Raw genomic sequence first — 72,089 nt, forward strand, 5'->3', positions numbered from 1 at the left:
TATAACGTTATAACGTATTACGTTATATGGTATTACGTTATAACGTATTACGTTATATGGTATAACGTTATAACGTATTACGTTATATGGTATAACGTTATAACGTATTACGTTATATGGTATAACGTTATAACGTATTACGTTATATGGTATATCGTTATAACGTATTACGTTATATGGTATAACGTTATAACGTATTACGTTATATGGTATAACGTTATAACGTATTACGTTATATGGTATATCGTTATAACGTATTACGTTATATGGTATAACGTTATACCGTATTACGTTATATGGTATAACGAAATGACGTTTTACGTTATATGGTATTACGTTATAACGTATTACGGTATATGATATTACGTTAGAACGTATTACGTTATATGGTATAACGTCATAACGTATTACGTTATATGGTATTACGTTATCACGTATTACGTTATATGGTATAACGTTATAACGTATTACGTTATATGGTATTACGTTATAACGTATTACGTTATATGGTATAACGTTTTAACGTATTACGTTATATGATATTACGTTAGAACGTATTACGTTATATGGTATAACGTCATAACGTATTACGTTATATGGTATTACGTTATCACGTATTACGTTATATGGTATAACGTTATAACGTATTACGTTATATGGTATAACGTTTTAACGTATTACGTTATATGGTATAACGTTATAACGTATTACGTTATATGGTATTACGTTATAACGTATTACGTTATATGGTATAACGTTATAACGTATTACGTTATATGGTATAACGTTATAACGTATTACGTTATATTGTATAACGTTATAACGTATTACGTTATATGGTATAACGTCATAACGTATTACGTTATATGGTATTACGTTATCACGTATTACGTTATATGGTATAACGCTATAACGTATTACGTTATATGGTATAACGTTTTAACGTATTACGTTATATGGTATAACGTTATCACGTATTACGTTATATGGTATAACGTTATAACGTATTACGTTATATGGTATAACGTTTTAACGTATTACGTTATATGGTATAACGCTATCACGTATTGCGTTATATGGTATAACGTTATAACGTATTACGTTATATGGTATTACGTTATAACGTATTACGTTATATGGTATAACGAAATGACGTTTTACGTTATATGGTATTACGTTATAACGTATTACGTTATATGGTATTACGTTATAACGTATTACGTTATATGGTATAACGTCATAACGTATTACGTTATATGGTATTACGTTATCACGTATTACGTTATATGGTATAACGTTATAACGTATTACGTTATATGGTATAACGTTATAGCGAATTACGTTATATGGCATTACGTTATAACGTACTACGTTATATGGTATGACGTTATAACATATTACGTTACATGGTATAACGTTGTAACGTATTACGTTATATGGCATAACGAAATGACGTTTTACGATATATGGTATAACGTTATAACGTATTGCGTTATATAGCATTAAGTTATATCGTATTACGTTATATGGTATAACGTTATACCGTATTACGTTGTATGGTATAACGAAATGCCGTTTTACGTTATATGTTATTACGTTATAACGTATTACGTTATATGGAATAACGTTATACCGTATTACGTTATATGGTATAACGAAATGACGTTTTACGTTATATGGTATTACGTTATAACGTATTACGTTATATGGTATAACGTTATAACGAATTACGTTATATGGTATAGTGAAATGACGTTTTACGTTATATGGTATAACGTTATAACGTATTACGTTATATGGTATAACGTTATAACGTATTACGTTATATGGTATAACGTTTTAACGTATTACGTTATATGGTATAACGAAATGACGTTTTACGTTATATGGTATTACGTTATAACGTATTACGTTATATGGTATAACGAAATGACGTTTTACGTTATATGGTATTACGTTATATGGTATTACGTTATCACGTATTACGTTATATGGTATAACGTTATAACGTATTACGTTATATGGTATAACGTTTTTACGTATTACGTTATATGGTATAACGTTATCACCTATTACGTTATATGGTATAACGTTATAACGTATTACGTTATATGATATTACGTTATAACGTATTACGTTATATGGTATAACGTCATAACGTATTACGTTATATGGTATTACCTTATCACGTATTACGTTATATGGTATAACGTTATAACGTATTACGTTATATGGCATAACGTTTTAACGTATTACGTTATATGGTATAACGTTATCACGTATTACGTTATATGGTATAACGTTATAACGTATTACGTTATATGGTAATACGTCATAACGTATTACGTTATATGGTATAACGTTATAACGTATTACGTTATATGGTATAACGTTATAACGTATTACGTTATATGGTATTACGTTATAACGTATTACGTTATATGGTATAACGTTATAACGTATTACGTTATATGGTATAACGTTATAACGTATTACGTTATATGGTATAACGTTATAACGTATTACGTTATATGGTATATCGTTATAACGTATTACGTTATATGGTATAACGTTATAACGTATTACGTTATATGGTATAACGTTATAACGTATTACGTTATATGGTATATCGTTATAACGTATTACGTTATATGGTATAACGTTATACCGTATTACGTTATATGGTATAACGAAATGACGTTTTACGTTATATGGTATTACGTTATAACGTATTACGGTATATGATATTACGTTAGAACGTATTACGTTATATGGTATAACGTCATAACGTATTACGTTATATGGTATTACGTTATCACGTATTACGTTATATGGTATAACGTTATAACGTATTACGTTATATGGTATTACGTTATAACGTATTACGTTATATGATATTACGTTATAACGTATTACGTTATATGGTATAACGTCATAACGTATTACGTTATATGGTATTACCTTATCACGTATTACGTTATATGGTATAACGTTATAACGTATTACGTTATATGGCATAACGTTTTAACGTATTACGTTATATGGTATAACGTTATCACGTATTACGTTATATGGTATAACGTTATAACGTATTACGTTATATGGTAATACGTCATAACGTATTACGTTATATGGTATAACGTTATAACGTATTACGTTATATGGTATAACGTTATAACGTATTACGTTATATGGTATTACGTTATAACGTATTACGTTATATGGTATAACGTTATAACGTATTACGTTATATGGTATAACGTTATAACGTATTACGTTATATGGTATAACGTTATAACGTATTACGTTATATGGTATATCGTTATAACGTATTACGTTATATGGTATAACGTTATAACGTATTACGTTATATGGTATAACGTTATAACGTATTACGTTATATGGTATATCGTTATAACGTATTACGTTATATGGTATAACGTTATACCGTATTACGTTATATGGTATAACGAAATGACGTTTTACGTTATATGGTATTACGTTATAACGTATTACGGTATATGATATTACGTTAGAACGTATTACGTTATATGGTATAACGTCATAACGTATTACGTTATATGGTATTACGTTATCACGTATTACGTTATATGGTATAACGTTATAACGTATTACGTTATATGGTATTACGTTATAACGTATTACGTTATATGGTATAACGTTTTAACGTATTACGTTATATGATATTACGTTAGAACGTATTACGTTATATGGTATAACGTCATAACGTATTACGTTATATGGTATTACGTTATCACGTATTACGTTATATGGTATAACGTTATAACGTATTACGTTATATGGTATAACGTTTTAACGTATTACGTTATATGGTATAACGTTATCACGTATTACGTTATATGGTATAACGTTACAACGTATTACGTTATATGGTATTACGTTATAACTAATTACGTTATATGGCATTACGTTATAACGTATTACGTTATATGGTATTACGTTATAACGTATTACGTTATATGGTATTACGTTATAACGTATTACGTTATATAGTATAACGTTATAACGTGTTACGTTATATGGAATAACGTTATAACTAATTACGTTATATGGCATTACGTTATAACGTATTACGTTATATGGTATAACGTTATAACGTATTACGTTATATGGTATAACGTTATAACGTATTACGTTATATGGTATAACGTTATAACATACTGCGTTATATGGTATATCGTTATAACGTATTACGTTATATGGTATAACGTTATACCGTATTACGTTATATGGTATAACGTTATAACGTATTACGTTATATGGTATAACGTTATAACGTATTACGTTTTATGGTATAACGTTATAACGTATTACGTTATATGGTATATCGTTATAACGTATTACGTTATATGGTATAACGTTATACCGTATTACGTTATATGGTATAACGACATGACGTTTTACGTTATATGGTATTACGTTATAACGTATTACGTTATATGATATTACGTTAGAACGTATTACGTTATATGGTATAACGTCATAACGTATTACGTTATATGGTATTACGTTATCACGTATTACGTTATATGGTATAGCGTTATAACGTATTACGTTATATGGTATAACGTTTTAACGTATTACGTTATATGGTATAACGTTATCACGTATTACGTTATATGGTATAACGTTATAACGTATTACGTTATATGGTATTACGTTATAACGTATTACGTTATATGGTATAACGTTATAACGTATTACGTTATATGGTATAACGTTATAACGTATTACGTTATATTGTATAACGTTATAACGTATTACGTTATATGGTATAACGTCATAACGTATTACGTTATATGGTATTACGTTATCACGTATTACGTTATATGGTATAACGTTATAACGTATTACGTTATATGGTATAACGTTTTAACGTATTACGTTATATGGTATAACGTTATCACGTATTACGTTATATGGTATAACGTTATAACGTATTACGTTATATGGTATAACGTTTTAACGTATTACGTTATATGGTATAACGTTATCACGTATTGCGTTATATGGTATAACGTTATAACGTATTACGTTATATGGTATTACGTTATAACGTATTACGTTATATGGTATAACGAAATGACGTTTTACGTTATATGGTATTACGTTATAACGTATTACGTTATATGGTATTACGTTATAACGTATTACGTTATATGGTATAACGTCATAACGTATTACGTTATATGGTATTACGTTATCACGTATTACGTTATATGGTATAACGTTATAACGTATTACGTTATATGGTATAACGTTATAACGAATTACGTTATATGGCATTACGTTATAACGTACTACGTTATATGGTATGACGTTATAACATATTACGTTATATGGTATTACGTTGTAACGTATTACGTTATATGGCATAACGAAATGACGTTTTACGATATATGGTATAACGTTATAACGTATTGCGTTATATAGCATTAAGTTATATCGTATTACGTTATATGGTATAACGTTATACCGTATTACGTTGTATGGTATAACGAAATGCCGTTTTACGTTATATGTTATTACGTTATAACGTATTACGTTATATGGAATAACGTTATACCGTATTACGTTATATGGTATAACGAAATGACGTTTTACGTCATATGGTATTACGTTATAACGTATTACGTTATATGGTATAACGTTATAACGAATTACGTTATATGGTATAGTGAAATGACGTTTTACGTTATATGGTATAACGTTATAACGTATTACGTTATATGGTATAACGTTATAACGTATTACGTTATATGGTATAACGTTTTAACGTATTACGTTATATGGTATAACGAAATGACGTTTTACGTTATATGGTATTACGTTATAACGTATTACGTTATATGGTATAACGAAATGACGTTTTACGTTATATGGTATTACGTTATATGGTATTACGTTATCACGTATTACGTTATATGGTATAACGTTATAACGTATTACGTTATATGGTATAACGTTTTAACGTATTACGTTATATGGTATAACGTTATCACCTATTACGTTATATGGTATAACGTTATAACGTATTACGTTATATGATATTACGTTATAACGTATTACGTTATATGGTATAACGTCATAACGTATTACGTTATATGGTATTACCTTATCACGTATTACGTTATATGGTATAACGTTATAACGTATTACGTTATATGGCATAACGTTTTAACGTATTACGTTATATGGTATAACGTTATCACGTATTACGTTATATGGTATAACGTTATAACGTATTACGTTATATGGTAATACGTCATAACGTATTACGTTATATGGTATAACGTTATAACGTATTACGTTATATGGTATAACGTTATAACGTATTACGTTATATGGTGTTACGTTATAACGTATTACGTTATATAGTATAACGTTATAACGTGTTACGTTATATGGAATAACGTTATAACTAATTACGTTATATGGCATTACGTTATAACGTATTACGTTATATGGTATAACGTTATAACGTATTACGTTATATGGTATAACGTTATAACGTATTACGTTATATGGTATAACGTTATAACGTATTACGTTATATGGTATATCGTTATAACGTATTACGTTATATGGTATAACGTTATACCGTATTACGTTATATGGTATAACGAAATGACGTTTTACGTTATATGGTATTACGTTATAACGTATTACGTTATATGATATTACGTTAGAACGTATTACGTTATATGGTATAACGTCATAACGTATTACGTTATATGGTATTACGTTATCACGTATTACGTTATATGGTATAACGTTATAACGTATTACGTTATATGGTATTACGTTATAACGTATTACGTTATATGGTATTACGTTATAACGTATTACGTTATATAGTATAACGTTATAACGTGTAACGTTATATGGAATAACGTTATAACTAATTACGTTATATGGCATTACGTTATAACGTATTACGTTATATGGTATAACGTTATAACGTATTACGTTATATGGTATAACGTCATAACGTATTACGTTATATGGTATTACGTTATCACGTATTACGTTATATGGTATAACGTTATAACGTATTACGTTATATGGTATAACGTTTTAACGTATTACGTTATATGGTATAACGTTATCACGTATTACGTTATATGGTATAACGTTATAACGTATTACGTTATATGGTATAACGTTTTAACGTATTACGTTATATGGTATAACGTTATCACGTATTGCGTTATATGGTATAACGTTATAACGTATTACGTTATATGGTATTACGTTATAACGTATTACGTTATATGGTATAACGAAATGACGTTTTACGTTATATGGTATTACGTTATAACGTATTACGTTATATGGTATTACGTTATAACGTATTACGTTATATGGTATAACGTCATAACGTATTACGTTATATGGTATTACGTTATCACGTATTACGTTATATGGTATAACGTTATAACGTATTACGTTATATGGTATAACGTTATAGCGAATTACGTTATATGGCATTACGTTATAACGTACTACGTTATATGGTATGACGTTATAACATATTACGTTATATGGTATAACGTTATAACGTATTACGTTATATGGTATAACGTTATAACGTATTACGTTATATGGTATAACGTTTTAACGTATTACGTTATATGGTATAACGAAATGACGTTTTACGTTATATGGTATTACGTTATAACGTATTACGTTATATGGTATAACGAAATGACGTTTTACGTTATATGGTATTACGTTATATGGTATTACGTTATCACGTATTACGTTATATGGTATAACGTTATAACGTATTACGTTATATGGTATAACGTTTTAACGTATTACGTTATATGGTATAACGTTATCACCTATTACGTTATATGGTATAACGTTATAACGTATTACGTTATATGATATTACGTTATAACGTATTACGTTATATGGTATAACGTCATAACGTATTACGTTATATGGTATTACCTTATCACGTATTACGTTATATGGTATAACGTTATAACGTATTACGTTATATGGTATATCGTTATAACGTATTACGTTATATGGTATAACGTTATACCGTATTACGTTATATGGTATAACGAAATGACGTTTTACGTTATATGGTATTACGTTATAACGTATTACGGTATATGATATTACGTTAGAACGTATTACGTTATATGGTATTACGTTATAACGTATTACGTTATATGGTATAACGTTATAACGTATTACGTTATATGGTATATCGTTATAACGTATTACGTTATATGGTATAACGTTATACCGTATTACGTTATATGGTATAACGAAATGACGTTTTACGTTATATGGTATTACGTTATAACGTATTACGGTATATGATATTACGTTAGAACGTATTACGTTATATGGTATAACGTCATAACGTATTACGTTATATGGTATTACGTTATCACGTATTACGTTATATGGTATAACGTTATAACGTATTACGTTATATGGTATTACGTTATAACGTATTACGTTATATGGCATTACGTTATAACGTATTACGTTATATGGTATAACGTTATAACGTATTACGTTATATGGTATAACGTTATAACGTATTACGTTATATGGTATAACGTTATAACGTATTACGTTATATGGTATATCGTTATAACGTATTACGTTATATGGTATAACGTTATACCGTATTACGTTATATGGTATAACGAAATGACGTTTTACGTTATATGGTATTACGTTATAACGTATTACGTTATATGATATTACGTTAGAACGTATTACGTTATATGGTATAACGTCATAACGTATTACGTTATATGGTATTACGTTATCACGTATTACGTTATATGGTATAACGTTATAACGTATTACGTTATATGGTATTACGTTATAACGTATTACGTTATATGGAATAACGTTATAACTAATTACGTTATATGGCATTACGTTATAACGTATTACGTTATATGGTATAACGTTATAACGTATTACGTTATATGGTATAACGTTATAACGTATTACGTTATATGGTATAACGTTATAACGTACTGCGTTATATGGTATATCGTTATAACGTATTACGTTATATGGTATAACGTTATACCGTATTACGTTATATGGTATAACGTTATAACGTATTACGTTATATGGTATAACGTTATAACGTATTACGTTATATGGTATAACGTTATAACGTATTACGTTATATGGTATATCGTTATAACGTATTACGTTATATGGTATAACGTTATACCGTATTACGTTATATGGTATAACGACATGACGTTTTACGTTATATGGTATTACGTTATAACGTATTACGTTATATGATATTACGTTAGAACGTATTACGTTATATGGTATAACGTCATAACGTATTACGTTATATGGTATTACGTTATCACGTATTACGTTATATGGTATAACGTTATAACGTATTACGTTATATGGTATAACGTTTTAACGTATTACGTTATATGATATTACGTTAGAACGTATTACGTTATATGGTATAACGTCATAACGTATTACGTTATATGGTATTACGTTATCACGTATTACGTTATATGGTATAACGTTATAACGTATTACGTTATATGGTATAACGTTTTAACGTATTACGTTATATGGTATAACGTTATCACGTATTACGTTATATGGTATAACGTTACAACGTATTACGTTATATGGTATTACGTTATAACTAATTACGTTATATGGCATTACGTTATAACGTATTACGTTATATGGTATTACGTTATAACGTATTACGTTATATGGTATTACGTTATAACGTATTACGTTATATAGTATAACGTTATAACGTGTTACGTTATATGGAATAACGTTATAACTAATTACGTTATATGGCATTACGTTATAACGTATTACGTTATGTGGTATAACGTTATAACGTATTACGTTATATGGTATAACGTTATAACGTATTACGTTATATGGTATAACGTTATAACATACTGCGTTATATGGTATATCGTTATAACGTATTACGTTATATGGTATAACGTTATACCGTATTACGTTATATGGTATAACGTTATAACGTATTACGTTATATGGTATAACGTTATAACGTATTACGTTTTATGGTATAACGTTATAACGTATTACGTTATATGGTATATCGTTATAACGTATTACGTTATATGGTATAACGTTATACCGTATTACGTTATATGGTATAACGACATGACGTTTTACGTTATATGGTATTACGTTATAACGTATTACGTTATATGATATTACGTTAGAACGTATTACGTTATATGGTATAACGTCATAACGTATTACGTTATATGGTATTACGTTATCACGTATTACGTTATATGGTATAGCGTTATAACGTATTACGTTATATGGTATAACGTTTTAACGTATTACGTTATATGGTATAACGTTATCACGTATTACGTTATATGGTATAACGTTATAACGTATTACGTTATATGGTATTACGTTATAAAGTATTACGTTATATGGTATAACGTTATAACGTATTACGTTATATGGTATAACGTTATAACGTATTACGTTATATTGTATAACGTTATAACGTATTACGTTATATGGTATAACGTCATAACGTATTACGTTATATGGTATTACGTTATCACGTATTACGTTATATGGTATGACGTTATAACGTATTACGTTATATGGTATAACGTTTTAACGTATTACGTTATATGGTATAACGTTATCACGTATTACGTTATATGGTATAACGTTATAACGTATTACGTTATATGGTATAACGTTTTAACGTATTACGTTATATGGTATAACGTTATCACGTATTGCGTTATATGGTATAACGTTATAACGTATTACGTTATATGGTATTACGTTATAACGTATTACGTTATATGGTATAACGAAATGACGTTTTACGTTATATGGTATTACGTTATAACGTATTACGTTATATGGTATTACGTTATAACGTATTACGTTATATGGTATAACGTCATAACGTATTACGTTATATGGTATTACGTTATCACGTATTACGTTATATGGTATAACGTTATAACGTATTACGTTATATGGTATAACGTTATAACGAATTACGTTATATGGCATTACGTTATAACGTACTACGTTATATGGTATGACGTTATAACATATTACGTTATATGGTATAACGTTGTAACGTATTACGTTATATGGCATAACGAAATGACGTTTTACGATATATGGTATAAGGTTATAACGTATTGCGTTATATAGCATTAAGTTATATCGTATTACGTTATATGGTATAACGTTATACCGTATTACGTTGTATGGTATAACGAAATGCCGTTTTACGTTATATGTTATTACGTTATAACGTATTACGTTATATGGAATAACGTTATACCGTATTACGTTATATGGTATAACGAAATGACGTTTTACGTTATATGGTATTACGTTATAACGTATTACGTTATATGGTATAACGTTATAACGAATTACGTTATATGGTATAGTGAAATGACGTTTTACGTTATATGGTATAACGTTATAACGTATTACGTTATATGGTATAACGTTATAACGTATTACGTTATATGGTATAACGTTTTAACGTATTACGTTATATGGTATAACGAAATGACGTTTTACGTTATATGGTATTACGTTATAACGTATTACGTTATATGGTATAACGAAATGACGTTTTACGTTATATGGTATTACGTTATATGGTATTACGTTATCACGTATTACGTTATATGGTATAACGTTATAACGTATTACGTTATATGGTATAACGTTTTAACGTATTACGTTATATGGTATAACGTTATCACCTATTACGTTATATGGTATAACGTTATAACGTATTACGTTATATGATATTACGTTATAACGTATTACGTTATATGGTATAACGTCATAACGTATTACGTTATATGGTATTACCTTATCACGTATTACGTTATATGGTATAACGTTATAACGTATTACGTTATATGGCATAACGTTTTAACGTATTACGTTATATGGTATAACGTTATCACGTATTACGTTATATGGTATAACGTTATAACGTATTACGTTATATGGTAATACGTCATAATGTATTACGTTATATGGTATAACGTTATAACGTATTACGTTATATGGTATAACGTTATAACGTATTACGTTATATGGTATTACGTTATAACGTATTACGTTATATAGTATAACGTTATAACGTGTTACGTTATATGGAATAACGTTATAACTAATTACGTTATATGGCATTACGTTATAACGTATTACGTTATATGGTATAACGTTATAACGTATTACGTTATATGGTATAACGTTATAACGTATTACGTTATATGGTATAACGTTATACCGTATTACGTTATATGGTATAACGACATGACGTTTTACGTTATATGGTATTACGTTATAACGTATTACGTTATATGATATTACGTTAGAACGTATTACGTTATATGGTATAACGTCATAACGTATTACGTTATATGGTATTACGTTATCACGTATTACGTTATATGGTATAGCGTTATAACGTATTACGTTATATGGTATAACGTTTTAACGTATTACGTTATATGGTATAACGTTATCACGTATTACGTTATATGGTATAACGTTATAACGTATTACGTTATATGGTATTACGTTATAACGTATTACGTTATATGGTATAACGTTATAACGTATTACGTTATATGGTATAACGTTATAACGTATTACGTTATATTGTATAACGTTATAACGTATTACGTTATATGGTATAACGTCATAACGTATTACGTTATATGGTATTACGTTATCACGTATTACGTTATATGGTATAACGTTATAACGTATTACGTTATATGGTATAACGTTTTAACGTATTACGTTATATGGTATAACGTTATCACGTATTACGTTATATGGTATAACGTTATAACGTATTACGTTATATGGTATAACGTTTTAACGTATTACGTTATATGGTATAACGTTATCACGTATTGCGTTATATGGTATAACGTTATAACGTATTACGTTATATGGTATTACGTTATAACGTATTACGTTATATGGTATAACGAAATGACGTTTTACGTTATATGGTATTACGTTATAACGTATTACGTTATATGGTATTACGTTATAACGTATTACGTTATATGGTATAACGTCATAACGTATTACGTTATATGGTATTACGTTATCACGTATTACGTTATATGGTATAACGTTATAACGTATTACGTTATATGGTATAACGTTATAACGAATTACGTTATATGGCATTACGTTATAACGTACTACGTTATATGGTATGACGTTATAACATATTACGTTATATGGTATTACGTTGTAACGTATTACGTTATATGGCATAACGAAATGACGTTTTACGATATATGGTATAACGTTATAACGTATTGCGTTATATAGCATTAAGTTATATCGTATTACGTTATATGGTATAACGTTATACCGTATTACGTTGTATGGTATAACGAAATGCCGTTTTACGTTATATGTTATTACGTTATAACGTATTACGTTATATGGAATAACGTTATACCGTATTACGTTATATGGTATAACGAAATGACGTTTTACGTCATATGGTATTACGTTATAACGTATTACGTTATATGGTATAACGTTATAACGAATTACGTTATATGGTATAGTGAAATGACGTTTTACGTTATATGGTATAACGTTATAACGTATTACGTTATATGGTATAACGTTATAACGTATTACGTTATATGGTATAACGTTTTAACGTATTACGTTATATGGTATAACGAAATGACGTTTTACGTTATATGGTATTACGTTATAACGTATTACGTTATATGGTATAACGAAATGACGTTTTACGTTATATGGTATTACGTTATATGGTATTACGTTATCACGTATTACGTTATATGGTATAACGTTATAACGTATTACGTTATATGGTATAACGTTTTAACGTATTACGTTATATGGTATAACGTTATCACCTATTACGTTATATGGTATAACGTTATAACGTATTACGTTATATGATATTACGTTATAACGTATTACGTTATATGGTATAACGTCATAACGTATTACGTTATATGGTATTACCTTATCACGTATTACGTTATATGGTATAACGTTATAACGTATTACGTTATATGGCATAACGTTTTAACGTATTACGTTATATGGTATAACGTTATCACGTATTACGTTATATGGTATAACGTTATAACGTATTACGTTATATGGTAATACGTCATAACGTATTACGTTATATGGTATAACGTTATAACGTATTACGTTATATGGTATAACGTTATAACGTATTACGTTATATGGTGTTACGTTATAACGTATTACGTTATATAGTATAACGTTATAACGTGTTACGTTATATGGAATAACGTTATAACTAATTACGTTATATGGCATTACGTTATAACGTATTACGTTATATGGTATAACGTTATAACGTATTACGTTATATGGTATAACGTTATAACGTATTACGTTATATGGTATAACGTTATAACGTATTACGTTATATGGTATATCGTTATAACGTATTACGTTATATGGTATAACGTTATACCGTATTACGTTATATGGTATAACGAAATGACGTTTTACGTTATATGGTATTACGTTATAACGTATTACGTTATATGATATTACGTTAGAACGTATTACGTTATATGGTATAACGTCATAACGTATTACGTTATATGGTATTACGTTATCACGTATTACGTTATATGGTATAGCGTTATAACGTATTACGTTATATGGTATTACGTTATAACGTATTACGTTATATGGTATTACGTTATAACGTATTACGTTATATAGTATAACGTTATAACGTGTAACGTTATATGGAATAACGTTATAACTAATTACGTTATATGGCATTACGTTATAACGTATTACGTTATATGGTATAACGTTATAACGTATTACGTTATATGGTATAACGTCATAACGTATTACGTTATATGGTATTACGTTATCACGTATTACGTTATATGGTATAACGTTATAACGTATTACGTTATATGGTATAACGTTTTAACGTATTACGTTATATGGTATAACGTTATCACGTATTACGTTATATGGTATAACGTTATAACGTATTACGTTATATGGTATAACGTTTTAACGTATTACGTTATATGGTATAACGTTATCACGTATTGCGTTATATGGTATAACGTTATAACGTATTACGTTATATGGTATTACGTTATAACGTATTACGTTATATGGTATAACGAAATGACGTTTTACGTTATATGGTATTACGTTATAACGTATTACGTTATATGGTATTACGTTATAACGTATTACGTTATATGGTATAACGTCATAACGTATTACGTTATATGGTATTACGTTATCACGTATTACGTTATATGGTATAACGTTATAACGTATTACGTTATATGGTATAACGTTATAGCGAATTACGTTATATGGCATTACGTTATAACGTACTACGTTATATGGTATGACGTTATAACATATTACGTTATATGGTATAACGTTGTAACGTATTACGTTATATGGCATAACGAAATGACGTTTTACGATATATGGTATATCGTTATAACGTATTGCGTTATATAGCATTAAGTTATATCGTATTACGTTATATGGTATAACGTTATACCGTATTACGTTGTATGGTATAACGAAATGCCGTTTTACGTTATATGTTATTACGTTATAACGTATTACGTTATATGGAATAACGTTATACCGTATTACGTTATATGGTATAACGAAATGACGTTTTACGTTATATGGTATTACGTTATAACGTATTACGTTATATGGTATAACGTTATAACGAATTACGTTATATGGTATAGTGAAATGACGTTTTACGTTATATGGTATAACGTTATAACGTATTACGTTATATGGTATAACGTTATAACGTATTACGTTATATGGTATAACGTTTTAACGTATTACGTTATATGGTATAACGAAATGACGTTTTACGTTATATGGTATTACGTTATAACGTATTACGTTATATGGTATAACGAAATGACGTTTTACGTTATATGGTATTACGTTATATGGTATTACGTTATCACGTATTACGTTATATGGTATAACGTTATAACGTATTACGTTATATGGTATAACGTTTTAACGTATTACGTTATATGGTATAACGTTATCACCTATTACGTTATATGGTATAACGTTATAACGTATTACGTTATATGATATTACGTTATAACGTATTACGTTATATGGTATAACGTCATAACGTATTACGTTATATGGTATTACCTTATCACGTATTACGTTATATGGTATAACGTTATAACGTATTACGTTATATGGTATATCGTTATAACGTATTACGTTATATGGTATAACGTTATACCGTATTACGTTATATGGTATAACGAAATGACGTTTTACGTTATATGGTATTACGTTATAACGTATTACGGTATATGATATTACGTTAGAACGTATTACGTTATATGGTATTACGTTATAACGTATTACGTTATATGGTATAACGTTATAACGTATTACGTTATATGGTATATCGTTATAACGTATTACGTTATATGGTATAACGTTATACCGTATTACGTTATATGGTATAACGAAATGACGTTTTACGTTATATGGTATTACGTTATAACGTATTACGGTATATGATATTACGTTAGAACGTATTACGTTATATGGTATAACGTCATAACGTATTACGTTATATGGTATTACGTTATCACGTATTACGTTATATGGTATAACGTTATAACGTATTACGTTATATGGTATTACGTTATAACGTATTACGTTATATGGCATTACGTTATAACGTATTACGTTATATGGTATAACGTTATAACGTATTACGTTATATGGTATAACGTTATAACGTATTACGTTATATGGTATAACGTTATAACGTATTACGTTATATGGTATATCGTTATAACGTATTACGTTATATGGTATAACGTTATACCGTATTACGTTATATGGTATAACGAAATGACGTTTTACGTTATATGGTATTACGTTATAACGTATTACGTTATATGATATTACGTTAGAACGTATTACGTTATATGGTATAACGTCATAACGTATTACGTTATATGGTATTACGTTATCACGTATTACGTTATATGGTATAACGTTATAACGTATTACGTTATATGGTATTACGTTATAACGTATTACGTTATATGGAATAACGTTATAACTAATTACGTTATATGGCATTACGTTATAACGTATTACGTTATATGGTATAACGTTATAACGTATTACGTTATATGGTATAACGTTATAACGTATTACGTTATATGGTATAACGTTATAACGTACTGCGTTATATGGTATATCGTTATAACGTATTACGTTATATGGTATAACGTTATACCGTATTACGTTATATGGTATAACGTTATAACGTATTACGTTATATGGTATAACGTTATAACGTATTACGTTATATGGTATAACGTTATAACGTATTACGTTATATGGTATATCGTTATAACGTATTACGTTATATGGTATAACGTTATACCGTATTACGTTATATGGTATAACGACATGACGTTTTACGTTATATGGTATTACGTTATAACGTATTACGTTATATGATATTACGTTAGAACGTATTACGTTATATGGTATAACGTCATAACGTATTACGTTATATGGTATTACGTTATCACGTATTACGTTATATGGTATAACGTTATAACGTATTACGTTATATGGTATAACGTTTTAACGTATTACGTTATATGATATTACGTTAGAACGTATTACGTTATATGGTATAACGTCATAACGTATTACGTTATATGGTATTACGTTATCACGTATTACGTTATATGGTATAACGTTATAACGTATTACGTTATATGGTATAACGTTTTAACGTATTACGTTATATGGTATAACGTTATCACGTATTACGTTATATGGTATAACGTTACAACGTATTACGTTATATGGTATTACGTTATAACTAATTACGTTATATGGCATTACGTTATAACGTATTACGTTATATGGTATTACGTTATAACGTATTACGTTATATGGTATTACGTTATAACGTATTACGTTATATAGTATAACGTTATAACGTGTTACGTTATATGGAATAACGTTATAACTAATTACGTTATATGGCATTACGTTATAACGTATTACGTTATGTGGTATAACGTTATAACGTATTACGTTATATGGTATAACGTTATAACGTATTACGTTATATGGTATAACGTTATAACATACTGCGTTATATGGTATATCGTTATAACGTATTACGTTATATGGTATAACGTTATACCGTATTACGTTATATGGTATAACGTTATAACGTATTACGTTATATGGTATAACGTTATAACGTATTACGTTTTATGGTATAACGTTATAACGTATTACGTTATATGGTATATCGTTATAACGTATTACGTTATATGGTATAACGTTATACCGTATTACGTTATATGGTATAACGACATGACGTTTTACGTTATATGGTATTACGTTATAACGTATTACGTTATATGATATTACGTTAGAACGTATTACGTTATATGGTATAACGTCATAACGTATTACGTTATATGGTATTACGTTATCACGTATTACGTTATATGGTATAGCGTTATAACGTATTACGTTATATGGTATAACGTTTTAACGTATTACGTTATATGGTATAACGTTATCACGTATTACGTTATATGGTATAACGTTATAACGTATTACGTTATATGGTATTACGTTATAACGTATTACGTTATATGGTATAACGTTATAACGTATTACGTTATATGGTATAACGTTATAACGTATTACGTTATATTGTATAACGTTATAACGTATTACGTTATATGGTATAACGTCATAACGTATTACGTTATATGGTATTACGTTATCACGTATTACGTTATATGGTATGACGTTATAACGTATTACGTTATATGGTATAACGTTTTAACGTATTACGTTATATGGTATAACGTTATCACGTATTACGTTATATGGTATAACGTTATAACGTATTACGTTATATGGTATAACGTTTTAACGTATTACGTTATATGGTATAACGTTATCACGTATTGCGTTATATGGTATAACGTTATAACGTATTACGTTATATGGTATTACGTTATAACGTATTACGTTATATGGTATAACGAAATGACGTTTTACGTTATATGGTATTACGTTATAACGTATTACGTTATATGGTATTACGTTATAACGTATTACGTTATATGGTATAACGTCATAACGTATTACGTTATATGGTATTACGTTATCACGTATTACGTTATATGGTATAACGTTATAACGTATTACGTTATATGGTATAACGTTATAACGAATTACGTTATATGGCATTACGTTATAACGTACTACGTTATATGGTATGACGTTATAACATATTACGTTATATGGTATAACGTTGTAACGTATTACGTTATATGGCATAACGAAATGACGTTTTACGATATATGGTATAAGGTTATAACGTATTGCGTTATATAGCATTAAGTTATATCGTATTACGTTATATGGTATAACGTTATACCGTATTACGTTGTATGGTATAACGAAATGCCGTTTTACGTTATATGTTATTACGTTATAACGTATTACGTTATATGGAATAACGTTATACCGTATTACGTTATATGGTATAACGAAATGACGTTTTACGTTATATGGTATTACGTTATAACGTATTACGTTATATGGTATAACGTTATAACGAATTACGTTATATGGTATAGTGAAATGACGTTTTACGTTATATGGTATAACGTTATAACGTATTACGTTATATGGTATAACGTTATAACGTATTACGTTATATGGTATAACGTTTTAACGTATTACGTTATATGGTATAACGAAATGACGTTTTACGTTATATGGTATTACGTTATAACGTATTACGTTATATGGTATAACGAAATGACGTTTTACGTTATATGGTATTACGTTATATGGTATTACGTTATCACGTATTACGTTATATGGTATAACGTTATAACGTATTACGTTATATGGTATAACGTTTTAACGTATTACGTTATATGGTATAACGTTATCACCTATTACGTTATATGGTATAACGTTATAACGTATTACGTTATATGATATTACGTTATAACGTATTACGTTATATGGTATAACGTCATAACGTATTACGTTATATGGTATTACCTTATCACGTATTACGTTATATGGTATAACGTTATAACGTATTACGTTATATGGCATAACGTTTTAACGTATTACGTTATATGGTATAACGTTATCACGTATTACGTTATATGGTATAACGTTATAACGTATTACGTTATATGGTAATACGTCATAATGTATTACGTTATATGGTATAACGTTATAACGTATTACGTTATATGGTATAACGTTATAACGTATTACGTTATATGGTATTACGTTATAACGTATTACGTTATATAGTATAACGTTATAACGTGTTACGTTATATGGAATAACGTTATAACTAATTACGTTATATGGCATTACGTTATAACGTATTACGTTATATGGTATAACGTTATAACGTATTACGTTATATGGTATAACGTTATAACGTATTACGTTATATGGTATAACGTTATAACGTATTACGTTATATGGTATATCGTTATAACGTATTACGTTATATGGTATAACGTTATACCGTATTACGTTATATGGTATAACGAAATGACGTTTTACGTTATATGGTATTACGTTATAACGTATTACGTTATATGATATTACGTTAGAACGTATTACGTTATATGGTATAACGTCATAACGTATTACGTTATATGGTATTACGTTATCACGTATTACGTTATATGGTATAACGTTATAACGTATTACGTTATATGGTATTACGTTATAACGTATTACGTTATATGGTATTACGTTATAACGTATTACGTTATATAGTATAACGTTATAACGTGTTACGTTATATGGAATAACGTTATAACTAATTACGTTATATGGCATTACGTTATAACGTATTACGTTATATGGTATAACGTTATAACGTATTACGTTATATGGTATAACGTTATAACGTATTACGTTATATGGTATAACGTTATAACGTATTACGTTATATGGTATATCGTTATAACGTATTACGTTATATGGTATAACGTTATACCGTATTACGTTATATGGTATAACGAAATGACGTTTTACGTTATATGGTATTACGTTATAACGTATTACGTTATATGATATTACGTTAGAACGTATTACGTTATATGGTATAACGTCATAACGTATTACGTTATATGGTATTACGTTATCACGTATTACGTTATATGGTATAACGTTATAACGTATTACGTTATATGGTATTACGTTATAACGTATTACGTTATATGGTATTACGTTATAACGTATTACGTTATATAGTATAACGTTATAACGTGTTACGTTATATGGAATAACGCTATAACTAATTACGTTATATGGCATTACGTTATAACGTATTACGTTATATGGTATAACGTTATAACGTATTACGTTATATGGTATAACGTTATAACGTATTACGTTATATGGTATAACGTTATAACGTACTGCGTTATATGGTATATCGTTATAACGTATTACGTTATATGGTATAACGTTATACCGTATTACGTTATATGGTATAACGTTATAACGTATTACGTTATATGGTATAACGTTATAACGTATTACGTTATATGGTATTACGTTATCACGTATTACGTTATATGGTATAACGTTATAACGTATTACGTTATATGGTATTACGTTATAACGTATTACGTTATATGGTATTACGTTATAACGTATTACGTTATATAGTATAACGTTATAACGTGTTACGTTATATGGAATAACGTTATAACTAATTACGTTATATGGCATTACGTTATAACGTATTACGTTATATGGTATAACGTTATAACGTATTACGTTATATGGTATAACGTTATAACGTATTACGTTATATGGTATAACGTTATAACGTACTGCGTTATATGGTATATCGTTATAACGTATTACGTTATATGGTATAACGTTATAACGTATTACGTTATATGGTATAACGTTATACCGTATTACGTTATATGGTATAACGACATGACGTTTTACGTTATATGGTATTACGTTATAACGTATTACGTTATATGGTATAACGTTATAACGTATTACGTTATATGGTATAACGTCATAACGTATTACGTTATATGGTATTACGTTATCACGTATTACGTTATATGGTATAACGTTATAACGTATTACGTTATATGGTATAACGTTTTAACGTATTACGTTATATGGTATAACGTTATCACGTATTACGTTATATGGTATAACGTTACAACGTATTACGTTATATGGTATTACGTTATAACTAATTACGTTATATGGCATTACGTTATAACGTATTACGTTATATGGTATTACGTTATAACGTATTACGTTATATGGTATTACGTTATAACGTATTACGTTATATAGTATAACGTTATAACGTGTTACGTTATATGGAATAACGTTATAACTAATTACGTTATAAGGCATTACGTTATAACGTATTACGTTATATGGTATAACGTTATAACGTATTACGTTATATGGTATAACGTTATAACGTATTACGTTATATGGTATAACGTTATAACATACTGCGTTATATGGTATATCGTTATCACGTATTACGTTATATGGTATAACGTTATAACGTATTACGTTATATGGTATTACGTTATAACGTATTACGTTATATGGTATAACGTTATAACGTATTACGTTATATGGTATAACGTTATAACGTATTACGTTATATTGTATAACGTTATAACGTATTACGTTATATGGTATAACGTCATAACGTATTACGTTATATGGTATTACGTTATCACGTATTACGTTATATGGTATAACGTTATAACGTATTACGTTATATGGTATAACGTTTTAACGTATTACGTTATATGGTATAACGTTATCACGTATTACGTTATATGGTATAACGTTATAACGTATTACGTTATATGGTATAACGTTTTAACGTATTACGTTATATGGTATAACGAAATGACGTTTTACGTTATATGGTATTACGTTATAACGTATTACGTTATATGGTATAACGTTATAACGTATTACGTTATATTGTATAACGTTATAACGTATTACGTTATATAGTATAACGTTATAACGTGTTACGTTATATGGAATAACGTTATAACTAATTACGTTATAAGGCATTACGTTATAACGTATTACGTTATATGGTATAACGTTATAACGTATTACGTTATATGGTATAACGTTATAACATACTGCGTTATATGGTATATCGTTATAACGTATTACGTTATATGGTATAACGTTATACCGTATTACGTTATATGGTATAACGTTATAACGTATTACGTTATATGGTATAACGTTATAACGTATTACGTTTTATGGTATAACGTTATAACGTATTACGTTATATGGTATATCGTTATAACGTATTACGTTATATGGTATAACGTTATACCGTATTACGTTATATGGTATAACGACATGACGTTTTACGTTATATGGTATTACGTTATAACGTATTACGTTATATGATATTACGTTAGAACGTATTACGTTATATGGTATAACGTCATAACGTATTACGTTATATGGTATTACGTTATCACGTATTACGTTATATGGTATAGCGTTATAACGTATTACGTTATATGGTATAACGTTTTAACGTATTACGTTATATGGTATAACGTTATCACGTATTACGTTATATGGTATAACGTTATAACGTATTACGTTATATGGTATTACGTTATAACGTATTACGTTATATGGTATAACGTTATAACGTATTACGTTATATGGTATAACGTTATAACGTATTACGTTATATTGTATAACGTTATAACGTATTACGTTATATGGTATAACGTCATAACGTATTACGTTATATGGTATTACGTTATCACGTATTACGTTATATGGTATAACGTTATAACGTATTACGTTATATGGTATAACGTTTTAACGTATTACGTTATATGGTATAACGTTATCACGTATTACGTTATATGGTATAACGTTATAACGTATTACGTTATATGGTATAACGTTTTAACGTATTACGTTATATGGTATAACGAAATGACGTTTTACGTTATATGGTATTACGTTATAACGTATTACGTTATATGGTATTACGTTATAACGTATTACGTTATATGGTATAACGTTATAACGTATTACGTTATATGGTATTACGTTATAACGTATTACGTTATATGGTATAACGTTATAACGTATTACGTTATATGGTATAACGTTATAACGTATTACGTTATATTGTATAACGTTATAACGTATTACGTTATATGGTATAACGTCATAACGTATTACGTTATATGGTATTACGTTATCACGTATTACGTTATATGGTATAACGTTATAACGTATTACGTTATATGGTATAACGTTTTAACGTATTACGTTATATGGTATAACGTTATAACGTATTACGTTATATGGTATAACGTTATAACGTATTACGTTATATGGTATAACGAAATGACGTTTTACGTTATATGGTATTACGTTATAACGTATTACGTTATATGGTATTACGTTATAACGTATTACGTTATATGGTATAACGTCATAACGTATTACGTTATATGGTATTACGTTATCACGTATTACGTTATATGGTATAACGTTATAACGTATTACGTTATATGGTATAACGTTATAACGAATTACGTTATATGGCATTACGTTATAACGTACTACGTTATATGGTATGACGTTATAACATATTACGTTATATGGTATAACGTTGTAACGTATTACGTTATATGGCATAACGAAATGACGTTTTACGATATATGGTATAACGTTATAACGTATTGCGTTATATAGCATTAAGTTATATCGTATTACGTTATATGGTATAACGTTATACCGTATTACGTTGTATGGTATAACGAAATGCCGTTTTACGTTATATGTTATTACGTTATAACGTATTACGTTATATGGAATAACGTTATACCGTATTACGTTATATGGTATAACGAAAGGACGTTTTACGTTATATGGTATTACGTTATAACGTATTACGTTATATGGTATAACGTTATAACGAATTACGTTATATGGTATAGTGAAATGACGTTTTACGTTATATGGTATAACGTTATAACGTATTACGTTATATGGTATAACGTTATAACGTATTACGTTATATGGTATAACGTTATAACGTATTACGTTATATGGTATAACGTTTTAACGTATTACGTTATATGATATTACGTTAGAACGTATTACGTTATATGGTATAACGTCATAACGTATTACGTTATATGGTATTACGTTATCACGTATTACGTTATATGGTATAACGTTATAACGTATTACGTTATATGGTATAACGTTTTAACGTATTACGTTATATGGTATAACGTTATCACGTATTACGTTATATGGTATAACGTTACAACGTATTACGTTATATGGTATTACGTTATAACTAATTACGTTATATGGCATTACGTTATAACGTATTACGTTATATGGTATTACGTTATAACGTATTACGTTATATGGTATTACGTTATAACGTATTACGTTATATAGTATAACGTTATAACGTGTTACGTTATATGGAATAACGTTATAACTAATTACGTTATATGGCATTACGTTATAACGTATTACGTTATGTGGTATAACGTTATAACGTATTACGTTATATGGTATAACGTTATAACGTATTACGTTATATGGTATAACGTTATAACATACTGCGTTATATGGTATATCGTTATAACGTATTACGTTATATGGTATAACGTTATACCGTATTACGTTATATGGTATAACGTTATAACGTATTACGTTATATGGTATAACGTTATAACGTATTACGTTTTATGGTATAACGTTATAACGTATTACGTTATATGGTATATCGTTATAACGTATTACGTTATATGGTATAACGTTATACCGTATTACGTTATATGGTATAACGACATGACGTTTTACGTTATATGGTATTACGTTATAACGTATTACGTTATATGATATTACGTTAGAACGTATTACGTTATATGGTATAACGTCATAACGTATTACGTTATATGGTATTACGTTATCACGTATTACGTTATATGGTATAGCGTTATAACGTATTACGTTATATGGTATAACGTTTTAACGTATTACGTTATATGGTATAACGTTATCACGTATTACGTTATATGGTATAACGTTATAACGTATTACGTTATATGGTATTACGTTATAACGTATTACGTTATATGGTATAACGTTATAACGTATTACGTTATATGGTATAACGTTATAACGTATTACGTTATATTGTATAACGTTATAACGTATTACGTTATATGGTATAACGTCATAACGTATTACGTTATATGGTATTACGTTATCACGTATTACGTTATATGGTATGACGTTATAACGTATTACGTTATATGGTATAACGTTTTAACGTATTACGTTATATGGTATAACGTTATCACGTATTACGTTATATGGTATAACGTTATAACGTATTACGTTATATGGTATAACGTTTTAACGTATTACGTTATATGGTATAACGTTATCACGTATTGCGTTATATGGTATAACGTTATAACGTATTACGTTATATGGTATTACGTTATAACGTATTACGTTATATGGTATAACGAAATGACGTTTTACGTTATATGGTATTACGTTATAACGTATTACGTTATATGGTATTACGTTATAACGTATTACGTTATATGGTATAACGTCATAACGTATTACGTTATATGGTATTACGTTATCACGTATTACGTTATATGGTATAACGTTATAACGTATTACGTTATATGGTATAACGTTATAACGAATTACGTTATATGGCATTACGTTATAACGTACTACGTTATATGGTATGACGTTATAACATATTACGTTATATGGTATAACGTTGTAACGTATTACGTTATATGGCATAACGAAATGACGTTTTACGATATATGGTATAAGGTTATAACGTATTGCGTTATATAGCATTAAGTTATATCGTATTACGTTATATGGTATAACGTTATACCGTATTACGTTGTATGGTATAACGAAATGCCGTTTTACGTTATATGTTATTACGTTATAACGTATTACGTTATATGGAATAACGTTATACCGTATTACGTTATATGGTATAACGAAATGACGTTTTACGTTATATGGTATTACGTTATAACGTATTACGTTATATGGTATAACGTTATAACGAATTACGTTATATGGTATAGTGAAATGACGTTTTACGTTATATGGTATAACGTTATAACGTATTACGTTATATGGTATAACGTTATAACGTATTACGTTATATGGTATAACGTTTTAACGTATTACGTTATATGGTATAACGAAATGACGTTTTACGTTATATGGTATTACGTTATAACGTATTACGTTATATGGTATAACGAAATGACGTTTTACGTTATATGGTATTACGTTATATGGTATTACGTTATCACGTATTACGTTATATGGTATAACGTTATAACGTATTACGTTATATGGTATAACGTTTTAACGTATTACGTTATATGGTATAACGTTATCACCTATTACGTTATATGGTATAACGTTATAACGTATTACGTTATATGATATTACGTTATAACGTATTACGTTATATGGTATAACGTCATAACGTATTACGTTATATGGTATTACCTTATCACGTATTACGTTATATGGTATAACGTTATAACGTATTACGTTATATGGCATAACGTTTTAACGTATTACGTTATATGGTATAACGTTATCACGTATTACGTTATATGGTATAACGTTATAACGTATTACGTTATATGGTAATACGTCATAATGTATTACGTTATATGGTATAACGTTATAACGTATTACGTTATATGGTATAACGTTATAACGTATTACGTTATATGGTATTACGTTATAACGTATTACGTTATATAGTATAACGTTATAACGTGTTACGTTATATGGAATAACGTTATAACTAATTACGTTATATGGCATTACGTTATAACGTATTACGTTATATGGTATAACGTTATAACGTATTACGTTATATGGTATAACGTTATAACGTATTACGTTATATGGTATAACGTTATAACGTATTACGTTATATGGTATATCGTTATAACGTATTACGTTATATGGTATAACGTTATACCGTATTACGTTATATGGTATAACGAAATGACGTTTTACGTTATATGGTATTACGTTATAACGTATTACGTTATATGATATTACGTTAGAACGTATTACGTTATATGGTATAACGTCATAACGTATTACGTTATATGGTATTACGTTATCACGTATTACGTTATATGGTATAACGTTATAACGTATTACGTTATATGGTATTACGTTATAACGTATTACGTTATATGGTATTACGTTATAACGTATTACGTTATATAGTATAACGTTATAACGTGTTACGTTATATGGAATAACGTTATAACTAATTACGTTATATGGCATTACGTTATAACGTATTACGTTATATGGTATAACGTTATAACGTATTACGTTATATGGTATAACGTTATAACGTATTACGTTATATGGTATAACGTTATAACGTATTACGTTATATGGTATATCGTTATAACGTATTACGTTATATGGTATAACGTTATACCGTATTACGTTATATGGTATAACGAAATGACGTTTTACGTTATATGGTATTACGTTATAACGTATTACGTTATATGATATTACGTTAGAACGTATTACGTTATATGGTATAACGTCATAACGTATTACGTTATATGGTATTACGTTATCACGTATTACGTTATATGGTATAACGTTATAACGTATTACGTTATATGGTATTACGTTATAACGTATTACGTTATATGGTATTACGTTATAACGTATTACGTTATATAGTATAACGTTATAACGTGTTACGTTATATGGAATAACGCTATAACTAATTACGTTATATGGCATTACGTTATAACGTATTACGTTATATGGTATAACGTTATAACGTATTACGTTATATGGTATAACGTTATAACGTATTACGTTATATGGTATAACGTTATAACGTACTGCGTTATATGGTATATCGTTATAACGTATTACGTTATATGGTATAACGTTATACCGTATTACGTTATATGGTATAACGTTATAACGTATTACGTTATATGGTATAACGTTATAACGTATTACGTTATATGGTATTACGTTATCACGTATTACGTTATATGGTATAACGTTATAACGTATTACGTTATATGGTATTACGTTATAACGTATTACGTTATATGGTATTACGTTATAACGTATTACGTTATATAGTATAACGTTATAACGTGTTACGTTATATGGAATAACGTTATAACTAATTACGTTATATGGCATTACGTTATAACGTATTACGTTATATGGTATAACGTTATAACGTATTACGTTATATGGTATAACGTTATAACGTATTACGTTATATGGTATAACGTTATAACGTACTGCGTTATATGGTATATCGTTATAACGTATTACGTTATATGGTATAACGTTATAACGTATTACGTTATATGGTATAACGTTATACCGTATTACGTTATATGGTATAACGACATGACGTTTTACGTTATATGGTATTACGTTATAACGTATTACGTTATATGGTATAACGTTATAACGTATTACGTTATATGGTATAACGTCATAACGTATTACGTTATATGGTATTACGTTATCACGTATTACGTTATATGGTATAACGTTATAACGTATTACGTTATATGGTATAACGTTTTAACGTATTACGTTATATGGTATAACGTTATCACGTATTACGTTATATGGTATAACGTTACAACGTATTACGTTATATGGTATTACGTTATAACTAATTACGTTATATGGCATTACGTTATAACGTATTACGTTATATGGTATTACGTTATAACGTATTACGTTATATGGTATTACGTTATAACGTATTACGTTATATAGTATAACGTTATAACGTGTTACGTTATATGGAATAACGTTATAACTAATTACGTTATAAGGCATTACGTTATAACGTATTACGTTATATGGTATAACGTTATAACGTATTACGTTATATGGTATAACGTTATAACGTATTACGTTATATGGTATAACGTTATAACATACTGCGTTATATGGTATATCGTTATCACGTATTACGTTATATGGTATAACGTTATAACGTATTACGTTATATGGTATTACGTTATAACGTATTACGTTATATGGTATAACGTTATAACGTATTACGTTATATGGTATAACGTTATAACGTATTACGTTATATTGTATAACGTTATAACGTATTACGTTATATGGTATAACGTCATAACGTATTACGTTATATGGTATTACGTTATCACGTATTACGTTATATGGTATAACGTTATAACGTATTACGTTATATGGTATAACGTTTTAACGTATTACGTTATATGGTATAACGTTATCACGTATTACGTTATATGGTATAACGTTATAACGTATTACGTTATATGGTATAACGTTTTAACGTATTACGTTATATGGTATAACGAAATGACGTTTTACGTTATATGGTATTACGTTATAACGTATTACGTTATATGGTATAACGTTATAACGTATTACGTTATATTGTATAACGTTATAACGTATTACGTTATATAGTATAACGTTATAACGTGTTACGTTATATGGAATAACGTTATAACTAATTACGTTATAAGGCATTACGTTATAACGTATTACGTTATATGGTATAACGTTATAACGTATTACGTTATATGGTATAACGTTATAACATACTGCGTTATATGGTATATCGTTATAACGTATTACGTTATATGGTATAACGTTATACCGTATTACGTTATATGGTATAACGTTATAACGTATTACGTTATATGGTATAACGTTATAACGTATTACGTTTTATGGTATAACGTTATAACGTATTACGTTATATGGTATATCGTTATAACGTATTACGTTATATGGTATAACGTTATACCGTATTACGTTATATGGTATAACGACATGACGTTTTACGTTATATGGTATTACGTTATAACGTATTACGTTATATGATATTACGTTAGAACGTATTACGTTATATGGTATAACGTCATAACGTATTACGTTATATGGTATTACGTTATCACGTATTACGTTATATGGTATAGCGTTATAACGTATTACGTTATATGGTATAACGTTTTAACGTATTACGTTATATGGTATAACGTTATCACGTATTACGTTATATGGTATAACGTTATAACGTATTACGTTATATGGTATTACGTTATAACGTATTACGTTATATGGTATAACGTTATAACGTATTACGTTATATGGTATAACGTTATAACGTATTACGTTATATTGTATAACGTTATAACGTATTACGTTATATGGTATAACGTCATAACGTATTACGTTATATGGTATTACGTTATCACGTATTACGTTATATGGTATAACGTTATAACGTATTACGTTATATGGTATAACGTTTTAACGTATTACGTTATATGGTATAACGTTATCACGTATTACGTTATATGGTATAACGTTATAACGTATTACGTTATATGGTATAACGTTTTAACGTATTACGTTATATGGTATAACGAAATGACGTTTTACGTTATATGGTATTACGTTATAACGTATTACGTTATATGGTATTACGTTATAACGTATTACGTTATATGGTATAACGTTATAACGTATTACGTTATATGGTATTACGTTATAACGTATTACGTTATATGGTATAACGTTATAACGTATTACGTTATATGGTATAACGTTATAACGTATTACGTTATATTGTATAACGTTATAACGTATTACGTTATATGGTATAACGTCATAACGTATTACGTTATATGGTATTACGTTATCACGTATTACGTTATATGGTATAACGTTATAACGTATTACGTTATATGGTATAACGTTTTAACGTATTACGTTATATGGTATAACGTTATAACGTATTACGTTATATGGTATAACGTTATAACGTATTACGTTATATGGTATAACGAAATGACGTTTTACGTTATATGGTATTACGTTATAACGTATTACGTTATATGGTATTACGTTATAACGTATTACGTTATATGGTATAACGTCATAACGTATTACGTTATATGGTATTACGTTATCACGTATTACGTTATATGGTATAACGTTATAACGTATTACGTTATATGGTATAACGTTATAACGAATTACGTTATATGGCATTACGTTATAACGTACTACGTTATATGGTATGACGTTATAACATATTACGTTATATGGTATAACGTTGTAACGTATTACGTTATATGGCATAACGAAATGACGTTTTACGATATATGGTATAACGTTATAACGTATTGCGTTATATAGCATTAAGTTATATCGTATTACGTTATATGGTATAACGTTATACCGTATTACGTTGTATGGTATAACGAAATGCCGTTTTACGTTATATGTTATTACGTTATAACGTATTACGTTATATGGAATAACGTTATACCGTATTACGTTATATGGTATAACGAAAGGACGTTTTACGTTATATGGTATTACGTTATAACGTATTACGTTATATGGTATAACGTTATAACGAATTACGTTATATGGTATAGTGAAATGACGTTTTACGTTATATGGTATAACGTTATAACGTATTACGTTATATGGTATAACGTTATAACGTATTACGTTATATGGTATAACGTTTTAACCTATTAAGTTATATGGTATAACGAAATGACGTTTTACGTTATATGGTATTACGTTATAACGTATTACGTTATATGGTATAACGAAATGACGTTTTACGTTATATGGTATTACGTTATATGGTATTACGTTATCACGTATTACGTTATATGGTATAACGTTATAACGTATTACGTTATATGGTATAACGTTTTAACGTATTACGTTATATGGTATAACGTTATCACCTATTACGTTATATGGTATAACGTTATAACGTATTACGTTATATGATATTACGTTATAACGTATTACGTTATATGGTATAACGTCATAACGTATTACGTTATATGGTATTACCTTATCACGTATTACGTTATATGGTATAACGTTATAACGTATTACGTTATATGGCATAACGTTTTAACGTATTACGTTATATGGTATAACGTTATCACGTATTACGTTATATGGTATAACGTTATAACGCATTACGTTATATGGTAATACGTCATAACGTATTACGTTATATGGTATAACGTTATAACGTATTACGTTATATGGTATAACGTTATATCGTATTACGTTATATGGTATTACGTTATAACGTATTACGTTATATAGTATAACGTTATAACGTGTTACGTTATATGGAATAACGTTATAACTAATTACGTTATATGGCATTACGTTATAACGTATTACGTTATATGGTATAACGTTATAACGTATTACGTTATATGGTATAACGTTATAACGTATTACGTTATATGGTATAACGTTATAACGTATTACGTTATATGGTATATCGTTATAACGTATTACGTTATATGGTATAACGTTATACCGTATTACGTTATATGGTATTACGTTATAACGTATTACGTTATATGGTATTACGTTATAACGTATTACGTTATATAGTATAACGTTATAACGTGTTACGTTATATGGAATAACGTTATAACTAATTACGTTATATGGCATTACGTTATAACGTATTACGTTATATGGTATAACGTTATAACGTATTACGTTATATGGTATAACGTTATAACGTATTACGTTATATGGTATAACGTTATAACGTATTACGTTATATGGTATATCGTTATAACGTATTACGTTATATGGTATAACGTTATACCGTATTACGTTATATGGTATAACGAAATGACGTTTTACGTTATATGGTATTACGTTATAACGTATTACGTTATATGATATTACGTTAGAACGTATTACGTTATATGGTATAACGTCATAACGTATTACGTTATATGGTATTACGTTATCACGTATTACGTTATATGGTATAACGTTATAACGTATTACGTTATATGGTATAACGTTATAACGTATTACGTTATATGGTATAACGAAATGACGTTTTACGTTATATGGTATTACGTTATAACGTATTACGTTATATGATATTACGTTAGAACGTATTACGTTATATGGTATAACGTCATAACGTATTACGTTATATGGTATAACGTTTTAACGTATTACGTTATATGGTATAACGTTATAACGTATTACGTTATATGGTATAACGTTATAACGTATTACGTTATATGGTATAACGAAATGACGTTTTACGTTATATGGTATTACGTTATAACGTATTACGTTATATGGTATTACGTTATAACGTATTACGTTATATGGTATAACGTCATAACGTATTACGTTATATGGTATTACGTTATCACGTATTACGTTATATGGTATAACGTTATAACGTATTACGTTATATGGTATAACGTTATAACGAATTACGTTATATGGCATTACGTTATAACGTACTACGTTATATGGTATGACGTTATAACATATTACGTTATATGGTATAACGTTGTAACGTATTACGTTATATGGCATAACGAAATGACGTTTTACGATATATGGTATAACGTTATAACGTATTGCGTTATATAGCATTAAGTTATATCGTATTACGTTATATGGTATAACGTTATACCGTATTACGTTGTATGGTATAACGAAATGCCGTTTTACGTTATATGTTATTACGTTATAACGTATTACGTTATATGGAATAACGTTATACCGTATTACGTTATATGGTATAACGAAAGGACGTTTTACGTTATATGGTATTACGTTATAACGTATTACGTTATATGGTATAACGTTATAACGAATTACGTTATATGGTATAGTGAAATGACGTTTTACGTTATATGGTATAACGTTATAACGTATTACGTTATATGGTATAACGTTATAACGTATTACGTTATATGGTATAACGTTTTAACCTATTAAGTTATATGGTATAACGAAATGACGTTTTACGTTATATGGTATTACGTTATAACGTATTACGTTATATGGTATAACGAAATGACGTTTTACGTTATATGGTATTACGTTATATGGTATTACGTTATCACGTATTACGTTATATGGTATAACGTTATAACGTATTACGTTATATGGTATAACGTTTTAACGTATTACGTTATATGGTATAACGTTATCACCTATTACGTTATATGGTATAACGTTATAACGTATTACGTTATATGATATTACGTTATAACGTATTACGTTATATGGTATAACGTCATAACGTATTACGTTATATGGTATTACCTTATCACGTATTACGTTATATGGTATAACGTTATAACGTATTACGTTATATGGCATAACGTTTTAACGTATTACGTTATATGGTATAACGTTATCACGTATTACGTTATATGGTATAACGTTATAACGTATTACGTTATATGGTATAACGTTATAACATACTGCGTTATATGGTATATCGTTATCACGTATTACGTTATATGGTATAACGTTATAACGTATTACGTTATATGGTATTACGTTATAACGTATTACGTTATATGGTATAACGTTATAACGTATTACGTTATATGGTATAACGTTATAACGTATTACGTTATATTGTATAACGTTATAACGTATTACGTTATATGGTATAACGTCATAACGTATTACGTTATATGGTATTACGTTATCACGTATTACGTTATATGGTATAACGTTATAACGTATTACGTTATATGGTATAACGTTATCACGTATTACGTTATATGGTATATCGTTATCACGTATTACGTTATATGGTATAACGTTATAACGTATTACGTTATATGGTATTACGTTATAACGTATTACGTTATATGGTATAACGTTATAACGTATTACGTTATATGGTATAACGTTATAACGTATTACGTTATATTGTATAACGTTATAACGTATTACGTTATATAGTATAACGTTATAACGTGTTACGTTATATGGAATAACGTTATAACTAATTACGTTATAAGGCATTACGTTATAACGTATTACGTTATATGGTATAACGTTATAACGTATTACGCTATATGGTATAACGTTATAACGTATTACGTTATATGGTATAACGTTATAACATACTGCGTTATATGGTATATCGTTATAACGTATTACGTTATATGGTATAACGTTATACCGTATTACGTTATATGGTATAACGTTATAACGTATTACGTTATATGGTATAACGTTATAACGTATTACGTTTTATGGTATAACGTTATAACGTATTACGTTATATGGTATATCGTTATAACGTATTACGTTATATGGTATAACGTTATACCGTATTACGTTATATGGTATAACGACATGACGTTTTACGTTATATGGTATTACGTTATAACGTATTACGTTATATGATATTACGTTAGAACGTATTACGTTATATGGTATAACGTCATAACGTATTACGTTATATGGTATTACGTTATCACGTATTACGTTATATGGTATAGCGTTATAACGTATTACGTTATATGGTATAACGTTTTAACGTATTACGTTATATGGTATAACGTTATCACGTATTACGTTATATGGTATAACGTTATAACGTATTACGTTATATGGTATTACGTTATAACGTATTACGTTATATGGTATAACGTTATAACGTATTACGTTATATGGTATAACGTTATAACGTATTACGTTATATTGTATAACGTTATAACGTATTACGTTATATGGTATAACGTCATAACGTATTACGTTATATGGTATTACGTTATCACGTATTACGTTATATGGTATAACGTTATAACGTATTACGTTATATGGTATAACGTTTTAACGTATTACGTTATATGGTATAACGTTATCACGTATTACGTTATATGGTATAACGTTATAACGTATTACGTTATATGGTATAACGTTTTAACGTATTACGTTATATGGTATAACGAAATGACGTTTTACGTTATATGGTATTACGTTATAACGTATTACGTTATATGGTATTACGTTATAACGTATTACGTTATATGGTATAACGTTATAACGTATTACGTTATATGGTATTACGTTATAACGTATTACGTTATATGGTATAACGTTATAACGTATTACGTTATATGGTATAACGTTATAACGTATTACGTTATATTGTATAACGTTATAACGTATTACGTTATATGGTATAACGTCATAACGTATTACGTTATATGGTATTACGTTATCACGTATTACGTTATATGGTATAACGTTATAACGTATTACGTTATATGGTATAACGTTTTAACGTATTACGTTATATGGTATAACGTTATAACGTATTACGTTATATGGTATAACGTTATAACGTATTACGTTATATGGTATAACGAAATGACGTTTTACGTTATATGGTATTACGTTATAACGTATTACGTTATATGGTATTACGTTATAACGTATTACGTTATATGGTATAACGTCATAACGTATTACGTTATATGGTATTACGTTATCACGTATTACGTTATATGGTATAACGTTATAACGTATTACGTTATATGGTATAACGTTATAACGAATTACGTTATATGGCATTACGTTATAACGTACTACGTTATATGGTATGACGTTATAACATATTACGTTATATGGTATAACGTTGTAACGTATTACGTTATATGGCATAACGAAATGACGTTTTACGATATATGGTATAACGTTATAACGTATTGCGTTATATAGCATTAAGTTATATCGTATTACGTTATATGGTATAACGTTATACCGTATTACGTTGTATGGTATAACGAAATGCCGTTTTACGTTATATGTTATTACGTTATAACGTATTACGTTATATGGAATAACGTTATACCGTATTACGTTATATGGTATAACGAAAGGACGTTTTACGTTATATGGTATTACGTTATAACGTATTACGTTATATGGTATAACGTTATAACGAATTACGTTATATGGTATAGTGAAATGACGTTTTACGTTATATGGTATAACGTTATAACGTATTACGTTATATGGTATAACGTTATAACGTATTACGTTATATGGTATAACGTTTTAACCTATTAAGTTATATGGTATAACGAAATGACGTTTTACGTTATATGGTATTACGTTATAACGTATTACGTTATATGGTATAACGAAATGACGTTTTACGTTATATGGTATTACGTTATATGGTATTACGTTATCACGTATTACGTTATATGGTATAACGTTATAACGTATTACGTTATATGGTATAACGTTTTAACGTATTACGTTATATGGTATAACGTTATCACCTATTACGTTATATGGTATAACGTTATAACGTATTACGTTATATGATATTACGTTATAACGTATTACGTTATATGGTATAACGTCATAACGTATTACGTTATATGGTATTACCTTATCACGTATTACGTTATATGGTATAACGTTATAACGTATTACGTTATATGGCATAACGTTTTAACGTATTACGTTATATGGTATAACGTTATCACGTATTACGTTATATGGTATAACGTTATAACGCATTACGTTATATGGTAATACGTCATAACGTATTACGTTATATGGTATAACGTTATAACGTATTACGTTATATGGTATAACGTTATATCGTATTACGTTATATGGTATTACGTTATAACGTATTACGTTATATAGTATAACGTTATAACGTGTTACGTTATATGGAATAACGTTATAACTAATTACGTTATATGGCATTACGTTATAACGTATTACGTTATATGGTATAACGTTATAACGTATTACGTTATATGGTATAACGTTATAACGTATTACGTTATATGGTATAACGTTATAACGTATTACGTTATATGGTATATCGTTATAACGTATTACGTTATATGGTATAACGTTATACCGTATTACGTTATATGGTATTACGTTATAACGTATTACGTTATATGGTATTACGTTATAACGTATTACGTTATATAGTATAACGTTATAACGTGTTACGTTATATGGAATAACGTTATAACTAATTACGTTATATGGCATTACGTTATAACGTATTACGTTATATGGTATAACGTTATAACGTATTACGTTATATGGTATAACGTTATAACGTATTACGTTATATGGTATAACGTTATAACGTATTACGTTATATGGTATATCGTTATAACGTATTACGTTATATGGTATAACGTTATACCGTATTACGTTATATGGTATAACGAAATGACGTTTTACGTTATATGGTATTACGTTATAACGTATTACGTTATATGATATTACGTTAGAACGTATTACGTTATATGGTATAACGTCATAACGTATTACGTTATATGGTATTACGTTATCACGTATTACGTTATATGGTATAACGTTATAACGTATTACGTTATATGGTATTACGTTATAACGTATTACGTTATATGGTATTACGTTATAACGTATTACGTTATATAGTATAACGTTATAACGTGTTACGTTATATGGAATAACGTTATAAGTAATTACGTTATATGGCATTACGTTATAACGTATTACGTTATAAGGTATAACGTTATAACGTATTACGTTATATGGTATAACGTTATAACGTATTACGTTATATGGTATAACGTTATAACGTACTGCGTTATATGGTATATCGTTATAACGTATTACGTTATATGGTATAACGTTATACCGTATTACGTTATATGGTATAACGTTATAACGTATTACGTTATATGGTATAACGTTATAACGTATTACGTTATATGGTATAACGTTATAACGTATTACGTTATATGGTATATCGTTATAACGTATTACGTTATATGGTATAACGTTATACCGTATTACGTTATATGGTATAACGACATGACGTTTTACGTTATATGGTATTACGTTATAACGTATTACGTTATATGATATTACGTTAGAACGTATTACGTTATATGGTATAACGTCATAACGTATTACGTTATATGGTATTACGTTATCACGTATTACGTTATATGGTATAACGTTATAACGTATTACGTTATATGGTATAACGTTTTAACGTATTACGTTATATGATATTACGTTAGAACGTATTACGTTATATGGTATAACGTCATAACGTATTACGTTATATGGTATTACGTTATCACGTATTACGTTATATGGTATAACGTTATAACGTATTACGTTATATGGTATAACGTTTTAACGTATTACGTTATATGGTATAACGTTATCACGTATTACGTTATATGGTATAACGTTACAACGTATTACGTTATATGGTATTACGTTATAACTAATTACGTTATATGGCATTACGTTATAACGTATTACGTTATATGGTATTACGTTATAACGTATTACGTTATATGGTATTACGTTATAACGTATTACGTTATATAGTATAACGTTATAACGTGTTACGTTATATGGAATAACGTTATAACTAATTACGTTATATGGCATTACGATATAACGTATTACGTTATATGGTATAACGTTATAACGTATTACGTTATATGGTATAACGTTATAACGTATTACGTTATATGGTATAACGTTATAACATACTGCGTTATATGGTATATCGTTATAACGTATTACGTTATATGGTATAACGTTATACCGTATTACGTTATATGGTATAACGTTATAACGTATTACGTTATATGGTATAACGTTATAACGTATTACGTTTTATGGTATAACGTTATAACGTATTACGTTATATGGTATATCGTTATAACGTATTACGTTATATGGTATAACGTTATACCGTATTACGTTATATGGTATAACGACATGACGTTTTACGTTATATGGTATTACGTTATAACGTATTACGTTATATGATATTACGTTAGAACGTATTACGTTATATGGTATAACGTCATAACGTATTACGTTATATGGTATTACGTTATCACGTATTACGTTATATGGTATAGCGTTATAACGTATTACGTTATATGGTATAACGTTTTAACGTATTACGTTATATGGTATAACGTTATCACGTATTACGTTATATGGTATAACGTTATAACGTATTACGTTATATGGTATTACGTTATAACGTATTACGTTATATGGTATAACGTTATAACGTATTACGTTATATGGTATAACGTTATAACGTATTACGTTATATTGTATAACGTTATAACGTATTACGTTATATGGTATAACGTCATAACGTATTACGTTATATGGTATTACGTTATATGGTATAACGTTATAACGTATTACGTTATATGGTATAACGTTTTAACGTATTACGTTATATGGTATAACGTTATCACGTATTACGTTATATGGTATAACGTTATAACGTATTACGTTATATGGTATAACGTTTTAACGTATTACGTTATATGGTATAACGTTATCACGTATTGCGTTATATGGTATAACGTTATAACGTATTACATTATATGGTATTACGTTATAACGTATTACGTTATATGGTATAACGAAATGACGTTTTACGTTATATGGTATTACGTTATAACGTATTACGTTATATGGTATTACGTTATAACGTATTACGTTATATGATATAACGTCATAACGTATTACGTTATATGGTATTACGTTATCACGTATTACGTTATATGGTATAACGTTATAACGTATTACGTTATATGGTATAACGTTATAACGAATTACGTTATATGGCAATACGTTATAACGTACTACGTTATATGGTATGACGTTATAACATATTACGTTATATGGTATAACGTTGTAACGTATTACGTTATATGGCATAACGAAATGACGTTTTACGATATATGGTATAACGTTATAACGTATTGCGTTATATAGCATTAAGTTATATCGTATTACGTTATATGGTATAACGTTATACCGTATTACGTTGTATGGTATAACGAAATGCCGTTTTACGTTATATGTTATTACGTTATAACGTATTACGTTATATGGAATAACGTTATACCGTATTACGTTATATGGTATAACGAAATGACGTTTTACGTTATATGGTATTACGTTATAACGTATTACGTTATATGGTATAACGTTATAACGAATTACGTTATATAGTATAGTGAAATGACGTTTTACGTTATATGGTATAACGTTATAACGTATTACGTTATATGGTATAACGTTATAACGTATTACGTTATATGGTATAACGTTTTAACGTATTACGTTTTATGGTATAACGTTATAACGTATTACGTTATATGGTATATCGTTATAACGTATTACGTTATATGGTATAACGTTATAACGTATTACGTTATATGGTATAACGTTATAACATACTGCGTTATATGGTATATCGTTATAACGTATTACGTTATATGGTATAACGTTATACCGTATTACGTTATATGGTATAACGTTATAACGTATTACGTTATATGGTATAACGTTATAACGTATTACGTTTTATGGTATAACGTTATAACGTATTACGTTATATGGTATATCGTTATAACGTATTACGTTATATGGTATAACGTTATACCGTATTACGTTATATGGTATAACGACATGACGTTTTACGTTATATGGTATTACGTTATAACGTATTACGTTATATGATATTACGTTAGAACGTATTACGTTATATGGTATAACGTCATAACGTATTACGTTATATGGTATTACGTTATCACGTATTACGTTATATGGTATAGCGTTATAACGTATTACGTTATATGGTATAACGTTTTAACGTATTACGTTATATGGTATAACGTTATCACGTATTACGTTATATGGTATAACGTTATAACGTATTACGTTATATGGTATTACGTTATAACGTATTACGTTATATGGTATAACGTTATAACGTATTACGTTATATGGTATAACGTTATAACGTATTACGTTATATGGTATTACGTTATAACGTATTACGTTATATGGTATAACGAAATGACGTTTTACGTTATATGGTATTACGTTATAACGTATTACGTTATATGGTATTACGTTATAACGTATTACGTTATATGATATAACGTCATAACGTATTACGTTATATGGTATTACGTTATCACGTATTACGTTATATGGTATAACGTTATAACGTATTACGTTATATGGTATAACGTTATAACGAATTACGTTATATGGCATTACGTTATAACGTACTACGTTATATGGTATGACGTTATAACATATTACGTTATATGGTATAACGTTGTAACGTATTACGTTATATGGCATAACGAAATGACGTTTTACGATATATGGTATAACGTTATAACGTATTGCGTTATATAGCATTAAGTTATATCGTATTACGTTATATGGTATAACGTTATACCGTATTACGTTGTATGGTATAACGAAATGCCGTTTTACGTTATATGTTATTACGTTATAACGTATTACGTTATATGGAATAACGTTATACCGTATTACGTTATATGGTATAACGAAATGACGTTTTACGTTATATGGTATTACGTTATAACGTATTACGTTATATGGTATAACGTTATAACGAATTACGTTATATGGTATAGTGAAATGACGTTTTACGTTATATGGTATAACGTTATAACGTATTACGTTATATGGTATAACGTTATAACGTATTACGTTATATGGTATAACGTTTTAACGTATTACGTTATATGGTATAACGAAATGACGTTTTACGTTATATGGTATTACGTTATAACGTATTACGTTATATGGTATAACGAAATGACGTTTTACGTTATATGGTATTACGTTATATGGTATTACGTTATCACGTATTACGTTATATGGTATAACGTTATAACGTATTACGTTATATGGTATAACGTTTTAACGTATTACGTTATATGGTATAACGTTATCACCTATTACGTTATATGGTATAACGTTATAACGTATTACGTTATATGATATTACGTTATAACGTATTACGTTATATGGTATAACGTCATAACGTATTACGTTATATGGTATTACCTTATCACGTATTACGTTATATGGTATAACGTTATAACGTATTACGTTATATGGCATAACGTTTTAACGTATTACGTTATATGGTATAACGTTATCACGTATTACGTTATATGGTATAACGTTATAACGTATTACGTTATATGGTAATACGTCATAACGTATTACGTTATATGGTATAACGTTATAACGTATTACGTTATATGGTATAACGTTATAACGTATTACGTTATATGGTATTACGTTATAACGTATTACGTTATATAGTATAACGTTATAACGTGTTACGTTATATGGAATAACGTTATAACTAATTACGTTATATGGCATTACGTTATAACGTATTACGTTATATGGTATAACGTTATAACGTATTACGTTATATGGTATAACGTTATAACGTATTACGTTATATGGTATAACGTTATAACGTATTACGTTATATGGTATATCGTTATAACGTATTACGTTATATGGTAAAACGTTATACCGTATTACGTTATATGGTATAACGAAATGACGTTTTACGTTATATGGTATTACGTTATAACGTATTACGTTATATGATATTACGTTAGAACGTATTACGTTATATGGTATAACGTCATAACGTATTACGTTATATGGTATTACGTTATCACGTATTACGTTATATGGTATAACGTTATAACGTATTACGTTATATGGTATTACGTTATAACGTATTACGTTATATGGTATTACGTTATAACGTATTACGTTATATAGTATAACGTTATAACGTGTTACGTTATATGGAATAACGTTATAACTAATTACGTTATATGGCATTACGTTATAACGTATTACGTTATATGGTATAACGTTATAACGTATTACGTTATATGGTATAACGTTATAACGTTTTACGTTATATGGTATAACGTTATAACGTATTACGTTATATGGTATATCGTTATAACGTATTACGTTATATGGTATAACGTTATACCGTATTACGTTATATGGTATAACGAAATGACGTTTTACGTTATATGGTATTACGTTATAACGTATTACGTTATATGATATTACGTTAGAACGTATTACGTTATATGGTATAACGTCATAACGTATTACATTATATGGTATTACGTTATCACGTATTACGTTATATGGTATAACGTTATAACGTATTACGTTATATGGTATTACGTTATAACGTATTACGTTATATGGTATTACGTTATAACGTATTACGTTATATAGTATAACGTTATAACGTGTTACGTTATATGGAATAACGTTATAACTAATTACGTTATATGGCATTACGTTATAACGTATTACGTTATATGGTATAACGTTATAACGTATTACGTTATATGGTATAACGTTATAACGTATTACGTTATATGGTATAACGTTATAACGTACTGCGTTATATGGTATATCGTTATAACGTATTACGTTATATGGTATAACGTTATACCGTATTACGTTATATGGTATAACGTTATAACGTATTACGTTATATGGTATAACGTTATAACGTATTACGTTATATGGTATAACGTTATAACGTATTACGTTATATGGTATATCGTTATAACGTATTACGTTATATGGTATAACGTTATACCGTATTACGTTATATGGTATAACGTTATAACGTATTACGTTATATGGTATTACGTTATCACGTATTACGTTATATGGTATAGCGTTATAACGTATTACGTTATATGGTATAACGTTTTAACGTATTACGTTATATGGTATAACGTTATCACGTATTACGTTATATGGTATAACGTTATAACGTATTACGTTATATGGTATTACGTTATAACGTATTACGTTATATGGTATAACGTTATAACGTATTACGTTATATGGTATAACGTTATAACGTATTACGTTATATTGTATAACGTTATAACGTATTACGTTATATGGTATAACGTCATAACGTATTACGTTATATGGTATTACGTTATCACGTATTACGTTATATGGTATAACGTTATAACGTATTACGTTATATGGTATAACGTTTTAACGTATTACGTTATATGGTATAACGTTATCACGTATTACGTTATATGGTATAACGTTATAACGTATTACGTTATATGGTATAACGTTTTAACGTATTACGTTATATGGTATAACGTTATCACGTATTGCGTTATATGGTATGACGTTATAACGTATTACGTTATATGGTATTACGTTATAACGTATTACGTTATATGGTATAACGTTATAACGAATTACGTTATATGGCATTACGTTATAACGTATTACGTTATATGGTATTACGTTATAACATATTACGTTATATGGTATAACGTTGTAACGTATTACGTTATATGGCATAACGAAATGACGTTTTACGATATATGGTATAACGTTATAACGTATTGCGTTATATAGCATTAAGTTATATCGTATTACGTTATATGGTATAACGTTATACCGTATTACGTTGTATGGTATAACGAAATGCCGTTTCACGTTATATGTTATTACGTTATAACGTATTACGTTATATGGAATAACGTTATACCGTATTACGTTATATGGTATAACGAAATGACGTTTTACGTTATATGGTATTACGTTATAACGTATTACGTTATATGGTATAACGTTATAACGAATTACGTTATATGGTATAGTGAAATGACGTTTTACGTTATATGGTATAACGTTATAACGTATTACGTTATATGGTATAACGTTATAACGTATTACGTTATATGGTATAACGTTTTAACGTCTTACGTTATATGGTATAACGAAATGACGTTTTACGTTATATGGTATTACGTTATAACGTATTACGTTATATGGTATAACGAAATGACGTTTTACGTTATATGGTATTACGTTATATGGTATTACGTTATCACGTATTACGTTATATGGTATAACGTTATAACGTATTACGTTATATGGTATAACGTTATTACGTATTACGTTATATGGTATAACGTTTTAACGTATTACGTTATATGGTATAACGTTATCACGTATTACGTTATATGGTATAACGTTACAACGTATTACGTTATATGGTATTACGTTATAACTAATTACGTTATATGGCATTACGTTATAACGTATTACGTTATATGGTATTACGTTATAACGTATTACGTTATACGGTATTACGTTATAACGTATTACGTTATATAGTATAACGTTATAACGTGTTACGTTATATGGAATAACGTTATAACTAATTACGTTATATGGCATTACGTTATAACGTATTACGTTATATGGTATAACGTTATAACGTATTACGTTATATGGTATAACGTTATAACGTATTACGTTATATGGTATAACGTTATAACATACTGCGTTATATGGTATATCGTTATAACGTATTACGTTATATGGTATAACGTTATACCGTATTACGTTATATGGTATAACGTTATAACGTATTACGTTATATGGTATAACGTTATAACGTATTACGTTTTATGGTATAACGTTATAACGTATTACGTTATATGTATATCGTTATAACGTATTACGTTATATGGTATAACGTTATACCGTATTACGTTATATGGTATAACGACATGACGTTTTACGTTATATGGTATTACGTTATAACGTATTACGTTATATGATATTACGTTAGAACGTATTACGTTATATGGTATAACGTCATAACGTATTACGTTATATGGTATTACGTTATCACGTATTACGTTATATGGTATAGCGTTATAACGTATTACGTTATATGGTATAACGTTTTAACGTATTACGTTATATGGTATAACGTTATCACGTATTACGTTATATGGTATAACGTTATAACGTATTACGTTATATGGTATTACGTTATAACGTATTACGTTATATGGTATAACGCTATAACGTATTACGTTATATGGTATAACGTTATAACGTATTACGTTATATTGTATAACGTTATAACGTATTACGTTATATGGTATAACGTCATAACGTATTACGTTATATGGTATTACGTTATCACGTATTACGTTATATGGTATAACGTTATAACGTATTACGTTATATGGTATAACGTTTTAACGTATTACGTTATATGGTATAACGTTATCACGTATTACGTTATATGGTATAACGTTATAACGTATTACGTTATATGGTATAACGTTTTAACGTATTACGTTATATGGTATAACGTTATCACGTATTGCGTTATATGGTATAACGTTATAACGTATTACGTTATATGGTATTACGTTATAACGTATTACGTTATATGGTATAACGAAATGACGTTTTACGTTATATGGTATTACGTTATAACGTATTACGTTATATGGTATTACGTTATAACGTATTACGTTATATGGTATAACGTCATAACGTATTACGTTATATGGTATTACGTTATCACGTATTACGTTATATGGTATAACGTTATAACGTATTACGTTATATGGTATAACGTTATAACGAATTACGTTATATGGCATTACGTTATAACGTACTACGTTATATGGTATAACGTTATACCGTATTACGTTATATGGTATAACGTTATAACGTATTACGTTATATGGTATAACATTATAACGTATTACGTTATATGGTATAACGTTATAATGTATTACGTTATATGGTATATCGTTATAACGTATTACGCTATATGGTATAACGTTATACCGTATTACGTTATATGGTATAACGAAATGACGTTTTATGTTATATGGTATTACGTTATAACGTATTACGTTATATGATATTACGTTAGAACGTATTACGTTATATGGTATAACGTCATAACCTATTACGTTATATGGTATTACGTTATCACGTATTACGTTATATGGTATAACGTTATAACGTATTACGTTATATGGTATAACGTTTTAACGTATTACGTTATATGGTATAACGTTATCACGTATTACGTTATATGGAATAACGTTATAACGTATTACGTTATATGGTATTACTTTATAACGTATTACGTTATATGGTATAACGTTATAACGTATTACGTTATATGGTATAACGTTTTAACGTATTACGTTATATGGTATAACGTTATCACGTATTACGTTATATGGTATAACGTTATAACGTATTACGTTATATGGTATATCGTTATAACGTATTACGTTATATGGTATAACGTTATACCGTATTACGTTATATGGTATAACGAAATGACGTTTTACGTTATATGGTATTACGTTAAAACGTATTACGTTATATGGTATAACGTTATCACTTATTACGTTATATGGCATTACGTTATAACGTATTACGTTATATGGTATAACGAAATGCCGTTTTACGTTATATGGTATAACGTTATAACGTATTACGTTATATGGTATTACGTTTTGACGTATTACGTTATATGGTATAACGTTATAACGTATTACGTTATATGGTATTACGTTATGACGTATTACGATATATGGTATAACGTTATAACGTATTACGTTATATGGTATAACGTTATAACGAATTACGTTATATGGCATTACGTTATAACGTACTACGTTATATGGTATAACGTTATAACGTATTACGTTACATGGTATAACGTTATAACGTATTACGTTATATGGTATAACGTCATAACGTATTACGTTATATGGTATTACGTTATCACGTATTACGTTATATGGTATTACGTCATAACGTATTACGTTATATGGTATAACGTTATAACGTATTACGTTATATGGTATAACGTTATAACGTATTACGTTATATGGTATTACGTTATAACGTATTACGTTATATAGTATAACGTTATAACGTGTTACGTTATATGGTATAACGTTATCACGTATTACGTTATATGGTATAACGTTATAACGTATTACGTTATATGGTATAACGTTTTAACGTATTACGTTATATGGTATAACGTTATCACGTATTACGTTATATGGTATAACGTTATAACGTATTACGTTATATGGTACTACGTTATAACGTATTACGTTATATGGTATAACGAAATGACGTTTTACGTTATATGGTATTACGTTATAACGTATTACGTTATATGGTATAACGTTATAACGTATTACGTTATATGGTATAACGTTATAACGTATTACGTTATATGGTATAACGTTATAACGTATTACGTTATATGGTATAACGTCATAACGTATTACGTTATATGGTATTACGTTATCACGTATTACGTTATATGGTATAACGTTATAACGTATTACGTTATATGGTATAACCTTTTAACGTATTACGTTATATGGTATAACGTTATAACGTATTACGTTATATGGTACTACTTTATAACGTATTACGTTATATGGTATAACGAAATGACGTTTTACGTTATATGGTATTACGTTATAACGTATTACGTTATATGGTATAACGTTATAACGCATTACGTTATGTGGTATAACGTTATAACGTATTACGTTATATGGTATAACGTCATAACGTATTACGTTATATGGTATTACGTTATCACGTATTACGTTATATGGTATAACGTTATAACGTATTACGTTATATGGTATAACCTTTTAACGTATTACGTTATATGGTATAACGTTATCACGTATTACGTTATATGGTATAACGTTATAACGTATTACGTTATATGGTATAACGTTATAACGTATTACGTTATAAGGTATAACGTTATAACGTACTACGTTATATGGTATATCGTTATAACGTATTACGTTAAATGGTATAACGTTATACCGTATTACGTTATATGGTATAACGAAATGACGTTTTACGTTATATGGTATTACGTTATAACGTATTACGTTATATGATATTACGTTAGAACGTATTGCGTTATATGGTATAACGTCATAACGTATTACGTTATATGGTATTACGTTATCACGTATTACGTTATATGGTATAACGTTATAACGTATTACATTATATGGTATAACGTTTTAACGTATTACGTTATATGGTATAACGTTATCACGTATTACGTTATATGGTATAACGTTATAACGTATTACGTTATATGGTATTACGTTATAACGTATTACGTTATATGGTATAACGTTATAACGTATTACGTTATATGGTATAACGTTATAACGTATTACGTTATATGGTATACCGTCATAACGTATTACGTTATATGGTATTACGTTATCACGTGTTACGTTATATGGTATGACGTTATAACGTATTACGTTATATGGTATAACGTTATAACGTATTACGTTATATGGTATAACGAAATGACGTTTTACGTTATATGGTATTACGTTATAACGTATTACGTTATATGATATTACGTTAGAACGTATTACGTTATATGGTATAACGTCATAACGTATTACGTTATATGGTATTACGTTATCACGTATTACGTTATATGGTATAACGTTATAACGTATTACGTTATATGGTATAACGTTTTAACGTATTACGTTATATGGTATAACGTTATAACGTATTACTTTATATGGTATAAGAATATCACGTATTACGTTATATGGTATAACGATTTAACGTATTACGTTATATGGTATAACGTTATCACGTATTACGTTATATGGTATTACATTATAATGTAAAACGTTATATGGTATTGCGTTATAACGTATTACGTTATATGGTATAACGTTATAACGTATTACGTTATATGGTATGACGTTATAACATATTACGTTATATAGTATAACGTTGTAACGTATTACGTTATATGGTATAACGTTATAACGTATTACGTTATATGGTATAACGTTATAACGTATTACGTTATATGGTATAACGTTATAACATACTGCGTTATATGGTATATCGTTATAACGTATTACGTTATATGGTATAACGTTATACCGTATTACGTTATATGGTATAACGTTATAACGTATTACGTTATATGGTATAACGTTATAACGTATTACGTTATATGGCATAACGTTATAACGTATTACGTTATATGGTATATCGTTATAACGTATTACGTTATATGGTATAACGTTATACCGTATTACGTTATATGGTATAACGACATGACGTTTTACGTTATATGGTATTACGTTATAACGTATTACGTTATATGATATTACGTTAGAACGTATTACGTTATATGGTATAACGTCATAACGTATTACGTTATATGGTATTACGTTATCACGTATTGCGTTATATGGTATAGCGTTATAACGTATTACGTTATATGGTATAACGTTTTAACGTATTACGTTATATGGTATAACGTTATCACGTATTACGTTATATGGTATAACGTTATAACGTATTACGTTATATGGTATTACGTTATAACGTATTACGTTATATGGTATAACGTTATAACGTATTACGTTATATGGTATAACGTTATAACGTATTACGTTATATTGTATAACGTTATAACGTATTACGTTATATGGTATAACGTCATAACGTATTACGTTATATGGTATTACGTTATCACGTGTTACGTTATATGGTATAACGTTATAACGTATTACGTTATATGGTATAACGTTTTAACGTATTACGTTATATGGTATAACGTTTTCACGTATTACGTTATATGGTATAACGTTTTAACGTATTACGTTATATGGTATAACGTTATCACGTATTGCGTTATATGGTATAACGTTATAACGTATTACGTTATATGGTATTACGTTATAACGTATTACGTTATATGGTATAACGAAATGACGTTTTACGTTATATGGTATAACGAAATGACGTTTTACGTTATATGGTATTACGTTATAACGTATTACGTTATATGGTATAACGTTATAACGTATTACGTTATATGGTATAACGTCATAACGTATTACGTTATATGGTATTACGTTATCACGTATTACGTTATATGGTATAACGTTATAACGTATTACGTTATATGGTATAACCTTTTAACGTATTACGTTATAAGGTATAACGTTATAACGTACTACGTTATATGGTATATCGTTATAACGTATTACGTTAAATGGTATAACGTTATACCGTATTACGTTATATGGTATAACGAAATGACGTTTTACGTTATATGGTATTACGTTATAACGTATTACGTTATATGATATTACGTTAGAACGTATTGCGTTATATGGTATAACGTCATAACGTATTACGTTATATGGTATTACGTTATCACGTATTACGTTATATGGTATAACGTTATAACGTATTACATTATATGGTATAACGTTTTAACGTATTACGTTATATGGTATAACGTTATCACGTATTACGTTATATGGTATAACGTTATAACGTATTACGTTATATGGTATTACGTTATAACGTATTACGTTATATGGTATAACGTTATAACGTATTACGTTATATGGTATAACGTTATAACGTATTACGTTATATGGTATACCGTCATAACGTATTACGTTATATGGTATTACGTTATCACGTGTTACGTTATATGGTATGACGTTATAACGTATTACGTTATATGGTATAACGTTATAACGTATTACGTTATATGGTATAACGAAATGACGTTTTACGTTATATGGTATTACGTTATAACGTATTACGTTATATGATATTACGTTAGAACGTATTACGTTATATGGTATAACGTCATAACGTATTACGTTATATGGTATTACGTTATCACGTATTACGTTATATGGTATAACGTTATAACGTATTACGTTATATGGTATAACGTTTTAACGTATTACGTTATATGGTATAACGTTATAACGTATTACTTTATATGGTATAAGAATATCACGTATTACGTTATATGGTATAACGATTTAACGTATTACGTTATATGGTATAACGTTATCACGTATTACGTTATATGGTATTACATTATAATGTAAAACGTTATATGGTATTGCGTTATAACGTATTACGTTATATGGTATAACGTTATAACGTATTACGTTATATGGTATGACGTTATAACATATTACGTTATATAGTATAACGTTGTAACGTATTACGTTATATGGTATAACGTTATAACGTATTACGTTATATGGTATAACGTTATAACGTATTACGTTATATGGTATAACGTTATAACATACTGCGTTATATGGTATATCGTTATAACGTATTACGTTATATGGTATAACGTTATACCGTATTACGTTATATGGTATAACGTTATAACGTATTACGTTATATGGTATAACGTTATAACGTATTACGTTATATGGCATAACGTTATAACGTATTACGTTATATGGTATATCGTTATAACGTATTACGTTATATGGTATAACGTTATACCGTATTACGTTATATGGTATAACGACATGACGTTTTACGTTATATGGTATTACGTTATAACGTATTACGTTATATGATATTACGTTAGAACGTATTACGTTATATGGTATAACGTCATAACGTATTACGTTATATGGTATTACGTTATCACGTATTGCGTTATATGGTATAGCGTTATAACGTATTACGTTATATGGTATAACGTTTTAACGTATTACGTTATATGGTATAACGTTATCACGTATTACGTTATATGGTATAACGTTATAACGTATTACGTTATATGGTATTACGTTATAACGTATTACGTTATATGGTATAACGTTATAACGTATTACGTTATATGGTATAACGTTATAACGTATTACGTTATATTGTATAACGTTATAACGTATTACGTTATATGGTATAACGTCATAACGTATTACGTTATATGGTATTACGTTATCACGTGTTACGTTATATGGTATAACGTTATAACGTATTACGTTATATGGTATAACGTTTTAACGTATTACGTTATATGGTATAACGTTTTCACGTATTACGTTATATGGTATAACGTTTTAACGTATTACGTTATATGGTATAACGTTATCACGTATTGCGTTATATGGTATAACGTTATAACGTATTACGTTATATGGTATTACGTTATAACGTATTACGTTATATGGTATAACGAAATGACGTTTTACGTTATATGGTATAACGAAATGACGTTTTACGTTATATGGTATTACGTTATAACGTATTACGTTATATGGTATAACGTTATAACGTATTACGTTATATGGTATAACGTCATAACGTATTACGTTATATGGTATTACGTTATCACGTATTACGTTATATGGTATAACGTTATAACGTATTACGTTATATGGTATAACCTTTTAACGTATTACGTTATATGGTATAACGTTATAACGTATTACGTTATATGGTACTACTTTATAACGTATTACGTTATATGGTATAACGAAATGACGTTTTACGTTATATGGTATTACGTTATAACGTATTACGTTATATGGTATAACGTTATAACGCATTACGTTATGTGGTATAACGTTATAACGTATTACGTTATATGGTATAACGTCATAACGTATTACGTTATATGGTATTACGTTATCACGTATTACGTTATATGGTATAACGTTATAACGTATTACGTTATATGGTATAACCTTTTAACGTATTACGTTATATGGTATAACGTTATCACGTATTACGTTATATGGTATAACGTTATAACGTATTACGTTATATGGTATAACGTTATAACGTATTACGTTATAAGGTATAACGTTATAACGTACTACGTTATATGGTATATCGTTATAACGTATTACGTTATATGGTATAACGTTATACCGTATTACGTTATATGGTATAACGAAATGACGTTTTACGTTATATGGTATTACGTTATAACGTATTACGTTATATGATATTACGTTAGAACGTATTGCGTTATATGGTATAACGTCATAACGTATTACGTTATATGGTATTACGTTATCACGTATTACGTTATATGGTATAACGTTATAACGTATTACATTATATGGTATAACGTTTTAACGTATTACGTTATATGGTATAACGTTATCACGTATTACGTTATATGGTATAACGTTATAACGTATTACGTTATATGGTATTACGTTATAACGTATTACGTTATATGGTATAACGTTATAACGTATTACGTTATATGGTATAACGTTATAACGTATTACGTTATATGGTATACCGTCATAACGTATTACGTTATATGGTATTACGTTATCACGTGTTACGTTATATGGTATGACGTTATAACGTATTACGTTATATGGTATAACGTTATAACGTATTACGTTATATGGTATAACGAAATGACGTTTTACGTTATATGGTATTACGTTATAACGTATTACGTTATATGATATTACGTTAGAACGTATTACGTTATATGGTATAACGTCATAACGTATTACGTTATATGGTATTACGTTATCACGTATTACGTTATATGGTATAACGTTATAACGTATTACGTTATATGGTATAACGTTTTAACGTATTACGTTATATGGTATAACGTTATAACGTATTACTTTATATGGTATAAGAATATCACGTATTACGTTATATGGTATAACGATTTAACGTATTACGTTATATGGTATAACGTTATCACGTATTACGTTATATGGTATTACATTATAATGTAAAACGTTATATGGTATTGCGTTATAACGTATTACGTTATATGGTATAACGTTATAACGTATTACGTTATATGGTATGACGTTATAACATATTACGTTATATAGTATAACGTTGTAACGTATTACGTTATATGGTATAACGTTATAACGTATTACGTTATATGGTATAACGTTATAACGTATTACGTTATATGGTATAACGTTATAACATACTGCGTTATATGGTATATCGTTATAACGTATTACGTTATATGGTATAACGTTATACCGTATTACGTTATATGGTATAACGTTATAACGTATTACGTTATATGGTATAACGTTATAACGTATTACGTTATATGGCATAACGTTATAACGTATTACGTTATATGGTATATCGTTATAACGTATTACGTTATATGGTATAACGTTATACCGTATTACGTTATATGGTATAACGTCATAACGTATTACGTTATATGGTATTACGTTATCACGTATTACGTTATATGGTATAACGTTATAACGTATTACGTTATATGGTATAACGTTTTAACGTATTACGTTATATGGTATAACGTTATCACGTATTACGTTATATGGTATAACGTTATAACGTATTACGTTATATGGTATAACGTTTTAACGTATTACGTTATATGGTATAACGTTATCACGTATTGCGTTATATGGTATAACGTTATAACGTATTACGTTATATGGTTTTACGTTATAACGTATTACGTTATATGGTATAACGAAATGACGTTTTACGTTATATGGTATTACGTTATAACGTATTACGTTATATGGTATTACGTTATAACGTATTACGTTATATGGTATAACGTCATAACGTATTACGTTATATGGTATTACGTTATCACGTATTACTTTATATGGTATAACGTTATAACGTATTACGTTATATGGTATAACGTTATAACGAATTACGTTATATGGCATTACGTTATAACGTACTACGTTATATGGTATGACGTTATAACATATTACGTTATATGGTATAACGTTGTAACGTATTACGTTATATGGCATAACGAAATGACGTTTTACGATATATGGTATAACGTTATAACGTATTGCGTTATATAGCATTAAGTTATATCGTATTACGTTATATGGTATAACGTTATACCGTATTACGTTGTATGGTATAACGAAATGCCGTTTTACGTTATATGTTATTACGTTATAACGTATTACGTTATATAGTATAACGTTGTAACGTATTACGTTATATGGTATAACGTTATAACGTATTACGTTATATGGTATAACGTTATAACGTATTACGTTATATGGTATAACGTTTTAACGTATTACGTTATATGGTATAACGTTATCACGTATTGCGTTATATGGTATAACGTTATAACGTATTACGTTATATGGTTTTACGTTATAACGTATTACGTTATATGGTATAACGAAATGACGTTTTACGTTATATGGTATTACGTTATAACGTATTACGTTATATGGTATTACGTTATAACGTATTACGTTATATGGTATAACGTCATAACGTATTACGTTATATGGTATTACGTTATCACGTGTTACGTTATATGGTATAACGTTATAACGTATTACGTTATATGGTATAACGTTTTAACGTATTACGTTATATGGTATAACGTTTTCACGTATTACGTTATATGGTATAACGTTTTAACGTATTACGTTATATGGTATAACGTTATCACGTATTGCGTTATATGGTATAACGTTATAACGTATTACGTTATATGGTATTACGTTATAACGTATTACGTTATATGGTATAACGAAATGACGTTTTACGTTATATGGTATAACGAAATGACGTTTTACGTTATATGGTATTACGTTATAACGTATTACGTTATATGGTATAACGTTATAACGTATTACGTTATATGGTATAACGTCATAACGTATTACGTTATATGGTATTACGTTATCACGTATTACGTTATATGGTATAACGTTATAACGTATTACGTTATATGGTATAACCTTTTAACGTATTACGTTATATGGTATAACGTTATAACGTATTACGTTATATGGTACTACTTTATAACGTATTACGTTATATGGTATAACGAAATGACGTTTTACGTTATATGGTATTACGTTATAACGTATTACGTTATATGGTATAACGTTATAACGCATTACGTTATGTGGTATAACGTTATAACGTATTACGTTATATGGTATAACGTCATAACGTATTACGTTATATGGTATTACGTTATCACGTATTACGTTATATGGTATAACGTTATAACGTATTACGTTATATGGTATAACCTTTTAACGTATTACGTTATATGGTATAACGTTATCACGTATTACGTTATATGGTATAACGTTATAACGTATTACGTTATATGGTATAACGTTATAACGTATTACGTTATAAGGTATAACGTTATAACGTACTACGTTATATGGTATATCGTTATAACGTATTACGTTATATGGTATAACGTTATACCGTATTACGTTATATGGTATAACGAAATGACGTTTTACGTTATATGGTATTACGTTATAACGTATTACGTTATATGATATTACGTTAGAACGTATTGCGTTATATGGTATAACGTCATAACGTATTACGTTATATGGTATTACGTTATCACGTATTACGTTATATGGTATAACGTTATAACGTATTACATTATATGGTATAACGTTTTAACGTATTACGTTATATGGTATAACGTTATCACGTATTACGTTATATGGTATAACGTTATAACGTATTACGTTATATGGTATTACGTTATAACGTATTACGTTATATGGTATAACGTTATAACGTATTACGTTATATGGTATAACGTTATAACGTATTACGTTATATGGTATACCGTCATAACGTATTACGTTATATGGTATTACGTTATCACGTGTTACGTTATATGGTATGACGTTATAACGTATTACGTTATATGGTATAACGTTATAACGTATTACGTTATATGGTATAACGAAATGACGTTTTACGTTATATGGTATTACGTTATAACGTATTACGTTATATGATATTACGTTAGAACGTATTACGTTATATGGTATAACGTCATAACGTATTACGTTATATGGTATTACGTTATCACGTATTACGTTATATGGTATAACGTTATAACGTATTACGTTATATGGTATAACGTTTTAACGTATTACGTTATATGGTATAACGTTATAACGTATTACTTTATATGGTATAAGAATATCACGTATTACGTTATATGGTATAACGATTTAACGTATTACGTTATATGGTATAACGTTATCACGTATTACGTTATATGGTATTACATTATAATGTAAAACGTTATATGGTATTGCGTTATAACGTATTACGTTATATGGTATAACGTTATAACGTATTACGTTATATGGTATGACGTTATAACATATTACGTTATATAGTATAACGTTGTAACGTATTACGTTATATGGTATAACGTTATAACGTATTACGTTATATGGTATAACGTTATAACGTATTACGTTATATGGTATAACGTTATAACATACTGCGTTATATGGTATATCGTTATAACGTATTACGTTATATGGTATAACGTTATACCGTATTACGTTATATGGTATAACGTTATAACGTATTACGTTATATGGTATAACGTTATAACGTATTACGTTATATGGCATAACGTTATAACGTATTACGTTATATGGTATATCGTTATAACGTATTACGTTATATGGTATAACGTTATACCGTATTACGTTATATGGTATAACGTCATAACGTATTACGTTATATGGTATTACGTTATCACGTATTACGTTATATGGTATAACGTTATAACGTATTACGTTATATGGTATAACGTTTTAACGTATTACGTTATATGGTATAACGTTATCACGTATTACGTTATATGGTATAACGTTATAACGTATTACGTTATATGGTATAACGTTTTAACGTATTACGTTATATGGTATAACGTTATCACGTATTGCGTTATATGGTATAACGTTATAACGTATTACGTTATATGGTTTTACGTTATAACGTATTACGTTATATGGTATAACGAAATGACGTTTTACGTTATATGGTATTACGTTATAACGTATTACGTTATATGGTATTACGTTATAACGTATTACGTTATATGGTATAACGTCATAACGTATTACGTTATATGGTATTACGTTATCACGTATTACTTTATATGGTATAACGTTATAACGTATTACGTTATATGGTATAACGTTATAACGAATTACGTTATATGGCATTACGTTATAACGTACTACGTTATATGGTATGACGTTATAACATATTACGTTATATGGTATAACGTTGTAACGTATTACGTTATATGGCATAACGAAATGACGTTTTACGATATATGGTATAACGTTATAACGTATTGCGTTATATAGCATTAAGTTATATCGTATTACGTTATATGGTATAACGTTATACCGTATTACGTTGTATGGTATAACGAAATGCCGTTTTACGTTATATGTTATTACGTTATAACGTATTACGTTATATGGAATAACGTTATACCGTATTACGTTGTATGGTATAACGAAATGACGTTTTACGTTATATGGTATTACGTTATAACGTATTACGTTATATGGTATAACGTTATAACGAATTACGTTATATGGTATAGTGAAATGACGTTTTACGTTATATGGTATAACGTTATAACGTATTACGTTATATGGTATAACGTTATAACGTATTACGTTATATGGTATAACGTTTTAACGTATTACGTTATATGGTATAACGAAATGACGTTTTACGTTATATGGTATTACGTTATAACGTATTACGTTATATGGTATAACGAAATGACGTTTTACGTTATATGGTATTACGTTATATGGTATTACGTTATATGGTATAACGTTATAACGTATTACGTTATATGGTATAACGTTTTAACGTATTACGTTATATGGTATAACGTTATCACCTATTAAGTTATATGGTATAACGTTATAACGTATTACGTTATATGATATTACGTTATAACGTATTACGTTATATGGTATAACGTCATAACGTATTACGTTATATGGTATTACCTTATCACGTATTACGTTATATGGTATAACGTTATAACGTATTACGTTATATGGTATAACGAAATGACGTTTTACGTTATATGGTATTACGTTATATGGTATTACGTTATATGGTATAACGTTATAACGTATTACGTTATATGGTATAACGTTATCACGTATTACGTTATATGGTATAGCGTTATAACGTATTACGTTATATGGTATAACGTTTTAACGTATTACGTTATATGGTATAACGTTATCACGTATTACGTTATATGGTATAACGTTATAACGTATTACGTTATATGGTATTACGTTATAACGTATTACGTTATATGGTATAACGTTATAACGTATTACGTTATATGGTATAACGTTATAACGTATTACGTTATATTGTATAACGTTATAACGTATTACGTTATATGGTATAACGTCATAACGTATTACGTTATATGGTATTACGTTATCACGTATTACGTTATATGGTATAACGTTATAACGTATTACGTTATATGGTATAACGTTTTAACGTATTACGTTATATGGTATAACGTTATCACGTATTACGTTATATGGTATAACGTTATAACGTATTACGTTATATGGTATAACGTTTTAACGTATTACGTTATATGGTATAACGTTATCACGTATTGCGTTATATGGTATAACGTTATAACGTATTACGTTATATGGTTTTACGTTATAACGTATTACGTTATATGGTATAACGAAATGACGTTTTACGTTATATGGTATTACGTTATAACGTATTACGTTATATGGTATTACGTTATAACGTATTACGTTATATGGTATAACGTCATAACGTATTACGTTATATGGTATTACGTTATCACGTATTACGTTATATGGTATAACGTTATAACGTATTACGTTATATGGTATAACGTTATAACGAATTACGTTATATGGCATTACGTTATAACGTACTACGTTATATGGTATGACGTTATAACATATTACGTTATATGGTACAACGTTGTAACGTATTACGTTATATGGCATAACGAAATGACGTTTTACGATATATGGTATAACGTTATAACGTATTGCGTTATATAGCATTAAGTTATATCGTATTACGTTATATGGTATAACGTTATACCGTATTACGTTGTATGGTATAACGAAATGCCGTTTTACGTTATATGTTATTACGTTATAACGTATTACGTTATATGGAATAACGTTATACCGTATTACGTTATATGGTATAACGAAATGACGTTTTACGTTATATGGTATTACGTTATAACGTATTACGTTATATGGTATAACGTTATAACGAATTACGTTATATGGTATAGTGAAATGACGTTTTACGTTATATGGTATAACGTTATAACGTATTACGTTATATGGTATAACGTTATAACGTATTACGTTATATGGTATAACGTTTTAACGTATTACGTTATATGGTATAACGAAATGACGTTTTACGTTATATGGTATTACGTTATAACGTATTACGTTATATGGTATAACGAAATGACGTTTTACGTTATATGGTATTACGTTATATGGTATTACGTTATATGGTATAACGTTATAACGTATTACGTTACATGGTATAACGTTTTAACGTATTACGTTATATGGTATAACGTTATCACCTATTAAGTTATATGGTATAACGTTATAACGTATTACGTTATATGATATTACGTTATAACGTATTACGTTATATGGTATAACGTCATAACGTATTACGTTATATGGTATTACCTTATCACGTATTACGTTATATGGTATAACGTTATAACGTATTACGTTATATGGCATAACGTTTTAACGTATTACGTTATATGGTATAACGTTATCACGTATTACGTTATATGGTATAACGTTATAACGTATTACGTTATATGGTAATACGTCATAACGTATTACGTTATATGGTATAACGTTATAACTTATTACGTTATATGGTATAACGTTATAACGTATTACGTTATATGGTATTACGTTATAACGTATTACGTTATATAGTATAACGTTATAACGTGTTACGTTATATGGAATAACGTTATAACTAATTACGTTATATGGCATTACGTTATAACGTATTACGTTATATGGTATAACGTTATAACGTATTACGTTATATGGTATAACGTTATAACGTATTACGTTATATGGTATAACGTTATAACGTATTACGTTATATGGTATATCGTTATAACGTATTACGTTATATGGTATAACGTTATACCGTATTACGTTATATGGTATAACGAAATGACGTTTTACGTTATATGGTATTACGTTATAACGTATTACGTTATATGATATTACGTTAGAACGTATTACGTTATATGGTATAACGTCATAACGTATTACGTTATATGGTATTACGTTATCACGTATTACGTTATATGGTATAACGTTATAACGTATTACGTTATATGGTATTACGTTATAACGTATTACGTTATATGGTATTACGTTATAACGTATTACGTTATATAGTATAACGTTATAACGTGTTACGTTATATGGAATAACGTTATAACTAATTACGTTATATGGCATTACGTTATAACGTATTACGTTATATGGTATAACGTTATAACGTATTACGTTATATGGTATAACGTTATAACGTATTACGTTATATGGTATAACGTTATAACGTATTACGTTATATGGTATATCGTTATAACGTATTACGTTATATGGTATAACGTTATACCGTATTACGTTATATGGTATAACGAAATGACGTTTTACGTTATATGGTATTACGTTATAACGTATTACGTTATATGATATTACGTTAGAACGTATTACGTTATATGGTATAACGTCATAACGTATTACGTTATATGTTATTACGTTATACCGTATTACGTTATATGGAATAACGTTATACCGTATTACGTTATATGGTATAACGAAATGACGTTTTACGTTATATGGTATTACGTTATAACGTATTACGTTATATGGTATAACGTTATAACGAATTACGTTATATGGTATAGTGAAATGACGTTTTACGTTATATGGTATAACGTTATAACGTATTACGTTATATGGTATAACGTTATAACGTATTACGTTATATGGTATAACGTTTTAACGTATTACGTTATATGGTATAACGAAATGACGTTTTACGTTATATGGTATTACGTTATAACGTATTACGTTATATGGTATAACGAAATGACGTTTTACGTTATATGGTATTACGTTATAACGTATTACGTTATATGGTATAACGAAATGACGTTTTACGTTATATGGTATTACGTTATATGGTATTACGTTATCACGTATTACGTTATATGGTATAACGTTATAACGTATTACGTTATATGGCACAACGTTTTAACGTATTACGTTATATGGTATAACGTTATCACGTATTACGTTATATGGTATAACGTTATAACGTATTACGTTATATGGTAATACGTCATAACGTATTACGTTATATGGTATAACGTTATAACGTATTACGTTATATGGTATAACGTTATAACGTATTACGTTATATGGTATTACGTTATAACGTATTACGTTATATAGTATAACGTTATAACGTGTTACGTTATATGGAATAACGTTATAACTAATTACGTTATATGGCATTACGTTATAACGTATTACGTTATATGGTATAACGTTATAACGTATTACGTTATATGGTATAACGTTATAACGTATTACGTTATATGGTATAACGTTATAACGTATTACGTTATATGGTATATCGTTATAACGTATTACGTTATATGGTATAACGTTATACCGTATTACGTTATATGGTATAACGAAATGACGTTTTACGTTATATGGTATTACGTTATAACGTATTACGTTATATGGTATAACGAAATGACGTTTTACGTTATATGGTATTACGTTATATGGTATTACGTTATCACGTATTACGTTATATGGTATAACGTTATAACGTATTACGTTATATGGTATAACGTTTTAACGTATTACGTTATATGGTATAACGTTATCACCTATTAAGTTATATGGTATAACGTTATAACGTATTACGTTATATGGTATAACGATATGACGTTTTACGTTATATGGTATTACGTTATAACGTATTACGTTATATGGTATAACGTTATAACGAATTACGTTATATGGTATAGTGAAATGACGTTTTACGTTATATGGTATAACGTTATAACGTATTACGTTATATGGTATAACGTTATAACGTATTACGTTATATGGTATAACGTTTTAACGTATTACGTTATATGGTATAACGAAATGACGTTTTACGTTATATGGTATTACGTTATAACGTATTACGTTATATGGTATAACGAAATGACGTTTTACGTTATATGGTATTACGTTATATGGTATTACGTTATCACGTTTTACGTTATATGGTATAACGTTATAACGTATTACGTTATATGGTATAACGTTTTAACGTATTACGTTATATGGTATAACGTTATCACCTATTAAGTTATATGGTATAACGTTATAACGTATTACGTTATATGATATTACGTTATAACGTATTACGTTATATGGTATAACGTCATAACGTATTACGTTATATGGTATTACCTTATCACGTATTACGTTATATGGTATAACGTTATAACGTATTACGTTATATGGCATAACGTTTTAACGTATTACGTTATATGGTATAACGTTATCACGTATTACGTTATATGGTATAACGTTATAACGTATTACGTTATATGGTAATACGTCATAACGTATTACGTTATATGGTATAACGTTATAACGTATTACGTTATATGGCATAACGTTTTAACGTATTACGTTATATGGTATAACGTTATCACGTATTACGTAATATGGTATAACGTTATAACGTATTACGTTATATGGTAATACGTCATAACGTATTACGTTATATGGTATAACGTTATAACGTATTACGTTATATGGTATAACGTTATAACGTATTACGTTATATGGTATTACGTTATAACGTATTACGTTATATAGTATAACGTTATAACGTGTTACGTTATATGGAATAACGTTATAACTAATTACGTTATATGGCATTACGTTATAACGTATTACGTTATATGGTATAACGTTATAACTTATTACGTTATATGGTATAACGTTATAACGTATTACGTTATATGGTATAACGTTATAACGTATTACGTTATATGGTATAACGAAATGACGTTTTACGTTATATGGTATTACGTTATAACGTATTACGTTATATGATATTACGTTAGAACGTATTACGTTATATGGTATAACGTCATAACGTATTACGTTATATGGTATTACGTTATCACGTATTACGTTATATGGTATAACGTTATAACGTATTACGTTATATGGTATTACGTTATAACGTATTACGTTATATGGTATTACGTTATAACGTATTACGTTATATAGTATAACGTTATAACGTGTTACGTTATATGGAATAACGTTATAACTAATTACGTTATATGGCATTACGTTATAACGTATTACGTTATATGGTATAACGTTATAACGTATTACGTTATATGGTATAACGTTATAACGTATTACGTTATATGGTATAACGTTATAACGTATTACGTTATATGGTATATCGTTATAACGTATTACGTTATATGGTATAACGTTATACCGTATTACGTTATATGGTATAACGAAATGACGTTTTACGTTATATGGTATTACGTTATAACGTATTACGTTATATGATATTACGTTAGAACGTATTACGTTATATGGTATAACGTCATAACGTATTACGTTATATGTTATTACGTTATACCGTATTACGTTATATGGAATAACGTTATACCGTATTACGTTATATGGTATAACGAAATGACGTTTTACGTTATATGGTATTACGTTATAACGTATTACGTTATATGGTATAACGTTATAACGAATTACGTTATACGGTATAGTGAAATGACGTTTTACGTTATATGGTATAACGTTATAACGTATTACGTTATATGGTATAACGTTATAACGTATTACGTTATATGGTATAACGTTTTAACGTATTACGTTATATGGTATAACGAAATGACGTTTTACGTTATATGGTATTACGTTATAACGTATTACGTTATATGGTATAACGAAATGACGTTTTACGTTATATGGTATTACGTTATAACGTATTACGTTATATGGTATAACGAAATGACGTTTTACGTTATATGGTATTACGTTATATGGTATTACGTTATCACGTATTACGTTATATGGTATAACGTTATAACGTATTACGTTATATGGCACAACGTTTTAACGTATTACGTTATATGGTATAACGTTATCACGTATTACGTTATATGGTATAACGTTATAACGTATTACGTTATATGGTAATACGTCATAACGTATTACGTTATATGGTATAACGTTATAACGTATTACGTTATATGGTATAACGTTATAACGTATTACGTTATATGGTATTACGTTATAACGTATTACGTTATATAGTATAACGTTATAACGTGTTACGTTATATGGAATAACGTTATAACTAATTACGTTATATGGCATTACGTTATAACGTATTACGTTATATGGTATAACGTTACAACGTATTACGTTATATGGTATAACGTTATAACGTATTACGTTATATGGTATAACGTTATAACGTATTACGTTATATGGTATATCGTTATAACGTATTACGTTATATGGTATAACGTTATACCGTATTACGTTATATGGTATAACGAAATGACGTTTTACGTTATATGGTATTACGTTATAACGTATTACGTTATATGATATTACGTTAGAACGTATTACGTTATATGGTATAACGTCATAACGTATTACGTTATATGGTATTACGTTATCACGTATTACGTTATATGGTATAACGTTATAACGTATTACGTTATATGGTATTACGTTATAACGTATTACGTTATATGGTATTACGTTATAACGTATTACGTTATATAGTATAACGTTATAACGTGTTACGTTATATGGAATAACGTTATAACTAATTACGTTATATGGCATTACGTTATAACGTATTACGTTATATGGTATAACGTTATAACGTATTACGTTATATGGTATAACGTTATAACGTATTACGTTATATGGTATAACGTTATAACGTATTACGTTATATGGTATATCGTTATAACGTATTACGTTATATGGTATAACGTTATACCGTATTACGTTATATGGTATAACGAAATGACGTTTTACGTTATATGGTATTACGTTATAACGTATTACGTTATATGATATTACGTTAGAACGTATTACGTTATATGGTATAACGTCATAACGTATTACGTTATATGGTATTACGTTATCACGTATTACGTTATATGGTATAACGTTATAACGTATTACGTTATATGGTATTACGTTATAACGTATTACGTTATATGGTATTACGTTATAACGTATTACGTTATATAGTATAACGTTATAACGTGTTACGTTATATGGAATAACGTTATAACTAATTACGTTATATGGCATTACGTTATAACGTATTACGTTATATGGTATAACGTTATAACGTATTACGTTATATGGTATAACGTTATAACGTATTACGTTATATGGTATAACGTTATAACGTACTGCGTTATATGGTATATCGTTATAACGTATTACGTTATATGGTATAACGTTATACCGTATTACGTTATATGGTATAACGTTATAACGTATTACGTTATATGGTATAACGTTATAACGTATTACGTTATATGGTATAACGTTATAACGTATTACGTTATATGGTATATCGTTATAACGTATTACGTTATATGGTATAACGTTATACCGTATTACGTTATATGGTATAACGACATGACGTTTTACGTTATATGGTATTACGTTATAACGTATTACGTTATATGATATTACGTTAGAACGTATTACGTTATATGGTATAACGTCATAACGTATTACGTTATATGGTATTACGTTATCACGTATTACGTTATATGGTATAACGTTATAACGTATTACGTTATATGGTATAACGTTTTAACGTATTACGTTATATGATATTACGTTAGAACGTATTACGTTATATGGTATAACGTCATAACGTATTACGTTATATGGTATTACGTTATCACGTATTACGTTATATGGTATAACGTCATAACGTATTACGTTATATGGTATAACGTTTTAACGTATTACGTTATATGGTATAACGTTATCACGTATTACGTTATATGGTATAACGTTACAACGTATTACGTTATATGGTATTACGTTATAACTAATTACGTTATATGGCATTACGTTATAACGTATTACGTTATATGGTATTACGTTATAACGTATTACGTTATATGGTATTACGTTATAACGTATTACGTTATATAGTATAACGTTATAACGTGTTACGTTATATGGAATAACGTTATAACTAATTACGTTATATGCCATTACGTTATAACGTATTACGTTATATGGTATAACGTTATAACGTATTACGTTATATGGTATAACGTTATAACGTATTACGTTATATGGTATAACGTTATAACATACTGCGTTATATGGTATATCGTTATAACGTATTACGTTATATGGTATAACGTTATACCGTATTACGTTATATGGTATAACGTTATAACGTATTACGTTATATGGTATAACGTTATAACGTATTACGTTTTATGGTATAACGTTATAACGTATTACGTTATATGGTATATCGTTATAACGTATTACGTTATATGGTATAACGTTATACCGTATTACGTTATATGGTATAACGACATGACGTTTTACGTTATATGGTATTACGTTATAACGTATTACGTTATATGATATTACGTTAGAACGTATTACGTTATATGGTATAACGTCATAACGTATTACGTTATATGGTATTACGTTATCACGTATTACGTTATATGGTATAGCGTTATAACGTATTACGTTATATGGTATAACGTTTTAACGTATTACGTTATATGGTATAACGTTATCACGTATTACGTTATATGGTATAACGTTATAACGTATTACGTTATATGGTATTACCTTATAACGTATTACGTTATATGGTATAACGTTATAACGTATTACGTTATATGGTATAACGTTATAACGTATTACGTTATATTGTATAACGTTATAACGTATTACGTTATATGGTATAACGTCATAACGTATTACGTTATATGGTATTACGTTATCACGTATTACGTTATATGGTATAACGTTATAACGTATTACGTTATATGGTATAACGTTTTAACGTATTACGTTATATGGTATAACGTTTTAACGTATTACGTTATATGGTATAACGTTATCACGTATTACGTTATATGGTATAACGTTATAACGTATTACGTTATATAGTACAACGTTTTAACGTATTACGTTATATGGTATAACGTTATCACGTATTGCGTTATATGGTATAACGTTATAACGTATTACGTTATATGGTATTACGTTATAACGTATTACGTTATATGGTATAACGTAATGACGTTTTACGTTATATGGTATTACGTTATAACGTATTACGTTATATGGTATTACGTTATAACGTATTACGTTATATGGTATAACGTCATAACGTATTACGTTATATGGTATTACGTTATCACGTATTACGTTATATGGTATAACGTTATAACGTATTACGTTATATGGTATAACGTTATAACGAATTACGTTATATGGCATTACGTTATAACGTACTACGTTATATGGTATGACGTTATAACATATTACGTTATATGGTATAACGTTGTAACGTATTACGTTATATGGCATAACGAAATGACGTTTTACGATATATGGTATAACGTTATAACGTATTGCGTTATATAGCATTAAGTTATATCGTATTACGTTATATGGTATAACGTTATACCGTATTACGTTGTATGGTATAACGAAATGCCGTTTTACGTTATATGTTATTACGTTATAACGTATTACGTTATATGGAATAACGTTATACCGTATTACGTTATATGGTATAACGAAATGACGTTTTACGTTATATGGTATTACGTTTTAACGTATTACGTTATATGGTATAACGAAATGACGTTTTACGTTATATGGTATTACGTTATAACGTATTACGTTATATGGTAAAACGAAATGACGTATTACGTTATATGGTATTACGTTATATGGTATTACGTTATCACGTATTACGTTATATGGTATAACGTTATAACGTATTACGTTATATGGTATAACGTTTTAACGTATTACGTTATATGGTATAACGTTATCACCTATTACGTTATATGGTATAACGTTATAACGTATTACGTTATATGATATTACGTTATAACGTATTACGTTATATGGTATAACGTCATAACGTATTACGTTATATGGTATTACCTTATCACGTATTACGTTATATGGTATAACGTTATAACGTATTACGTTATATGGCATAACGTTTTAACG

The sequence above is a fragment of the Bombus vancouverensis genome, chromosome 7 (genome assembly GCF_051014615.1).
Source record: "Bombus vancouverensis nearcticus chromosome 7, iyBomVanc1_principal, whole genome shotgun sequence".
In the NCBI taxonomy this organism is placed as follows: Eukaryota; Metazoa; Arthropoda; class Insecta; order Hymenoptera; family Apidae; genus Bombus; species Bombus vancouverensis.